General features: G+C 32.1%; 1 long non-coding RNA gene across 1 annotated transcript; it reads right to left on the reverse strand.

Annotated features, from left to right (window-relative positions):
• Nucleotides 1-31,303: 31,303 nt before the first annotated feature.
• Nucleotides 31,304-43,752, reverse strand: LOC123659956. Its single transcript, XR_006744106.1, has 3 exons — nt 43,737-43,752; nt 34,779-34,785; nt 31,304-31,398 (listed from the first exon to the last, which is right to left on the reverse strand). It is a non-coding gene; the product is annotated as an uncharacterized LOC123659956 (long non-coding RNA).
• Between the last annotated feature and the right edge of the window lie 28,337 nt (nt 43,753-72,089).

A 72,089-nucleotide genomic window follows, 5' to 3' on the forward strand; every position in this document is an offset into this window, starting at 1 on the left:
CCAGCCCTGCGGTCACCAACCCACTTGCCCAGCGTGATGACTATGGGCAAAACACATGAGTGCACGCCATTTTTGACGCGAACTTGTGGAGACCTATGTCCAGCAGTGGAGTGCGATAGGCTGAAGTGTGATTATAAATCAGGTAAAACGAAATATCATATCATAATTCAAAATACCATATCATAATAATAGCGCATTACAAGACTTTTAGATTAAAATTTTGTGCAACAACAAGAAAGTTAAGATCACATTAATAACAGTATCAGCGAACAAACTATATAACTCAACATACTCATAAAATCGAGTATTATCGATTCGTTATCATCAATTTACGCTTGGCCGTTCAATAAAAGCTCTTGAACATCAATCTTGGTGTCATTTTCTGGTAGTAGAACCGAGAAAAATGACTTCATCGTTTCCCATCTTTAGAGAAATTTCAAACTCATTCATCTTCACTAGAAGTGATTATTTATTTGAGTGAAATTCTCAATTCTTAGTAATATATATTATATTATTATCTATATTAAGATTAGAAAGATGAGAGACTTGTTTGTTGTCAATACACTCTAAAATTACTTAACTGATTTTATTAACTCTATTACAATTTTACTATGAGTGACTTAGGCTGTAAAATGTCTCGCTGTAATTACAGTGATGAAACAGTAGTAAAATCGAATTCAAGTGAAGTGAAATGAAGTCTAAGTAAGCCTTGTTGTTTTGAAAAATAAATAAATAATATGGATTGGTCTTTGACAGCCATTTTTCTCCATAGCGGATTAGCGAATATACAGATCTCGGAACATTTTTTTTAATATCATATCAAAAATCGACCGTTCCAGCGGGGATCGAACCTGCATCTCCAACTGACCGTGTCTGTGCTTTAACCAATTAAACTATAGAACGATGTACCCGCTAGATCGAAATTTTTGATATGATGATTTTATATTCGGTTCTAAGCGACCGTGGCGCCGTCTATAGTGAGTTCTTTAGAGAAACCCGTAACTATTCAAAGTTTCATCTTCTTCGTCTGATTAAAATGGCTTTCAATAGTCCCAAATGAGCACAGATGATTTCGCCAATTTCACGTAGAATTCAAAGTTTCATATTACAATGAAAATCTTTGACAGGATACGACACCATGCTATTTTTAATTTATACGATTTTATTTTAGTGTTACCCACACATTAGGAAAGTCTAAAGGCTTAGGCGTGGCGGACTGAACGTACCTCGAACCTTTTTAAAAACTTTCAATTTAACTACAGATTTTGACATTCAACAAAATAGTATGTGATACGTGTGTGTCAAATACATGGTAGAGTGTGTAATGTTTTTTATTGATTTAATATATTTTTATACATAATATAAAAAAGTATTAGTATTCCGCAATCCTTCTCTATATAAACTATAAGTGTACGAAAATTCATACTCCTCCGTCCGCGCAATTTTTTCAAAAAGGGGTACAAAGTTTTTGCTTCACGTATTAATATATAAATACCATATTGTTTTATATTTTTTACAACTATATAATATTATTAAATCATGATATATGTAAACACATAAAAAGAGAAGATAACATAAATTATAAAAGTTTTTTTTTTTTACTTTCATGTTTATTTTTTAGTAAATACAATTTATTTTGGTCATTAAACCTCGAAATATTATAATTTATAACCATAAACAAAATGTTAAGAATTCTCATAAACATTTTTCAGTTGAAACGCAAGGCCAATAACACAAACTATTAAAATGAGTTTGTTTTTGCGTGTCCGTAGAACGATATGTTAACTTTATTAACATTGTTTAGTCGCTTATTTTATTCGGTATCTAATTATGTTTTAAATAAAAATATTATGTTAAAAATAAGGAGTAAATAAGAAATAAAAACTAAAGAAGTAAAGAATCGAACAATAACTTGAACTGTGTTTTATATTTGTTACCTGAAACAAACAGTTGCAAGTAACAAATATAATACATACATAATAACAGATTTAAAAAATTGAATGTGTTACTTTCTAAATTACATGAACACATTTCCACACCACCAATGTGGGACGTCCTCCGGCCGGACCTTGGACCGACGATCTAGGTAAGATTGCCGGTGTAGGCTGGATGAGGATTGCGGAAAACCGGGATGTCTGGCGCGAACTTTGAGGCCTATGTCCAGCAGTGGACTGCAATAGGCTGAACAGATGATGATGACAGTGAGGTAGTATTCAAAGTAGACTCCAACAGTAATGTCTTTTTCGACTTTTTTTTCTTTTTATTGGTGTATATTCATAAATTGTCTAATAGGGAAGAATCACCTGTCTCTCCATCGACATCACATGAATCTTCGTCTATTAGATTCAATTGAACATTCAAGCAAGAATTGAGCAAAATCAGGTAATTAGTACTCGCTGGGGAACATAGCATCCCTACTCTTCTATAGCCATATTTAGTACTACAACAAATAGTTTTTAGAAATTTTTCGAAGCAGGTAAAAACAGTTTGAATCGCGACCAAAGTATTATGCCGAACTATGTATTTATGTGGCATTTATATGCATATAATGTAGAATCACTACATCTTAGGAATGGTGATTGTTAAAAAAATAAGTAAAAGAATTTTTTTTTTTTTTTGTAATTAACAAAACATTAATAAAACTTACCGTTGTCAAGAAAAGTCGAAAAAAACAAAAATAATGACTTTTGACTTTGAATAACTTTTTTGTCACACATGTCATCAATAGGGACTTTTGGCACTTTATTTTTACTGGTATAGCCAAGGTCTCAAATTCAACTCTATCAGAATTTTTGTTATTTGATCACCGTTTATATGTCTAGTTTGATCAAACTATAATTATGAGTATATATTTAAACCTATATATAAAAGTCCGTGTGAGGGAATAAACACTTAACATTTTATCATAGGTCAATTTATCATGCCTCAACTCAGTTTAAACGGTTGATTTGCTTCAAAATAAAATTTGCGGTAAGTTCCCTAGAATCAAAATTGTTTATGGTCAAAGTTTAAAAACGTGTAATGTTTGAATTGACTCTAAAAGTTTGTCAAAGTTCGAAATACTCAACAACGTTAGTGCCGTGAGTGTACCACTGTGCTGCATTTTTCACGACCCATTGAATCTTCGGTGAGCTATAATAAAAGCCAGTAGATCTCGCAGATAAAACGCAATATTTCGCGTTCCGAATGTTCTGAATTGCATGCGAGCGACCGACGTTGCGGAACATGCTATGTATGATTTACATTCTTTACAATGGTTTTGGTGTTGTGTATTTTGGCAAAGGAATAAATGTTGCCTCGTGTTCTAGAAGTCTTAAAAATTTGAACAATATAATTATAATATATCATATACATAACTTTATTGACGACTTGAAATTAATACATCTCTCAATTTTAAAACAACTTGAATCTTTTGAGATAGACTAAACACTAAATGTATTAGTAAGTAATTTTTCAATTATTTCTAATCGTAAGTAAAATCCAATTGAAATAACATACAAATTTAGAAACATATTTTATTAGAAAACCTACGTCCTTCGTCAGCTTTTATATAGATAATATCTCTACAAACAATTAGTCCAACAATTTATAGTAATATTCGCATACAGTTGCAATGCAATTCCTATTTTAAAATAATCAAATATACACAAGTACTAGAAAAAATAACTGGAGGTAGAGGAAATAAATTAAATTATTTTTTTACTAAATTAAAAAACACCGAAATGGATGAAATAACCACGCACCTGATATTTTAAGGGGTTAATTTCGCTTACAATTTTATTTATACTCGGTGACTTCTTATTCATGTCCTTTTCTAAAGGTTGTCTGGAAGAGATTGCTCTTTAACGATAAGGCCGCCTTTTGTACATTTCTTTTTTTTCTGTTATTTTCTCTTGCTATTTTTATGTATTGTTTCTGATTGTACAATAAAGTATATTTGTATTGTATTGTATTGTATTGTATTGTGAAAGAAAACACTACGAAGAAAACGATATATTAAGAAACTCTACTATGTTTTTTTAGCCAGATAACAGTGGAAGGGCATGGTGGATTCGTTTTCCAACTCTTCTTCTTTGTAAGAGCGCCAAACATCCCGGTTTTCCCCGATTCTCGTCCAGATACCACCGGCAACTTTATGTAAATCGTCGGTCCAGCTCTTAGATACAGCTCACTAACTTACACCCAATAACTTAAATGCACATTTATAATATCAAACAATGACAAATTAACATAATTACAATTTTATGCACATGAACATCATTCTAGTTTACAGTTTCGCGACAGCTGTCAATAACGTCACTGCATCACATAAACGAGACGTGATAGCACACGTTTCAGCTTTAACAAAATATATAACACTAACAGTACCCGCGACTTCGTCCGCATGGAATTTAGCGAAAAAGTTATTGTTCAGTTCGTAGAGTTATAAAGTAAATACTTTTCTAAAATAAAAGTAGCCAAAGTTACTCCTTTTTACATCAGCTATCTGCCGGTGAAAGTCCTGTGAAAATCGGTCTAGCCGTTTCAGAGATTGCCGGAACAAACAGACAGACAGACAAAAATTGTAAAAAATATCATTTTGGTATATGTATTCGTGTATACATTCATATGCATTTAGTAAAAAGACATTTCAATATTACATACAGACACTCCAATTTTATTTATTTGTTTAGATTTAACAAGAGAAACGGCTTATCGCAGTTACACGTCAATGCCATTTAAAAAAATCTATGTGCTGTCAGCGTGTAACAAACCTTAAAAATGTTTAGAGCTGATGGAAGTTTGAAATTTAAACTTGTAGAACATATAAATCGAGTCATATAGTCTACTAGGTTAATGATAACAAAAGACGGTTAATAGATAAATTTACTACATTACGTTTTCGCTTCGCATCGCATCGGAAAGCATTTTGCGTTTGTAGATCACGATGCATAACGTATGCAATAGTAACGTGTCTAGAATGAAAAATCCTTATATCATACTAGCTGTGCCCGCGGCTTCGCCCGCATTGAAATTAGTGTGTCACAAAATTTTCCCGGCAAACTTCCAGTGAAACTCTCATCAAAATCGGCTTAGCCGTTCCGTAAACCTTCCTCTTGCCAAAGGTGGAGCCCTCTCTCCAATGGTGAAACTGCATGAAAATCCGTTTAGTAGATTTTGAGGGAATCTAACTATAATAAACTAACTGTTGCCCGTGACTACGTCTGCGTGGTTATGAAGATATGCATTACTATTAAGATGTTTTACGCAAATATTTTTTTTTTATATCAGTCACTTAAAATACTTATCAAACTGAGTAACTTTTTAAAAGGCACAATTTAGTATAATTTAATAGTTATTTTTATAAAACCTCTCTATACACCACATTATTAGTTTTATTTTCAGGTTGTATATGTTTCATACAAATTATCAATCCCAAGAGGTCGAGTTTCGTAAAATCAGTTCTTAGCAAATGTCTACGCTTTATAAGGAACCTACCTGCTAAATTTCAATTTTGTAGCTGTTATAGTTCCGGAGATTTCGTGATGAGTGAGTCAATCTACCATCCCCCGTTTTAACCCCAAAAAAGAGTTGCTTTCTAAAGATACATTTTTTGGACACCTTCTCATTATCTAAAGAGCGTACATTTTAAATTTCAAGTCTCTTACTTCAAAAACATAGGACTTTCATACAAACTTCCAACCCCCGTTTCACCCCCTTAGGGATTGAATTTTGCAAAACCTGTTCTTAGCGAATGTTTGCGCCCTATAAGAAGCCTATCTGCCAAATTTCAACTTTGTAGGTGTTATAGTTTCGGAGATTTCGTAATGAGTGAGTCAACCTACCATCCCCCGTTTTAACTCCAAAAGGGAGTTAATTTCTAAAGATACATTATTTGAACCCATTCTCATCATCTATAGAGCATACATTTTAAATTTCAAGTCTCTTACTTCAAAAACATAGGACTTTCATACAAACTTGCAACCCCCGTTTTGCCCCCTTTGGGGTCGAGTTTCGTAAAATCCGTTCTTAGCAAATGTCTGCGCCTTATAAGAAACGTACTTGGCAAATTTCAAGTTTGAAGCTGTTATAGTTTCGGAGATTTCGTGATGAGTGAGTCAACCTACCATCCCCCGTTTTAACCCCAAAAGGGAGTTGATTTCTAAAGATACATTATTTGGACACCTTCTCACTATCTATAAAGCATACATTTTAAATTTCAAGTCTCTTACTTCAAAAACATAGGACTTTCATACAAACTTCCAGTGAGTCCAGAGTGAGTCAACCTACCATCCCCCGTTTTAACTCCAAAAGGGAGTTGATTTCTAAATATACATTATTTGAACACCTTCTCACCATCTCTAGAGCATACATTTTAAATTTCAAGTCTCTTACTACTAAAACATAGGACTTTCATACAAACTTCCAACCCCCGTTTTACCCTCTTAGGGGTCGAGTTTCGTAAAATCCATTCTTAGCGATAGTTTACGCCTTATAAGGGGCCTACCTGCTAAATTTTAAGTTTGTAGGTGTTATAGTTTCGGAGATTTCGTGATCAGTGAGTCAACCTACGATCCCCCGTTTTAACCCCAAAAAGGGGTTGATTTCTAAATATACATTATTTGGACACCTTCTCACCATCTCTAGAGCATACATATTAAATTTCAAGTCTCTTACTACTAAAACATAGGACTTTCATACAAACTTCCAACCCCCGTTTTACCCTCTTAGGGGTCGAGTTTCATAAAATTCATTCTTAGCGGTAGTGTACGCCTTATAAGGAGCCTACCTGCCAAATTTCAAGTTTCTAGGTGTTATAGTTTCGGAGATTTCGTAATGAATGACCTTTCGCTTTTATATATATTATAGATAATACATATAAAATATATTTAAAAGTTGCCATAATATTAAATAGTTTTCTATAATATGATTTTGTCCACACAAAATATTTGTACAACCAAATCTTTGTAACATTGATTTTACGATCAATTAACACGCATTCTATTTTAATGAAATGAATATAACGTGTACAAAATAAACAAGTAACTTTGAATAATCTGCATAATTATATCTTTAATTACAGGCATATCCCTAAATGTTAAAATATAACGATACTACGATGGTTATTGATTGTGAACTTTGACTAGAATAATCGTCAGTGATGAGATGCTATATTGTACATAACTGATTTATACAACTTACTTTTGAAATAGCTAACAAAGATGACATTACTAATTCTTCTTCTTTAGGGTTAATGGTTTTCAATAGTGCCAAATGAACACAAATGATTTCGCCAATGTCACGTAGAATGGAGAATACACATTAGTAATTTATATAGTGTACAAAAAATACATAGCTTCATACATAAACTAGGCGGAAAAAAAATACGCGTCAAAATTGTTTTAACCATAACATACTTTCGTTTAACGTCTAAGATTCGAACTAGACATGATCGTTACCAGACTGCTTAGTGGATAAAAATTATTTTATATTTACTTTAGAATGTTAAAGATAAATAGTGAATAAGTTGGCTGAGAAATTCCTGACCAGGCTATATATATTTGCCCACCACCATTCAAACTAAATTTTTAGCCGTCAACCGTATTTCATAGTATTGACAATGAAATAGCGCTCATTCTAATGTAATAATTATTTATTAAACATGGGTGAAAGTAACTAGTATCAATATATATATTAACATACCTATTTATACCTGTCAAGATAGTCTTTATGCCAGGAAAATAACATACAACGCAACGTTTGCATTTTCTATAGGCTTCATACTGTCAGTAGGTATAAAATGTATCGTATAAACTCATAGGGTGCAATTTAAATTAGAAAAAGAACAATTTTTAATTAAATATCTTATACTATTAAACGAGCAATTCTTGTATATATATATATATAATCTGAATCTCGGAAACGGCTCCAACGATTTTCATGAAATTTAGTATACATGGGATTACGGGGGAGATAAATAAATCTAGCTAGGATTCATTTTTAGAAAATGTCGTTTTATCCCTGTTTTTAGGCAATGAAAAAATGGCTACAATATCGTTAGAATAAGAATGTAAATTTCGCATCTGTCAATAAAGTTGTAATAGCTCAGGGGAAATCGGCCGATCGCGCTCGGCCGAAAAGAACATGGTTCGAATCCTCACGTATTCCAGATCGATTATCGTTTTTTTTCTTTTTTTTTCTAAAAAAAAAATAAAATCGAAAAATATTATTCATATTTTATCAATATGTAATTCGTATTTAAATATGATTTTCAAAAAACACGATTTACTAAAAATACCGAGCTAAGCTCGGTCACCCAGGTCCTATTTTTAATGGGCTTTAATGGATAGAAAATCTAATGACATTAACGTTTAAATGTGATTATGCCGCCGCCGGGTATACCGCCACGGCTAACGCGTACAAGGCGCAATATGGAACACCAATTATCATAAACTTTTCGCAGCATTTTACGAAAAGACAATATACATACGAATAAAAAGCACTGAACACAATCACGCGAGACAAAGAGAAACAGCGAAATGTCGTAATGGACGCATTTTGACATTTGATAATCAAAAGACCATAGAGTATATGACAAGTAAATACCATGGAAGTCATGGAATTAATACATAGTTCGTAATACAACGATTCCTCCCAAATTAAAAAAAATGACCATTGCGTCTACGTTTATTTTTTAACGCAAGAGCGAAGGCCTTCCGCAGCACCCGAGATGTCACGGAACGAAATTATACCGATAAACGGTCTAATTTTGAGGTAAGGTGTATGCGATTTCTTTTTTATTTTTTCAAGAGTGGAGTTTTACCTTGTATTACGATTGTTATGGGGGAGTGAAGGAGACCCCTCCCCTTTCCCCTACCAGACCCTGACGCCCAAATTCGTGCCAAACGATTCTAAATCCAACCCAAATAATTATTAAATACAGTCGGTATTTAATAGTAGTATAATTTAAGAACGTTCCTCTAATTGATCCTTTAATAACTTTAAAACTATTTTATGTCTTTGCTTCTTCATGTACAACTACAATTAGTCTTAATTAAACTAATTTTCACTTAGAATAAATAAAATAAAGGCAACGATACGTCACGAATACTAAGGTTTTATTATTGCTAGTAATTTTGTTGTTAATTGTAACAGAAACAGTTTGATGTTCAGAATAATGGAACGTGGAAAAAAGGTTAAAATTATATTCTTAATTGAAGTAGAATTTCATTTTATTCATTTTATAATATTTTAAAGCTAACAAGAGGTTTTAGATCTAGATAAAAGTAAGAGGTAACTCAAAGTATCTAAACTATCTATTGCCGTAGAGTGCAGCAAGATATATGCTCCTGCTCCTGCTCCTGCTCCTCCCCAACCTTACAGAAGATCATAGCTAAATAATGTTAATGTTACATGGTTTCTGTTTTTAGTTTTATTGTTTATGTCAGGTTATTCTTTTTCATATTGTAGTTTGACTTTTGTTTTTTCTTTTTCTTTTTGTCTCCTTTACTATATCTAATGAATTGGGTTATGCCTGTAATATTAGATTTAAGAAAATAAAAAAATAAATAAATAAATACTACCCTCAAGTAGTGTTTTGTCCTTGTGGTGTCCTTAAGGTTCTCCCTCCTCTTAGGAAGGGTAGAGGATACGTAATGGGTCGCCATCGCGCTTGCGATACTTCTAATCTGTGGTATAAAAAACACCTACTGGTGTAACTGACTCATTTCTAGCTAATTTTAAATATTTAAAACTTAATAAACGAAGTAGAAAAAATAAAGTAAAGTAAGTTGTAAGTTGTACAATTGTACAAGAGAATATTAGGTATAACAAGTTTTCTTCAACAAATGTTCTGATGTAATGAGATAACAGATGAGAGACAGACTGAGTACTATTATAATTAATTAAGTATCGAATATTTCGTGTGCCACCTTGATTGTAGTTAATAACTTGGAGTATTAGAGTAAAAAGGTAAATAAGGCGTGTGGTGTAATGGTGCAATCTGTACTCGCACCCCTCGAGTCACGTGTCTCCTAAATTTCCCTCGAGAATATCAACTTTAACACCACATTTCCACAAAATGGGTAAATAAGTTTGTTCTATTCTCATTTTGTCAGTGAGGCGGCAAACATTGAAGAGGTTTTTACATTTAACGACTTTTATAACATTAATGGAAAATATTTTTAACACTCTTTGAATAGACAACTGAATTTAATTACAGATTGAGAGAGATGTATACTGGGGTATAACATCATGAAGGTTGTCAATTTGACTATCAAAAATTTTGCTAACAACTAAATTTGGTATTATAAGAATATTGTATTAATTTTTCTTTATTATTTTTAATAGTTAATGGTTTAGGCCAGGGATGTCAAACTCAATTTTGCAGAGGGCCATATATTAAATTTAGAATGTGTATGCAACCCGGACTCAAATAAGAAAATGTTATGGTTGGGAATCGAGTGAAGTCATGACTCTTCTTTCTGTGACACAATGCGATCGCGGGTCGTATCTTTGACATCCCTGGTTCAAATGTCTGATTCTTAAATCTATATAAAAAGTAAATATTTAATATTTAACTAGACAACAGTGATATGTATATATTGTTGCAATAAAAAACGATCAAATTCAGAAGTCGTTAAACTTTTTTTTCACATAAGGTAGTATACGGAAAAAGAAACTTTATTTAGAAGTCCACTTATTGTTGAAATAAACATTAACTTTTAACAAGGATCATAAATATTTTGCGATCAATAACACGAACTAATCAGTGCTGTAGCATGGTTGCCTATTGATACTATGAAGAGTTTATAATAAACGCTTCAAGCAAAGAATTCATTCATCTAGTTCAATCTTTATTCCGATAGCATAAAAATGAAGAAAATTAATAAACGCCTAACACTCATCGGCAAAGTGGGCAAATCAAATTGAGAGTAGAAAACATTTAAGTCCAGACCGAGATTTACGGCATGGAATTCTGAACCGTTAACGCAGTGTCCAACTGCTTTTTTTTGATCCAGTGGAAATCCCTAACGGATACCAACGGCCAGGGGGAAACGCGGGCTATGTCGGATTTGCACGGACTAAAACCCGTGGAGTGTTCCTTCTCTCGTCTGGGGGGAGGGGGGCACGGGGACCCTGAACACTTCCGCGATCCCGCTGGCGTTTGCCCAAACCAGAGCCCGTCGCATAAGTGGCCTCCGAAAGGGTCCCTCGAACACCAAGGTCACGTCCCTCCACGGCACCGTGAAACGCCGACGATAGACCCCCCAATCTATCAAGTTATTTGAGAGCACCAAAAGTCTAATCACACGCTGTAATACGTTGGGTAGACGCGATAAGGTAGACGATGGCTACAATTCTCGCGAGTGAACCGTCCTGGAAACTCCAGTAGAGGGGCTCGCGGAACTGTACAGATGTGGACCAAACGTCTCTGCGTCAGGATCAGAGCTTAGGCTCAGATAACCCTGATCAACTGATAGGAAGAGGATCTGGAGTCCCGGCGGTGGAGTCGACGGCGGGCTCAGTAACGGTGGACGCCATATGTCCCTTTCTCCATCGCTCGAGGCCGACATCCAAGTTGATGTCACCACCGGGATAAGGAAGCGTTCACGGTGTCCATGGACGTGAATACGATGTTAGTTTGTATTTATTTTATCGCCGTCTCCACTTGTCAGATGATTTTACATCTCACAAACTTACGCGATAAAATTTCAAGAAGTTTAATAGAGACAAAATATAATTTTGAATCTATATCCTTGAAACTACTTTCAGTAAATATAAGTATGCATGTTACACGATGTCATCTGATCCTAACATAGGCAACTTAATACCTGTATTCAAGATCACAACCGGCTTATTTAAATAGATATATTTACATTTCGTAATTAAAGACAGGTGAATAAATCTCCGATAGTTCTCCTACACAGAGAAAGAACACTATGCCCAACATTGGGATTTTACAAGCTGAATTAACCAATCAATCAATTAAGTCTGGGATTGAGCACACAGCTCCCGGTCCAGAAGGCAGTCACTATAAACAGCGCCAATACATTAGTTAAACGACCTCGTCAGTAATAAGATTTAAGTGTATATCAATTGTTTTTAATAAATAATAAATAAAAATTTTATTTAATTGAAACAATAGCTTTTTACTGATTTCATCTTTTGTCTGTACTTTGTAGAGTAAAGTCAGAGGATCCATTGTTATAATCTGATTATTACGTTTATACTCTTGAATAAAAGATGAAAACAATGAAAGACTCAAAATCAATGATTTTCATTTATCAATCTTCCTAAAACGATTACATCTATTGTCCGTCGAAATTACTTACCAATTTATTTTAAGACATGAATTTTGCGTAAGTAACGTATATATTTCATATAACCGAATATAACGTATATTCAATTCGTCTACATACCAGGTATTATTGCGAATATATTGAATAGAAAAGTTGTGAATATAAAATAAAACAGTATTTTAGTAATTTCTTTATGTTATATAACAATAGAATTAGAATAAAACTCGGCGACGAAAATAGACTCTTGTGTTAATATTTAAGATACGTACAATCTCATCTACTCATATTTGTCATATTTTTATGTAAATAATATTTTATATAAAACTTTTTTTTTATCTAATGGAACATTAATTAGCAGTTCTTAGTTGCCCATGTCTGTTATGTACTACGTGAAATTCGTTTCTTATAGGCGTGCCCATAATGGCACTTAAGTCCAGCGTTCCTAAAACATGGACATGGTTTGACACTGACTTTTTTCTTCTTTTCGGAATTGCAGACACGTGAAAGACTATTTCTCAAACTGAAACGATGCAAGTACAGCGCAATGCCTCCGTGACCGGTCATGTCAAAATGTAAACATCGACTGCTATTATTTTTGTGTGTTTAGAAACATTCGGCTAAATTTCACGGACTGTAAAAATACCTTCGTAACCGAACCAATCGTGGAAGAATCGTAGCGCTCCTGCCACTTCCTTACTATCTCCTCTTCTATCCGACTCCTGGCATATGAAATTGGGATACTCACGTAGACGGGGGGAGTCCTTTTTGTGAGTTTCACGTTATCAGCTAGTTCGCCCGCCCTTCATTGGCTAGGGATTCTATGTAGGCTCTCAGCTAGCAGAATCTCATTTTTCTGCCATTAGCCGGGATTTCTCATAAAATTAACTGAGCCCGACTTCGATTCCTTCGCCATTTTAACCGCTCTGTACATTCACCTCCGACTGAAAGACAGTGTTGTCTGGCTCGAGTTCAATTGTGTAGTACCTGGATTCCTTATCCTCTTCCCACCAATAGAAACTCTGACTTTTGCCTCTATCTTGCTGCCGTCATTGAAAATAAAACAAGGGTACTGTCTTATAAATATTTTTCAAGAGTTTCGGCGTCCAGGCCCGTCAAGTGCTCAATTATTAGGCAGCAGCTTTTTTGTGTAAAGCTGACATATGCGCATTGAAAGTCAGTTTGGAGTCTATAATTAATTCTATCAGCTTACTCTATCTACTTATATACTTCCTCGTTTAACAACATTCAGTCGAGTGCCGGACATATGGATTGGTGGGGTTTAGTATTTGAGCGTTCTAGTTAGTAGCATCGCACTACTTTTTTACGTTGCGAAGCGCAACTTCTTAAGGTCTCTCCAATCCTGTTCGACTGCAAGGATGGATTCAGCTTTGGATTGTAAACTTCTTGTTTTGTGATTGGAGAAGCTAATGATTACGGCATCTGCAAAGACCTGACAATACATCTCTAATGCTGCCTTTTAATTGAGTAGCGGATTCATGATTAGATACCAGAAGGCAGTCCATTGACAGAGCCTTGCCACTAAGACATAAAAGTTCCTCTGATCGTTTTTTTTTACGATGTGCATTTTGACAGCTAGTAATCATGCGTTATCAAAGGCACCAATCAAGTGAGATCAGGAGAACAATCTTTTCTTTATCTTCAATCGTATATTCTCAAAATATATTGTAGAGAGCCTTTTCTGTTCCTCGTTGTGTTGTGTTGTGGGTTGGGAAAGATTTCATCATAATAATTAATAATATCAACTTTTAAATGGAAGAAAGAAGTAAGAATTTAGTCGAACATTTAAAGGTCTGAACTGTAACAGTAGTAGTAACTACGAGAACGTTAACGAAAATCGTCTAAACTTTACACATATCCATCTGCAGAAATAAAGTTTAGTGGATGATTTACCTACTAAAAGTAACTATCATTATCAGATGCGTATGATAACAATCGGGATCGATGGTCGATCGATAAAATAAGAAGCTGCACAAGAAAAGCTGGATGATGAGAGGCTTCAATTACCAGCGGCTCCCTCCATTTTTTTTTGGTATCGCAGGGAAACCCATTTACGGGTGATATCCAGGACACCCGGGTAGGCAGTCCTAGACCGTATGTCGGCTTCAGCACTTGGGTGTGCAATACCGACCAAACCCCTGCGGGAGGGAGCCTTCAGGCGCTTTAATCGGAGGGTCCTGGATCTGCAGGCAACAGGATCCCTCCAGCGACAGGCTGGCCTTGGCGAAAAGGCCAGATTTCTTCTCCATGGGGACTGTCCGGCTCACTTCTGAACAAACCCGACGACGCCATGTCTAGTAGGACCGGGTTCCCATCCCGGCCCGACATGAGCATAGGAGCGTTACTGGAGGCGCATTAAGTAGCGCCTCCTACGCACCCCCGTTCATCACCTGCGGACGGAGGCCTCATCGGTGGCCTCCTCTCTCATCCGCTCGTCATTGTCCTTCTGGGACATTACTGTTAACGAAAATCGTCTAAACTTTACACATATCCATCTGCAGAAATGCAGTTTAGTGAATGATTTACCTACTAAAAGTAACTATCATTATCAGATGCGTATGATAACAATCGGGATCGATCGTTTTATATGATATCCACAGTAAGAAGACCCACAAAGACACATTCACTTCAGCTTGTAATAAACCACTACTGGGCATGGGCCTCTTTGCCCACGTAGGAGAAGGATCAGAGCTTAATCCACCACGCTGCTCTAATGCGGGTTGGCAGATATATTCCCTACTATAAGTAACGATCGCTATCAGGTGTACATGATAGCAACCGGGACCGACGGCTTAACGTGCTCTCCGAGGCACGGTGGGGAGACCCACAAGGACTACACAAACACCCAGACCACGACAAACACCTGTATGGCCAATACAAATGTTTGTCATGTGCTGGGATCGAACCCGCAACCACCAGCGCAACAGCCACAAACCAGTGCTGTGACCGCTGCGTCAAAGCGCCGTCGTCACGCGAATAGTAAAAATTTACTAAGTGCGGAAACCGAATATGTTACCATCGATATTACTGTTTATCTTCGCACCACTACACAAAAAGGGTTGTAAAATTTATAATGAAAACAAATGCTTACAGGATAAGGGAACATTCTCTACTACTCGTTATAACATATCTACTTTGTGAAAATTTATCAGTTTCAGAATATAAGTGACTTATTTTGTTGCGGTCGAGCGAACGAAAGCAATGGTAATGTATAATTAGAACTTGACAAGGGTCTGACAGTTGTATTTGGGCCAGGTACGCTGCGGCACACCTGCGATGTAGGTACGTACTATTTGCACTAAATAACGAACAATGGTAACGTTAAACGATTTATTATATAACTTATCTAAAAAGCATATATCGATATAAATGAATACATTATAGAGATAGCTCGAAAATTATATCGATCGTTCTTATAAATTTTACAAAGAGAATAAGGTTACATATTCTAAAAGGGATTCTTGTATGCTTTTTTGATATAACTTTGCCTAAAATTCTTGCAATATTAATCTGCATATTTGATAACTAAGAATGTATTCTATCAAAACCATTTAAGACAAAACTGTATTGGACAGCCCCTGACTTGATAGTCCAACGATCTTCGCAAGATGGAGGCCGGATGAGAACTGTAGACCAACAAGGTAATAAAAACTTGAGGAGACCTTGGTTCAGTAGTGAATCGCGATAAGCAAAAGTGGATTAGGAATTATAAATAAGGAAATAAGATATCACTTTCCCGATGGATCTAAACTAATTTTTTTTATATTACTAGGTCGGCAAACAAGCTACAGATCACCTGATGGTAAGCGGTTACCATAGCTTATAGACCTCTGCGAAACTAGAAGCATCGCAAGCGCGTTGCCGACCCAATCCCCAACTTCCCCCAGTCTCAGCTCTCAATCGAGCTTAAATATCACAAGCTTAATTTTATACATAAACATATAGTATTTATTAAGATGTTTCTTTCTTTGATGATTCTTATTTCTATATTAATTAAGATTAATATATTTTTAAGTATAAAACAAAATTCTAAAATTAAAATAAAGTATGAACAAAATATAATAAATATAAAAGATGAAAGTAATAAAAATAGATCGTTACACATTTCTGTAAAACGTGGGGTGTTGTTATAATAAATGTGAAAGTCTGTGATAATGAATATATTTTTGTTATTCTTTCACGCAAAAACTACCGTACCGATTTTATTGAACCTAGGTACGATAGCTGGAGATCTAAAATAACACATAGGCCTATTTTTATTTTCACGTGATCGGAAATTACTTGAGTGAAACCGCACGGAATAGCTAGTTTAAAATATTTTGTTTGTGAAAAGATTTACAAACGTATTGTGGCGAAACGAAACTTGTTATATTGTAATAAAGTATCCATTAACGTCGTAAAGCCGTCAGCGTTTATTTGAAAATGCTAAGTCTCTTTGAAATAAAACCTGGATTATTCGATATTAAATATTATTGCGACATATTATTTGTACGTACATGTAAATATATCGCTTACAAGTCATAACGTTTTAACTTTACTTACACTCTAAATTCAACACAGTTTATTATGTTACAAGTATACAAGTATGGGTTTAATATTTAATATTTTTAATAATTGGTTTAACGTTTGTCTAAAAGAAAAATGTAAAGACATTTATTGCTCTTGGAAGCTAAATACGATTACTTAGGACTTGACGAATTTACTTTGTATTGTATGACGTTGTATTTATGCAAATGTTAATAATTATGTCACGTAACTTTCAAAGGGTTGTCATTATTAGTTTTCTGAATTTTGATCGCCCGCCATTTTCATCACGGAAAGCTTCCGTGTATATTTTATCTATTTGATCTATCTCGACATATTTATATGTAAAAAATATTTCATCACTTCAGCCTATTGCAGTCCACTGCTGGACATAGGCTAAGTTCGCGTCAAAAATGGCGCGAACTCATGTGTTTTGCCCATAGTCACCACGCTAGGCAGGCGGGTTGGTGACCTAAAAAAAATATTTAAGTTTACGGATTGTTGATCATTTTCATGATCTACCAAACTCAGATAACTTCTTATCACAATCCAACTACGAAGCAAAGACATATATAAAAAATTTGGTTTTAGTTATAAAAATATAAACAATTATGTGTAGCAAGAGAATATTAAAATTAATAAGAGTTCTCATAAAGCGTAGGTGGGTAATATATTTTCGTATAATAATAAGAAGAGAATGAATTAGTGTTCTTTACTTAAGCATGAAGTGCCACGAACAAAAGACCAGTGTTCAACATTAACGCCTAATTAAAAAGTACGACAGTAATTCGGGGCTCATTTCCCCAACGAAATGCAGACAAATGACGTCATGTACGTTTTTGCGAATGACTCTAGTAATTATACCTTTTTTTTTATTTTCAGACCGCGGCTCGTGCCTTGTAATTTTATTTGGTCTGTAATTAAATTTTCCAATAGCATGTGTTTATGAATATGTCATATGCAATAAAATAAAGTAATTAAAATTTTATCGCACTCATAACCTACCCGCGCGTTGGGAAACGGAAAACGTTTGAGCTTTGAATTTTTTGGTAGCTTCATGATTCGTAGCTAACTTTAAATTAGTAAAACGAATTCATTCGTATGTGCAAAATGTATAATCACGACAGCAATCGGTCTATCAGACTGCCGTGAGTATACGTGTCTCAAAATTAGATAAAAAAGTTTTTAGAATACTTTCACCTTTTTTTCATGACTTTCTTATGGCACATTTTCTCAAATTATTTATTGGTTATGCTATTATGCCTTTTACTGATTACCCTTATGAGTTACCTGAAGGGGTTCAAATTATTTTATATCTTAGTTCTACGAGTATATATATATATAACTAGTCTGGCCATAAATACTCTTACATAAAAAGTTTTCTTTTTTTTCAACTTTTTAATTATTTTGAAATTGGAACACGTATATTATTTTAAAAACTTATTTCGATTTTGCGCCATTCCACTTATTTTTTCGTCTTCATTATCAACTTACAATATGGAATGGGGTGTTAAAGAAAATAGGATTGCAGTGATCGCCTTGCACAAAGTGGGTACGGAGCCGTCGATCATATTCCAGACACTTCAAAAGCTTGGTATCAGCCGTATGTTCGTAAATCGTACTATCAACAGATATAGCAACACTTCGTCTGTCGAAGACCAGAAAAAATCGGGACGGCCGCGTGTTGTTAGAACTACAAAGGCTGTTAATGCTGTTAAAGCCAGAATTCGTCGAAACCCCATTAGGAAGCAAAAAATCTTATCGCGAGAAATGAAGATTCCCGCTAGGAATCTGTCGCGTATTATAAAACAAGACCTGAAGCTCGGTGAGAGAAGAAAGTGGATCGATCAAAACGCCTTCTGTCGCGATACGCAGATGAAAAGCACAGAAATATCCTCTTTACCGATGAAAAAATTTTCACGATTGAAGAACACTACAATAAGCAAAATGATAAAGTGTACGCTCACAGTTCTAAAGAAGCTGCTCAAGTTGTCGGAAAGGTACAACGTGGTCATCATCCTGCGTCAGTGATGGTTTGGTGGGGCGTGTCTTATCAAGGAGTCACAAAACTACATTTTTCACGGCGACCTTGAGTCTCTTAAAAAATCTTTGGAGCAAGCAGTGGCGAAAGTTCCCTTAGAAACAGTGCGTAAATCCATAGATTCGTGGCCAAACAGATCAAAGGCCTGTATAAAAGCTAAAGGTGGCCGTTTCGAATAGAATATTTTTTTATTTTTTGCTGATACGTTAATAAATATGTAGGTATAACGCTTCGCTACGCTTCAGCCTGTAATATCCCACTACTGGGCAAAGGTCTCTTTCCCCATGTAGGAGGAGAATCAGAGCTTAATCCACCACGCTGCTCCAATGCGAGTTGGCGGATATATTCCCTACTACGAGTAACGATCGCTAGCAGGTGTACATGATAACAACCGGGACCGACGGCTTAACGTGCTCTCCAAGGCACGGTGGGGAGACCCACAAGGACTGCACAAACACCCAGACCACGGCGAACACCTGTATGGCCAATACAAATGTTTGTCACGAGCGGGGATAGAACCCGCAACCGCCAACGCAACAGGTACAATCCATGGCTGCTGTAGGTATAAATTTTAATAATATTACACAGAACTTATGGCTGGACTAGGTTATATACGTTCTAATTAAATTTCATCATCAAATAAATTTAAAAGATGTTTTTTGTTTTATTTTTTAAGAAGTATTTTTATTGAAATTTTTTGACTTCTTTTTAATAATAACAGTAAATATTTTCAATAAGCTTTTGGTCCATATACATATTTTAACACATTCCTGTCTGTAGCTAAACTTCATTCAATGATGACATTTTACTTAATATTATATTATAATGTTTTTAATTCATTCGTCCCCACAAACCGTGCGCAGGTATACATGTTACATTTTTTCATCCATAGGAAGGTTAATACCTCTATGCATTAAGAATATTACTGAATACGTAGTAGCATGCCTAAAGCTTTTATTAAAACAATTAGTCAAAGGAAAACGTAACTTGACCATTAATCTTTAATTGTCATTTAAGGGAACTTTTATCTCGAAATTATTGTTATCTATATATTAATACGTGAAGCAAAAACTTTGTACCCATTTTACTAATATTGCGCGTACGAAGAAGTATGAAATTTCGTACAACTAAAATGTATTTAGAGAAGGGGTGCAAATTGCTGATATTTTTTTTTTCATTATGCATAAAAATGTATTAAATCAATAAAAAACATTACACGCATTACAATGTATTTGACATACACACGCATAGCTTTTTTGTTGATTGTCAAAGTCTGTAATCAAACTGAATTTTTTTTAAAAGGTTCTTTATTTTCATAATTGTTTGGCTTTTTTTTTAATTTGAAATTTTAGTTATGGTCGAATTTCGACCTCTGGGCGACCACTAGTTTATCTTAAAGGCTAATTTTCATAGTTGCTAAAAAAGTTTGAATATTTATCTTACAGAGATATCAGTCAGTCAGTCACTTCAGCCTCTTGCAGTCCACTGCTAGACGTAGGCCTCCCTGAGTTCGCGCCAGCCATCCCGGTTTTCCACAATCCTCATCCAGAGGTATAACTATGTCCAATAGATAAATTTACTTATATGCTATACCGTTATATTGTAGAATTCCACTTTACCCTGTTCTATTCACAACCTGAACCCTAGGATATTGTTTATTTGTAAATGCTCCGTAATGTTAAGGACTGTTTGACCTCCCGCAGATAAAATTTTTCATAATCTATCAATAACTTGTGTGCGAGATAACATTACTTGCAACCAAAACCCATATCACGGCTCAAATGACCGTGTGAATAAACGAATTAGTCTTATCTATTCAAACTATTAAAAATAATAAATCTAATTAACAACTATACTTAAAACGTAATAAGTACAAAATTCTCCACTTTCATATTTTTAAAAGCATAATCAGCTCAGCATATTTTTCTGACACTTCTGTCAAGTCACGCCGAGACATTTTCCTTTTCCGCGTCCATTCGGGGTGTGTTTAAAAAGCAGTTCATTTACTTTATAATATCAAAGGCAATCCATCACTGACAACCTAAATGGAATATCGATAGTGATTTGAGGTGTTAGATCATTAGATAAATGAAGTTTATATTTGAAAATAAATATAACACTCAACCTTTTCAAGTTTTCGATTAAAATATTTGTGTATATTATTTAAGGGTACGTAGTCAATTAAAAAAATTGGTTGTCTGAAAAATTGATTTATGGACGATAGTTTAAAGTGACAGCCTCATAACAAAACATCTCTTGGGACGCATAGGCCAATCGAGTGGAAGAGAAATAGATGTGACGTCAGCGTACAATGAGCGTAACGGGACAATGAGTCATCCTTGTTTGTGCATACAGCCGGCGTTCATTACTTTCTTAGACGTTGTCACGTCAAAATGAATTTCTAAAACATATCAAATACACGAAACAAGCGACTTGACAAAATTATAGCAATAAATAAACTATAATTATACTTTACACTATTACTTATACTTTTTATAACTTTCTGTTTTAAAAGTAAATGGAAATTGATGTATAATTGGCTTCCAGTTATAATTAAAATAAAATTATTTTTACACTAGATTTAAATTACAAATGTATAAAATTTCTGGTGGTCAATATTAAAATATTTTATTTCTATATACATAATTACTCGTGGCATTTACGCTTCAGCCTGTAATATCCCACTACTGGGCATAGGCTTCTTTCCCCATGTAGGAGAAGGATCAGAGCTTAATCCACCATGCTGCTCCTATGCGGGTTGGCGGTATGCGGGGTGGCTGTCAGGTGTACATGATAACAACCGGGACCGACGGCTTAACGTGCTCTCCGAGGCACGGTGGGGAGACCCACAAGGACTGCATAAACACCCAGACCACGGCAAACACCTGTATGGCCAATACAAATGTTTGTCATGTGCGGGGATCGAACCCGCAACCGCCAGCGCAAGAAATACAATCCATGGCTGTAACCGTTGCGCCAACGCGGCGTCACTCGTGGCATTTGATAAATGTGTATTATCACTTCTTTATTTGACAAAAGTAAGTATAGAGTCGAAAGTTTAAAAAGTTCTGATTGCTTCTTAGCTTTAAGCTTGGCAGCCTTGCTAACAATGTAAAGGCGAAGTCAAATAAAATATATAATTATTTATTTCAGTGATATAGTTTATGTTTTTATTATTTTGGATAATTTTTTTTTTAATAAATGGTACCATAGGTGAATAAATCAAAATTAAAATTAAAAATAGCTTTATTTAAATAGGCTTCCAAAACAAACAAGTACTATCACCGGTTTACATACAGATTCAGCAGAGAAGAACGGGCAAGAAACTTCGCAGTCACTCTCTGAAAAAATTAATAAACTGTGTTTTATACAAATTTGGCAATATCTTGCATGAAATACAGCGTCACTAAGTTCATACATCTTTATCAAAAACAATGTGAAGATGAATGATTTGATGAACTTGAATTTTAAAAAAAATTACAATTTTTTATTCCTTCTCGTGCTTATACTGCGATAATTACTATTTATATCATAACAACTGATTTTTTTTTATAATTTAATATAATAAAATATAATTTTTGTACATTTTAATATTAATTATTTATTTTTCGCTTTTTAACTGACTTCAAAAAAGGAGGAGGTTACTCAATTCGACCGTATATATATATATATATATATATATATATATATATATATATATATATATATATATATATATATATATATTTTTTTTTTTATGTATGTTCGGGGATAACTTCGTCGTTTTCGAAACGATTTTGATATTTTTTTTTTTTGTTGGAAAGGAAATATTCTAAGTGTGGTACCATGATAAGAAAAAAACCAAAATCTGATCATGGGATTTCAGAGAAATCGAAGGAAACCCTCAAAAATCTGCATAACTTTTTATTGAGTGTACCGATTTTGATGATTTTTAATTTCATCAAAAGCCGGTGTTTTACTGGAGCCTTTATCATGCGGTGTGACTAATCATGTGGTTTAAATTTCATCGAGATCTGATTACAAATTTTATAAGAATAATCTTTGATAATGCGTATTTACTTGACTATTTTTTCGTCTACCTACGTTGTATTTATTACATGCCGATGTATTTGAAATCGGTTTTTTTCGTTGCCAGCAAACACAATTATTATCAATTTCATTTAAGCTGTTAGTAACTATTCAGACTGACTTTAAGAGTATCTGTAGGCATCTTCTAGCTAAAAATGTTGAAAACAATATTTTAATCTATAATATATATAAAAGCGAAAGGTCACTCATCACTAAATCTCCGAAACTATAACACCTACAAACTTGAAATTTGGCAGGTAGGCTCCTTATAAGACGTAGGCACCCGCTAAGAACGGATTTTACGAAATTCGACCCCTAAGGGGGTAAAACGGGGGTTGGAAGTTTGTATGAAAGTCCTATGTTTTTGAAGTAAGAGACTTGAAATTTGAAATTTATGCTCTATAGATAGATGGTGAAAAGGTGTCCAAATAATGTATCTTTAGAAATCAACCCCTTTTTGGGTTAAAACGGGGGATAGTAGGTTTACTCACTCATCACGAAATCTCCGAAACTATAACACTTACAAACTTGAAATTTGGCAGATAGACTTCTTATAGAGCGTAGACATTCGCTAAGAACGGGTTTTACAAAACTCGACCTCTAAGGGGGTAAAACGGGGTTTGGAAGTTTGTATGAAAGTCCTATGTTTTTGGAGGAAGAGACTTGAAATTTAAAATGTATGCTCTATAGATAATGAGAAGGTGTTCAAATAATGTATCTTTAGAAATCAACTCCCTTTTGGGGTTAAAACGGGGGATGGTAGGTTGACTTACTCATCACGAAATTTCCGAAACTATAACAGCTACAAATTTGAAAATTGGCAAGTAGGTTCCTTATAGGGCATATACATTTGGTAAGAACGAAACTCGACCCCTAAGGTGATAAAACGGGGGTTGGAAGTTTGTAGGAAAGTCCTATGTTTTTGGAGAAAGAGACTTGAAATTTAAAATGTATGCTCTATAGATAATGAGAAGGTGTTCAAATAATGTATCTTTAGAAATCAACTCCCTTTTGGGGTTAAAACGGGGGATAGTAGGTTGACTTACTCATCACGAAATTTCCGAAACTATAACAGCTACAAATTTAAAAATTGGCAAGTAGGTTCCTTATAGGGCATATACATTTGCTAAGAACGAATTTTATGAAACTCGATCCATAAGGGGATAAAACGGGGGTTGGAAGTTTATATGAAAGTCATATGTTATTAAGGTAAGAGACTTGAAATTTAAAATGTATGCTCTATAGATGGCGAGGAAGTGTCCAAATAATACATCGTAATCTATATATATAAAAGAGAAAGGTCACTGATTGACATCACGAGAACTCAAAAACCGCTGGATGGTCCATCCATCCAAGATGGACAAAAATGAAATTTGGCAGGGAGGTAGATTATACTTAGTAGACGTCCGCTAAGAACGAATTTTGCGATATTCCATCGCTAAGGGGGTTTAATTGGGGTTGATAGTTTGTATGAAACATATACAGTAGCAACAAGTTCGCCTTACTGCAGCCTGAAAATAAAACTAAAAATGTGGTGTATAGAGAGGTTTTATAAAAATAACTATTAAATTATACTAAACTGTGCCTTTGAAAAAGTTGCTCAGAGTGATAAGCATTTCACGTGACTGAAATAAAAAAATAATTTGCGTTAAGCATCTTAATAGCAATGCATATCTTCATAACTACGCGGACGTAGTCGCGGACAACAGTTAGTGTATTATAAAACAAAGTTCCCAAAAGCGTATGTGACCGATTCCCTCAAAATCTACTTAACGGATTTTCATGCGGTTTCACAAATGGAGAGAGGGCTTCAAGAGGAAGGTTTACGGAACGGCAAAGCCGATTTTGATGAGAGTTTCACTGGAAGTTTGCCGGGAAAACTTTGTGACAAACTGATTTCAACGCGGGCGAAGCCGCGGCCACAGCTAGTAATTTTATAAAATAACAACTTAATAATATTTGTATGAGCGTAAATCTCTTGTAGAGGAATAGTTGAACTTACATATCAATATCAGATTCATAAAGCTCTTACCACTTTCAGTAATCTTCGACAGTCCGAAAATATTCCGAAATTATAACACACACAATGGTAACAAAATAAAAATAAAGTAAAGAGAAAACATAAAAAGCATGGATTTGTGACAGCGGTCATAACTGGCACGCAATACGTTTAGTACGTGACCGCTTTGCGCATTAGCGATTTAACTCAAACGCTTCAGCGCTATTTAGAGCCAAAGCATGGCTTACGGCGCAATGAAATTAGTACGTTTCTACGGAAACGAAACCCTATGTTTTTACAGTAAAAATAAACACAGAACGAATGCTATTTAGACTAAAACATTTTAAATATTGCTGTGTAATGAATAATATTTCAAACTAATGACCATTTATTTTATTATGATTTTATCAAACGGAAGCAGGCATTCAATACGCTGCGTTGTCAACAGTCCCGAGTAAATGCTGTGTTGTTCCAATAACACACACGACACATATAAAACATTCAGATCGTGAAAAAATATAGGCCAAAAATAATAGGCCTATACAAACATTTCTAACGATGAGGTATCAAACATGTGGCCATTAGAAATTTACCGTGACCACTACACAAAACGCAACAAAAATAAAGAAAAGATAAATACATACAAGTATTAATATTTTTATTTTTTATATATTATTAACGTAAAAGCCTTTATTTTATTAGAGCCTTTAGCGTAATTTGTAGACTTACATAAATAATCCATCAATGTTTATCATGTATCCGGCACAGTTATCAATCTATTAAACGTGTATTCAATTTTTCCTACACGCAAATATGTCGTTATAATCACAAATCGGCAATCGATACCATTTTATACAGACAAAGCCAAATAATATAATATTTTTATTTTCATTTATTTATGGTAATTTTAAACGATATACTGGATTTGTTTATTTATAATTGACGGTATTTACAAAAAAATTAGCTCTTCAAATTAGTAATGAAATCCGTCTATAACATAACATTTGTACCAAATACAATAGACATTCCGGATATTGCAGTCGTTGTAAATAACTTGATTTCAATAAATATTGTTACTTTTTTTCAATTTAAATATTCTTGCGGTAGTTGGAGACCACCATAATCAATAAAATATGATTAACAATATATTTAAGAAGTCTCCTCTTGCGAAATTATAAGATAACATCAAAAATAATATTGCTATATATTTTGAGATGTTATAAATACATAGCCATCGATTTAATATATATATATGTAAAACTACACAATAGTGATTATTTAATCATTCATATCTATGGTATACGTTACAAAAGAACCGACGGATATTTTTCACATTGTACCACTGTTTAGTATAATTAAATAAGTGATTACTTTCAGTTTACGTAGAATAACAACAATAACGAAAATAGTATATGATGTTACGAGTATAATAATAATAATACTCTTTATTGTACACCATTAAAAGAATCAACAAAAAAAACATAAAATGAAAGATATACGAAGGCGGTCTTATCGCTGAAAGAGCGCTCTCTTCCAGACAACATTTGGGTATAGAACACGAAATAGAAACTGAAGTTAGGAAGTAATCAAACAAGTAAATAAAGAGTATATGATAGTTATTCTTTAACCAGCAAGTCTAGTCTAGCGAATCCATAGATTGATAATGATGCATCTAAGTTTTAAATGACGAGAGCTATTTAACATAAAATAATTTTATTTCGGTCATACCAAAAAAAAAAAAACAAATACCTACGTTTAGTAAAAATCAAAATCGTTCAATAAAAAAGTTTACATAAGTCATACTCTGGAAGACTGGACAAACTTACTAGTTTAGAGAAAATTAGTGCGGCACATAATGTACGTTATGTTTTTTTTTCATTTTTGGTTTTTTTTAAACACTAAAATGGAATTCCTATCAAGCTATTCAGTCAATAGACTAGATTTACCATGCAACTAAAGAAAAATTACTGAATTCTTTCTGCAAAATAAAATCACATTCAAAGACCAAATAAATGTAATTGGTCTAATAAATGTAATTGGTCTAATAAATGTAATTGGTCTAATAAATGTAATTGGTCTAATAAATTGACGTAATTTTAAAAGTAAATAAATCTTAAAGTACTATACTTATTCTAATAAAGATGGAGTTGTAGTTCTATTAATAACATACTTAAGTTCCCAAAATAAACGACATTTCTGTCCTAATATAATTAATTTTATAAATTACTAGCGACCCGCCCCGGCTTCGCACGGGTGCAATGCTGATACTAAATATACTACAGAATGTCTTTATTTATAGTATGAAGCTAGCTTAAAGCATGGTTATTAACATACTAACAACATTCAATGCGTCGTTTACACGTTGTTACAGAATGCGTTGAAGAAACAAAGGTTCACTGCTCGTTCCCCGTAGGTGATAGCGTGATAATTTGTAGCCTATATGTTGACCCGACTTCTTAATAATATTCGTGCCAAATTTGAAGTAAATCCATGTAGTACTTTTTGAGTTTATCCCGGACATACATACAGACAAACAGACAAACAGACAAAAATTCTAAAAACTTTATTTTTGGCTTCGGTATCGACAGCAGATCACACCCCAAGTATTCTTTTAAAAAAATATATAATGTACAGTTTTGACTTTCCTACCATTTTATTATATGTATAGATTTTGGTTTATATTTGACCTACAATGAGACCTCGATTTATACCAAATATATAATCGATTTATACTAAATATATATTATAAGCATCAAATTTAGATATTTTTTTTAATACTTTCATTTCCACTATAACGCTATTTTACATGTAATGGTAACATCTTTTAACCTCATAAAATTCGTTAAAAAGAGTGTATCAAATCTGAGTTGGACAAATATTTTTTTTTTTAAGTATTACGATCAAGCTTAATACCAAAAAAATATAGGTGATTGAATTTAAGAACCAACAATGTGATAAAATGGATTCCGAATAATATTTTACGCTAGGTATTTTTAAGATCAGGCTTAAAATGCCGTAAATATAATTTCGTTGCTTTATATTTAGTTCTTAATAGATATTGAAGTGATAGAATAGTCCCATTGATTAAACAATGAATGAACAATAAAATATCAATTTAAAAGTTCCGTTGAAACACTAAAAACTATATTTAGTTTTGAGGAAAAAAGGCAGGTGTGTTATATTGTCCAAACTACTTGGCAACATTGGGGGTCGTGTGGATGCAAGTTCGACCAATCAGCGGCTTTCGCAATGACTGTTGTCATACCCGTTTAGAAATTTAAAATTTTGAATCTGCTCCTCCAATCGTTAATATAGTTTATGTAATTTCAAATTGTTTTTAAAACGCTAATATAGTCTTAAAAGCGCACAAATTTATTTTTTCAAACCCAGTATCTAACATATATTATACTAGCTACCCTGCCAGACGTTGTTCTGAATTCCAAACTGTCAAATGAGTAAAGTTGAAATAATTTTTATTGTTATTTCCATTTTTCGTAATTTTCATCTTTCCCTAAGAACTTTCAGTAAATCATTATTAGAAACATTCTAGAATAAAAAAACTAGCTGAATTTGTGCAGTCGTTGAACATAAGGCGAATAATAATTTGTTAAGGTAATTCTACAAAATAATCTCACTAAATAAAATTGTAGCTTCCAATATTTTTATCATATATTTCTATCAAAAAGTGGCTGAGCTCGTGACATAAATATAATTTTATTTAAGTATGACATGAACGTGACACGGACGTGATGTTAATGGCAATTGAATGTTACATAAATGTATCGTAAATCGACGTGGAAAAAATCTATTCCTTACTTAATCGTGTTGTCGAGATAATGTCACTGGTTTGTTATGTTACTTTATTTATATGTTAGTAAATTTGAGTATTATTCATTTATTTATTTATTACATTATACATTAATAAATACTTCACATAAAGAAATAACTTATTATAAGTAATAAATGTGTGTTATATTTAACTATCGTATATTATTATTTATAAAATATTTATTAATTAGAGGTAATTTATTTTCTCAGCGTGGCTACGACAGTAAAGAATATAGCCACACCCTCTCTTCCCAAGATTGTTCCCAAGATGAATCGTGGTCGTGTTTATCTTTTCAAGATATCGAGATTTTAAGACATTTCTAAGAAACGTATATTATTGCTTATAACATCGCTTTGGTTCGTAAATAAATATAAAAAATAAAGAAAATAATTCTTATTTGTAACATTTGTTGTTACTTTACGTAAGTGGTTTTTTATTACTTTTTAAAACATTTCAGTACGCTTCAGCCTATACTGTCGCACTGCTGGGCATAGGCCTCTTTCCCCATGTAGAAGAAGAATCACAGCTTAATCCACCACGCTGCTACAGTGCTACATAATATTTCAGGTTTTTTCTTGCCCATTTAAGAAGTAGATTCATAGGTATCTTAGTAGCAAGTCTGTATGTTAAACCTGACTAATGGTTACGGCTTATATCCCCATAAACTGAAATATATGAATCCACGGATTGTTAGCAATGTGTTCAGTTCTAAAACGACGATATATTCTGATCCTTGTTGACCTCTATCTGACCTCCACGGATACTTAACGATGTCTTTCCCCCTTTTAACGTCCTCGACGACAACCAATAAATATCTAGCTGCTTAATCTGTGTATCGAACAAATACATTGTCCTGATCACACGATACCCGTAGAAATAAAATAGTATATATATAGTGTACTATGTATGTGTATATATATATATATATATGTGTGTGTGTGTGTGTGTGTGTTTTTTTTTATTTATTTGTACCTATTTATTTAATTTTTGTATATTTAGAAAACTACTGCTTAAAACTTTACACCTACACCATTAATATAAAGGTTGCCTGGAAGAGATCACTCTTTTTTTTTTTTTTAATATATAGACTAGCGCTTGACTGCGATCTCACCTGAAGGCAAGTGAAGATGCAGCCTAAGGTGGTGCGCGCTTGCCTAGAAGATGCCTATTCACTCTTGATTTAAAGATACCCAAGTTATAGTTCGTTGGAAAAACGGAAGCCGGAAGGGCATTCCAAATTTTTGCGGTGCGTATTAGGAACGAGGAAGCAAATCGTTTAGTGCGAGATCGTGGGATTTCAACCACGTAGCGGTGCAGATTCATGCGATGCCTTGCGGTTCGGTGGTAGAAAGGTGATGGTGGAACCAAATTGTATAGTTCTAGAGCACACTCTCCGAAATATAATCTGTAAAATACCGACAAACAGGCAACCTTGCGCCGATGTTCAAGACTTTGAAGTCTAGAGCGAACCAGCGATTTGTCACCAATGAGTCTTCTGGCGCGTCGATCCACAGAATCCAAAGCAGTGAGCTGGTACTTGGCAGAGCCATCCCATAAGTGGCTGCAGTACTCCATACACGATCGAACTTGTGCTTGGTAGAGACTAAGAAGCTGTTCCGGTGTGAAGTACTGCCTGACTTTATTGAGAATACTCTTTAGCGATGAGGCTATCTTTTGCATTTATTTTCTATGTTTTTTTTCTTGTAATGTTCCTTATTTTGATGTACAATAAAGAGTCTTTTATATACTGTCTAAACTCTCTTAAACTCAAAGTGTAACTTTTTCAAAGAAAATTCCTACTGATTTATTTTATTGATTTTTAATCAAAGCGATGGTAATGGTCTGAGTCTATGGTTTAGATTTCTCGGACATTTTTTTATTAGTGTATAGCTATAAATCGATACTGATATATTATTATAAAGAGGATATATTATATTAATGATAAAGTTGTTTGGATTTACCGATGCTGTATTTCATGCAAAATGTTACCAACTGTATATTACAATACAATTTTTTTTAAAGAGTAACTGCGGAATTTCTTGCCGATTTTTGTCTGCAGAATATATATTCCGAATCTAATATAAAATATTATATATATATAGACGATGATGATTATTATTGATTTTGATTTTTAATAGACATTAATGTATAGTTAAACTTTTAATTGCTTTAACGATCACCCTAATAAATAATTATACTAATTTAGGTATAAGGGGGGTTCGATGTAATATATTATGACCAAATAATATATTATAACTGAATTTGCAGGGACTAACTAATATTTTATATCGTAACTGTTTATATAAATAAACGAATCTATCTCTAAACGTCGCACTACTGGGTATCGTACAAAAATCTGTTTTGCAGCATAAATAATAAATAAATAAATATCTACACAATACAGATAGGTCGTCTTTTCCTGAAGTAAGCAACTTGTTGCAATGCTTGTTTATAGGTGACAGAAGACTGGTATAGCTACATATATTTTTTTTCAATAAATTTACTTATAAATAATACATATATAAATATGTAAATAAATATATATTACACCCAGACTCGGGATGTGAATCGAACTCACATCCGTCGGAGCAGAAAGCAAGGTCGCTACAACCTGCGCCGACGGGCTAGTCAATTGAATCTTACCGCCGATATTAAGACAACTTCTCACACTACGACACTAGATCGGTTATATGCTAATAAATGCTGATAATAATACACAACAAGCAGGCCAACATTAATCTAAAGCATCAAATAAATCTTTAGCAGTGCCAACTTAGAATTGAATCAGTAAATATCTGGAATCGAATCTCTGTTCTATCCATTGGGCCGTTTCACTCTAAACGTAGCATCAATAAGGATCGATTAAAGCTAATTTGGAGTGGTCGGAATTACAAAGAGACCAATTATATTATTACTTTTATATTCCTATTGAATTACTGCGATTCATTCGAAACAGTTTCACCGATTTTATCGTAAATAGTACATTTGAAATCAAACATACCTTATTTATTAGTTTTGTATATTAGTAACGTATATCGTAAAGAATGTTTTTTCCGGTAATTAAATCAAACAAAACTGTCAGAAAATTTGTTTTAATTTAACCCGTCTACCCTCTGGCTCTAACATATTATAAGCCGTAGAAACTGTTAAAACGCTTATTTTTTATTATTATTATTTTTTATTTTTTACGGATTTAAATTTAGAGGAATTCTTTTCATAGCATATCCTACCACTTTATATGGTTTATCTTTTCCCCTCTTAAAGGAGAACTGATACTTTGGCGAGTGACTAACATGCTTTGCTTTAGGAAGCCAAATAGTGCCAGACAACCAGCGAATACAATGGGACATTTTTTTTTTCTTTAAGTCACGAAAGGTTTCATAGACAAGAAATAAATTTAAAAAGTTATTGAGGTTTGACTCCGCTTATTAGCTTATAAGTAGACAAAACTAAAACCACAAAAATACTTAAGGTGGAAAATAGCTGATAAATTACAATTATTATGCTTTTTAGTATTTTGTTTTATTACAAAATAATATGAAATAAATTGACATATCTGCCGCCGCCTTTTGTTACCATATGCCCCTGATACATGTCCCCGAGATGATTATCTTACTTTGTATTAGAATGCCATTTATTCCACTATAATAGGGTTCTTATTTTGAGTTCATACGGCAATAACTAGAACAACATTGTGATTAAAAGTGAAAAGACTTTCGTCAGAAACAGAAAAATGTTAATTAAAAAACTGAAATGAAAAAATATGCTTCAAAAATAATCATAAAAAATTACAACCTTTTATGAGTAAAAAAGGAATAATTTACTAGAGATATTGATAGGGCAAGCAAAAAATAGGAATACTATTTAAAAAAAAATTACAATGCATGATATTTATTCTCTTTATCTCAGACTACAAGTACGCTTCATTTTCGCTCTTGCTAAAGAAACTTTTTGGAATGGGATGACATTTTATTTACAACCTTTGTGAGTAAAATAGGAACACTTTATTAGAACTATTGATGGGACAAACGAACCGAGTCTTTTAAAAGTCTTCTTCGGTACATTCTTTTTGTTCTTTAAAGAAAAAAACTACTTAACAGTAAATCTCTAAATTACACACGACACTTTGTAAATGAATCTGGATATTATCAATCATTTTGAACGTCATTGAAACATCTAGAAGTTTTATTATAAATTAATATTCATGTGCAATTTGTACATACAAAATCAAAAAATCAAAATCAAAAACTACTTTATTCAAATAGGACAATCAAGAGCACTTTTGAATCGTCATTTTACAAATTAAAATTTTAAATTGATTATTATTTTTATAAATAATAATAAATTACTTTTTAATTACAAACATAATTACGACAAAATTCATGATTTTGTAGCATTAAATGACTATATTCAATTTCATGAAATTTTTCAACACTAATTATAATGGCCGCTGCGATTAAATTAAACGTTAATTTTTAACGATGTCGTATACTGCAATATATTTTATAAATTATATAGTTTTCTTGGCATCAAATACTACACGAGTTCTCTTTGTTCGCTTGTACTTTGAATATCTCATACATACAGGCTTTCAAAGGAATTCTGCGTGTGGATTCCTTTTTATTCTTACTGTTATGATTTTGAGAATATGCCCACGAATTTTACACACTAAAATTATTTCAATAAAATTCAGTGTAAACAATTACTTTTAATGTTACAGCTATGATTCAAATTGCCCGTGCATTTAAATATTATTTTTTAAGCACTTATTGCATATTTTCATTTGTCCCATCCGAATCACAATCAAACATTAGCTTACAACATTAAACTCTTTTCATGCTGTATTTGAAATAAAAATGATTCGCGTAATACTTGAACAGATAAACAAACTGTAACCGCAATGTTTTTCCTTTTTTTTAGAATTCTATGACACCAAAAGGTATTTTTATGCATATTCTTGTATATAACTGGACACATCTGAATATAGTCCAACCGATTTGTTCTACGACAAACGCTCTTCTCATACGTTTGTCAAAAAAACTACTCATACCTAAGATGGAATTGTTAATCTTATGCTAAATGGCTTGGTTAAAAATCCCTTTTCATCTCGTATTTGTCAGTCACACCCTACCGTAGCTAGGTTATATAACCTATATATATAACCTTATGAGGTATATATAACCTTATGTCCTATCGTGAAGATAAGTCGTCCGTTTTTTATATAACCTAGGTTGACCAGAGACGCAAATAGCAGATTTATATGTAAAAACTAACCGATTCTCCGCGACTTCATTTACACATCAAAAATCTAATTACTCCTTGAAAATTCTAAAATTTATTATAAATTGAAGATATTCAAATTTTTTCTATTTAGTGCTAAATTTTTCTGAAATAAAACTTAAAATGCTTGATTTAAACCAGTCCAGTGTTTTTTCGAATATATGTGCACTATAACACATGTTAATCATTTTATTTATATTATAGAAGGCAAGATTAATCTTCTTCATGGTCCACCCTCCAAGAACTTCTATGTATAAGTAAAGAATATATGACATAATCTTCAATCTAAAAATCAAAATACTCATACAACCACTCGTCAACTCTATATTAATCTGTAAAGAATAATTTCAATTTCATATATCTAGTTTTCAACAACCGCTCTTGTGTAATGGTACGAGTTCGCACTTAGCATAGATATTTATACAAATATTTCTTCCCGGTTTGGATGTCTGTCCTTGTGTGTCTCCCCGCCGTGCCAAGGAGAGCACGTTAAGCCGTCAGTCGTTATCATAAATACCTCAGAGCAATGGTTACTAATAATGGATAACATATCCGCCAAACCGCAGCGGATCAGCGCGGTTGACTAACCTCCATTCCTTCTCCTACACGGAGAAAGAGTTCTATGCCCAAAAGTGTGATGTTACAGGTTAAATGTGTACTATTTAATTTTAGTTACTGTAAAACATTGAGAACAATAGATCAACATTATATTGTAGAATGTTTTCTCTAACTGCTTACAATTAGGCTACTAAGCAACATTTTACTTCTAAATGTGTCTATGGAGCTTCCTAGACAGCTATAAGATTAATCACAAAAGTCAATCAATCCAATTATCGAAATTTAACGCGAACAAACATTGTGGTGTGACTTGTATCAATAAAATAGATTATATCAATTTATTTGTATAAAATTTATCGATGTTTCATAGATAATCAAACTCGAAATTATTTATTAGTAGTCTTGATGTTACAACTTTTAAAACATAATTGTTAAATCGTTTTATATTCAAACAAAAAGTTAATAATAAAAATTTAAACGAATTTAAACGTACCATTGAAAAGAAATCGATAGTAAATTTTTCCATTTAATGATAGTTGAGCAAGGAAATAAAAGGTGTCAAATAAATTTCCGATGATTTATTCAAGTATTGTCTGAAGTCAACAAACAGTGCTTCATAAACAAATGTCTGTACACTTATACAAAAATATATATACATGAGTCCTTACAGCGATTTATAACACTAACTGGCATATATTATGTTTTATTATATACATTACGAATTATTTTAAGTGTTTCATTTTATATATGGCATGTTTGGTAAGATGTCGGGGCGTCTCCGATGGTGGTTCCCGTGATGTCTCAGATGTATTACGGCCTCCCTCATTTTTTGTTCTCTCAAAGTCCGTATGTAATCTTCATCTATAGAATGTCTATTTTTTCCTCTCAACATTGGTTTATTAATAGCCTTTTCACTATCTTTAAACAAAACACACCATAAAGACTTGTCTTTATTATCCCATAACAAAGACTTCGTGTACTCCTTCAATCTTCTACTATTTTCCTCTACGCGACGCATAGCTATTTCTATTTTAATCAAGTCTTTGTAATGATCCGATATAGTCGGGGACGTCGACGCGTTATTGCTTTCATGCGCTCTCACGCTTATATTAATTCTCGACAAGTAATAATTCTCATATTGGCTAGCTGAGCTTTTCGATCGCAAAAGCCACACTACACTACCGATGAACGAACACGACACAAAAAAAGTTAATATTAGCAAAGTCAGTCTCACCACTGCGCTTGGGGACGCACAACTCATATCACTTTTTGTTTACGTTTGGTCACGTATATTGGAGATTTGTACATAACGCGTCGGCGTAGCGGTAGAGCTACGTGGGGCTACGGGCGTCCGTTCTCTACGTGAAGCCGCTACGAACTGCCGTCCGCCGAATGAAGCGGCGCCCGGCGCAGTCACTGTTTGTATCAGTTGTGATTTGCAGTCCAAAGCAGTACCCGAGCTGCAGATGCTTTCGAATCTCTTTGTAAGAGGTTTCTTTAGAGCTCTGTGAGCCATTGTACTGGGACATTCTCACCTATAACGCAGTACACTTTGTAAATACTGACGTATCCTTTTGCAAATCCATTTGAAAAAAGACGTCTTACTTGCAAATTTATATCAGCTCTCATGTATATATTAAAGTAAGGAAGTTGATAATATCGTATTATGACTGTAAGAGCGTGAACGATAACGATCTCGTCCCCGTTGCAATTATAAGGGTAACGCCTTGCGTCAAAAGAAAAAAAGCTACATTTAAGAAAATTACCAAGTAAATATTCCTTTTGTATAAGATGTATTCAGCGGACATTTTTCACGAATTGTACTTATTTTATTCGTCAATCTACATAATTTTCTGTTTTCTTTTGACAAAACGTAAAAAGGTCCGCTGAAGATAAATAAGCCAATCATAAAACAAATTGGGCATAGATAATGACAGACAATAAGTAAGCATAATCTTCACTTTCCTTTTAACAATATACAATTTAACTTCTTTATATTTGATTTCTTGAATTAATTCCTGAAAAAGAGCCTGTCCTAGTATTAAGGATAAGGATTTATTCTAGGCTAAGCTAGGCTATTCCACTGCTCCTTTGGTGTTTATTGAATCTTTACTATAAACTATTACTCGTATCTTTTATGAGAACCTTAATTGCTTATTATTTACAAACAATTTTAACAATTTAGGAATTCTATTTTAATACAAAGAAAGAAACTGTATACTAAATGTCTACAGCTAATAAAGAATTAATTAATGTACACGAGACCTTTCGTTATTAAACGCTAACAAAACGAAAGCCCTCTTTTATTTGATAAATATTTTTATAAGTTTAAATAACTAATTGTATCCATTACTTACATATAAGTAAGTTTTTTTTCCGTCTTATTTACAATATACAATTTTAAGAAAAGCGTGAAAGAGATAAGTTTATAAGATAAGATGGTGGGTTCTCATCTTGATTTATATTTCTTCACATGATTTTCTTTATCACACAGATTAATACTCAGTCTATACATTCGAACAAATCGCGAAATTCTCTGCAATCGAGAATGGATCCCACGACTGGCAGCTTAGATGGTACTTTCATCACCTCTACACCTAAGCGTCTATAGTTCTATAGGTGCAGAATCCTCAAAATTATATCTTCACACGGTTATATACACGGTCCACGGTTTATAACGGTTAAAATAAAACAAAAAGCACACACGAGTACAGGCCCTTACCGTATGCGTAAGAATATCTAAATAACGCACCAGCATCGAAGCATCGATTCAAAAAGTGTATAAAGATGTAACAAATTAACGTAAAATGATTTTTATTATAAATTTCAACAAAAATCCGTTAAAATATGACTGTATGTAAATATGAATGTATGTATTTTGCTTGACAAGCAAGCGTGCGCTTCACCTCCCGACTAGAAAAAAGGTCAGGCTCAACCAGATCATGTATCTGGACCGGATCAAGATAGATAGAGGCATGCTAGATCCGGCAAGCTGTATCAGGACCACGTCTGGTCCAGACAAGGATAGCCTGATGTAAAATATAATCAAGTATGGTAAGGCATACTGGATCAGGACCCGGTCCGGTTCAGATAAGGATAGCCTGATGTAAAATATAATCAAGTATGGTAAGGCATACTGGATCAGGACCCGGTCCGTTCCAGATCAGGATAGCCTGATGTAAAATATAATCAAGTATGGTAAGGCATACTGAATCAGGACCCGTCCGGTCCAGATCAGAATAGCCTGAAAGACATTAAGCGAACTGAGCCTTAATCGCGCTATCAATGTTTTTAAGCGCACTATATATACAGTTATCAGGACAGTCTAACAGGGAGTCCATTTCTACACAGTGGAGTAGTCGTAAGTAGTAGGAAATAGTTAATTAGTAGATAATTATTAGAAGTTAATAAATAAAATTTAATTAATAATAATAATTAATTAATAATATAACAATAATTAATATTTAAAGTAAAAACATAAATAAATAATACTTCGCAATAAAATAAACGGAAATAAATATCATAATAATTATGTTAAGTAACATATTTATAATATCAATTCGCTTTTTTTCATTAAACAATTTTTTCAAGAATATAATACATTCGTGTTTTTTAAAAGAACCGGACCGAACCGGCTGATTAGGTCCAGACAAATCTTCTGCGTTACATATCTTATCCGGTCCAGACCAAAATGCCCGGTCCGGTCCTTCCAAGGAACACGAAAAAATTTCTACTCGGGTTGTGACGGTTTCCGTAAACTGCAACACCTAGAGAATCATAAGCGTGACACCGACTCTTTCCCCGGATTCTTCACCGGAGCTTTAGCTACCTTATTAAATTTAGGAACACTATACTACTTACGAGGAGTATTATTTGGTTGTGATCTTTTGTAAATTAAAGGTAGTTTTCTAGTCTGACAGTTTTAAATTTTTAAACTAAATATTTTCTGCTATGCCTTACTATTTACTTTATAATTTCCATCAAACTGATCTGATCAATTTTTTTTTTCATCAAGGCAGGAAAAAAATCCCTAGTTCTATTTATGTATGTACCTACATGAGAACGGTGTACAAACGCCTTAAACAACAAAAATGCTGAAAGTGCTAAACAAAGAGTGAGCATAATTAATATTGATGAGATTGGCACGTGTAGTGGAACAGACAACCTTCGTTACTCATTAATATTCAGCTGGTAAAATCTATTTATAGTTCAGTTTTTGATAACCAACAGAGTGGCACACGTAGGTTTTATCACAGACTAAATTTAATTGAACAGATTTAAGCTGAATAGGAATCTATTTTCAGACTAGAATTAATAAATATATAACAATTTTGTATATATAGAAACGTGAGCTATATTTTTCCGACATCAAGAATAAATGTCACGTAATGTTTTCAAAAAGGATAAAACCTTGACTTGTGTCCTATATAAACATGATCTTATATCTAGTAATATTGAATACTACGCTAATATTAAACCTCTTATTTAAGACGTAATACGAAAACGTCGTCAAAAATATATTTCTAAATATAAAAGTGGTAAAAAAGTTCTAAGATGTCAGGCAATGTTGAGGGTTGCGTGACCCGTCAACGCCATATGGAAAATATTGTCCATCAGCATCGGAATTTTAGGCCGACTTCTGATATAAAAATATTATCATAAATTTACTACGCGTTTTTGAAACCGAGTATTAGGAAACAAAATGTTTTATAATATTATCTGATTCATAATTTTTTATAAATATTATTATTCTATGAATACTACAGAACATAATATATTCCGAATCAGTGGTGACTTTTAAAATAATAATCAATTTTAAAATTTTTATTTGTAAATTGACGATTCAAAAGTGCTTTTGTGGCCTATTCAGTGGTGTTTTTTTTATTCCATTGTTTGTTTCTGAATTCATTCTTATCGTAACATAATATTTTCATGAAACGTCAGAACCTTTATTGGGTCCAGTAGTAAATCTCAAATTATTATCTCAAAATGTTTCACCTAAATCAAAATGTCGCAGTTCATTCACATTTTATGTACTATAAAACTAAGCATTATATCGTAAAGCATGAGAAGCCAGCTTTCAACATTTTTGAAGTTATCGCAAAACCCGGCCTTCTGATTTCGCAGTTATGCTGTTTTACGATCATAAAATTCTCACACCGTAATCTCCATATCTTTATCGCTTAAAGGAAGAAGCTAAAAAATCGCTGTTAAATGTAAGTAAGTTGTGACTTATAATACTATAATACTTTAAAAAAACTATCGTATAATATGTATAGTTTTTTTGTCCAAAGCTAACTAAATAATAATTCGTAATAATTATTTAATTTAATCTTTCAAATGTTACTCATATTTATTCTTGTGTTAGACTCCAGATACAAAACATCCTGTATAATTTTTATAAGGAACAAAAATATTTCAAAATTGAAATTTCGAAAAATGTAATATAATTGAACAGTAAAATACATCATACATAATAAAGTGGTTACAGTATATTCGATTTATTCGCGTGAAAAATGACAAATGAACCAGAATCGACGCGTTGAGCGAAACCCAATGAAAATTGAATTTATCACTGATGAATATGCATAGCTCGACATTGTTCCTCACCGACCGCTTGTTCGATCAAAGCCTCATTGTTTTTCATAACTGATTATACAGAGTGACAGATTTTAGCAAGTTTCATCATATTTAGATAAATTAAAATCCGGCCAAGTGCGGGTCGGACTCACGCACCAAGGGTTCCGTACGAAAATTATCTATAATATAAAAATGAATCGCTGAATCTGTTGCTAAGCGCAAAACTCGAGAACGGTTGGACCGATTTCGCTAATTCTTTTTTTTAAATATTCCTTGAAGTACGAGGATGGTTCTTACGGAGAGAAAAATTATAAAAAAAGAAAAAAAATTCCTGAAAAAGTCTAAAAACAACACTTTTCTATACTCCCATACGAAAGATTTGTGATAATACTTAAAAGTCAATTTGAACTTTAATACCATACGATAAAGTTTGTGTTAGGCGATACGAAGTTCGCCGGGTCAGCTAGTTAAAAATATTTTTATTACATGATGTAACTAAAAATTAATGCTTTTCGCTGACTTTCCTTTATCTGTGCTATAAGACATTACTTTGTACAAGATTTCAAGATTCTGAGTTCACGGGAAGTACCCTGTAGGTTTTGATTTCCTTGCGAGTGTCGAAAATTTGCAACATAAACATCTGTATCTTTTGGTTGCGCTGACTTAGGAAAATTGATTTTTTCAACAGCTCCAAGGAACAGTAGACTTGAGTATTGGATATAAATTTCAGCTTGATATCTCCACGAGTTCCTGAGAAAAAGGGTCTTGATAGACAGACAGACAACGTTCCGTTTTTTAACCGTAAAAACTATGTTTATGTACAAAAATGTTTATTTTATATTTTTTTAGATCAATAAGCAGCTTGAAACGGCCTTTTAGTTCCAAAGCAAACAATTATGTGTTTGAAGCTAAAAATGTTATAAAATTTTAGAGGAAACCAATATGTCGGGAAATTTCAATTTCCGTCACGCTTACCAATGAAAAGGAGCCATATACTGTTTACCTGAGAGAGTATAAAGAAATATACTTGTGAAACTAGCCGTAATATGAGCTATTATTGATTATTGGATGTTACAACCTTACCAAATGAATTTGTTTTATTTTGGACTAGCTGCTCCCGCGACTTCATCTGCGTGGAATTTAACAGAAAAGTTATTGTTCAGTTCGAAGAATTATAAAATAAATAAGTTTGTAAAAAAAAGTAGCCGAAGCCGTCAAAATCAGTCCAGTCGTTTCAGAGATTGATTAAAATTGTAAAAATGTTATTTTAATATACTCGTATGTATCATATATACATCCATATGCATTTAGTAAAAAGCGGTTATTTTAATATTACGAACAAACACTTCAATTTTATTTATTTGTAGTAGATTACACTTCAACAGGCGCTTATGTTAAATAGTCAAACACTGTATGGTATTAAACTAATAATACTAACAAATCGTAGGGTATTATTTTTAACAAAATCATTTCCTTAAAAAATATTGTTATTTAACTCAAATAAATCTTTAAAAGATGGGAAAAACATATTGAGCGTTATGTTGGGCATTCGGTGCGAAATCATTCAAAAGATTCTGGAAAATATCCAAATGGCAAACGTGCTCAAGACTCGACCTAAAAATGAATTTTTAAAAGTGCCCTTTAATATTTCATTTTTTTTATCATAGTAATCAATTGTTGAGGCTTAATAATTTATACAACAACGACACATGAAAAAGACAACAAACAACAAACAAACGAAAAAGTGACGAATATAATAAAAATAGCAAATCAAGGATAATTCCTTTTTTCTTCAAGTAGTTATAAATAAATATTTTTAAATATAGAAAACAGAATCTGTTTAAGCCAAGAATATTTATGATTGAATAATATTTTTTATTAGGATTACATAAACAAATCTCAGTTCAATCAATTTTAGTCAATTTCAGTGCCATTAGATCTACTATGTATCTAACGGAACACAAACTAAAACTGTTTTTTAATGCCATATCCACTTTAAATTTCTTTAACGAATAAATTTTTAATGTAATACCGAAATAGCTCAGGGAATTTTTAAGGCGGAATTCGTTAGAATATCCAAAAAATAGAAGATAATAAAAAAACATGAGAATATGCAGAGAATTTATTCGAGTTGCGAATGAAATGCGACGAAAACGTAATTAATTTTCTTTCCTTGATTATGGAAGCCGAAATTTGTTATTCATTTCCGATTTACTCAAACGAAAAACACAATTTACGGATCGCGGGGTGAAATTGAAAAAGTTTTCAGTTATTTATTTGCAGCGTTTCACGATGCCGCGGGCACTGGCATTAAATTATTTTAGCGGACTGAAAACAGTCTGCGTATATCTCCTAAATAAGACACTAAATTGGTACCTTTTCGAAGTGTCTTAAAAGTGAATTAAAAGTATTAATATAATATCATCTCATTGAAATTCAACAGGAGTTTGTATTTAACGAGGTTCTGTTCACGGCTTCACCCACGGAATCTTAGGGTTATTCGAGGAGAAAGTAAACATGTACTCGACAACGCCTTTGGTTTAAAAGGCATTCATTATCTTCCTTTGAAATTATTTTGTAAATTGTAATTTGTAGTTTTATCCAAAATTGAACATAGATTCTGAAGTTTTAAGCTAACCAAAAATTATATTTGTTAAAGATCAAAAATATCATCGTAAAAGTGCACGTACCCATCAAAACAAATTCTATTTAAGCGAACATATTGTATACAACGATTAAATAAGAATTATAAATTAAATTTCTTCACATTGTAGATTCTGCACAAGACACACAGTTACTTTCGGTGAAGTGAAGATGTTTAACTTAATTTCAGAAATTAGAAAATTAATGTAAAGCGTCGAACGTAGATCGACATTAATCACGTTTACAGCCAGCTTTTACGCATTCTTGATTAATGAGAAACAACTAATTAACACTTGTAAGCGTGGCGTGATTTAATGACGAGTATCATAACGAAGGAGCACTCAATTAACAAACTTAGATGAATAGGTCACACACACACACTACAAGTAAAAGTTAAAATGTCAGCCCATTCCATTTGCTTAAAAGTTTTAATCTAGTTTGTGACACTAGTTCGTACTTTTACTTCGACGTTTAGTGTCACTATTTATTACTTCTGTGACACAGTATATCGGTATTTTAAAGCCTATTACAACTAGCAAATCCAAATTTTTTTAGACAATTTTTTTCTGATATTAATAATCGTAAATAATTTTTATTATTACAATCACTTTTTTAGTAATAAAATTAAAGTTTACATCGAACGATCACTTATAAAAAGAATCCCGTTATTCCTACTTAACACATTCACTTCCCCACCCCCATTTCACCACTGCTAGGCATAGCCCTCTTTCTTCATAGAGGAGAAGGATCAGAGCTTAAACCACCACGCTGCTCCAATGCAGATTGACGGATATATTCCCTACTATGAGTAAAGATCGCTGTCATCATAACAACCGGGACAGACGGCACCTTCGAGGCATATACCACCTGACTCAATGCAATATTTTACATGCAATAGGGACTATACACTATAACATATATATATGTATACCGTTTCCAAGATTTGCTTCTAATGCTTCTAATATATATTATATTAAAATATATATTATATAAAAATAATCTTAAGTTGACAACATCGTCGTTCTGGCAAAAGACGCGAATTCAGTGATAATACTTTAAGGTCATGCACACCAGAGTATCCAAGAGTTTTAACCCATATTGCCTCTATATTACTAAAAATGATATGCATTTCATTATTTCACATTAGAGTTACTGGAAGTTATACAAGAATTTATAAAATATGTTTAATTTTAATGTCTCTACTATTATTTATATTATTTATTAGCTAATGTATTAATGATTCTTCATTTCATGATTTGTTTTATGATTTTTGTTATATTTTTAAGACACGATATGCTATTTATTGTACATTTACATACTTCTTTTGCATGCCACAGAAATATTAAGAAACTTACATAATTCCGAATCCCACACAGCCAAAATAGTAGTTAAAAGCTTGTATCGAACAATTTTGTCCTATTATAGACTTTTAAATGATGTTTGTGGGTTTTTATTATAAGATACACGAATCCTTTGCCGTAAAAACTAAATATTCTTTTCACGAATCCGAAAAGTTACAAGTTTAACAGTTAACAAATTTAAATCATTTTTTCATGCTTATTAAATGTTTTTAACTTGTCACAAATTATTGTGGATGTACATAAAGTTACTTTAAATATACTGATATACATTCATAGAAGATAATATATACTTGATATATTGATGATACAAGTTGAAGTTTGTCCTATTCACATTAAAATTTCGTAGAAATACTTGAGTTTTAAGTCATTTTTAAAGGATACATAATCATCTAATAATCGAGCAGTGTTTTTAAACAAGAAACAATATTTTTAAACGCTGGTAGCGTTAACACTACAGTATTCCACTTAATTGATAACTTTAATTTTTATCTTTAGGTGACGCAAACATTACGCAGAATTTCGTAAACTAAGATGTAATTTGCACTAAATCACTACTACTTTCTGATGAGTTACACTTCTAGCCACTTTGTATTTTTTTTTTTATTGAAATTGCGTGAGCCACGAAAGTAACCATTAACAATGGACTCTTAATGTTACTCGATTCTTCAGCACTAATGATTGGAGAGTGAACTTTTAGAACGTAAAAGCCTTGTGTTTTATATACGTAGCTTAGTAATTATTTACTTATTCTTATAATTTTGCTTTATGTGATTGAATAAATAAACTATAAATAATAACTAGCATTATTGCACAGAGTATCATAGATCAATTATATAGATATAAAGCTCAAAAATAAGTTACATATCGTGCAACGGGCGGGACCCAGAAAAGAGTTTGGAATTTAATGGGCTTGTGCAACAGATAAATATATAATTATATAATACATACAATTATAAACATAAATATATTTTTAAAAAATATGCGTCATACAAAAATAATACATCGCCACAATATATTAAACTTCTAAAGATGTTTACACATTTTGAGTTACGTTTAGAATATTACTGTAAGAGTAACAATATTTTATTAACACCTGCAGTCATCTTTATTAATAAAAAAGAATTTCTGAAATGTACTTACATACATAATTTCGAAACGCCAGTACCAAAAATGGATATATCTTTTCTTTCGTTATTGTCTGGATAAGGATTGGATGAAATCAAAATTTAAAAAAATTGACTTAACCACATAAAAAATAACTATTTACTTCCACACGAAAAAAAAATGTACTTCAATTTCACCGACAAGTAATACGGAGACGAAAAAATAGTCAAGTAAATACATGTTATCGAAGATTGCTCAAAAAGTATCAGATCTAATCGATCAAATTTAAATGAGACCTCATGATAAGTATCAGTTTTCGATTGAAATAATTAACACCAAAATCGGTACACCCAGTGAAAAGTTATGCAGTATAATATAACGCAGGTGAGCGAAAATATAATCAAGTAAAATCGCATTACTAGATATACCTCGAAAAGTTCTTGTCACATCACAATGAAATCAGTCAACCAAGTAAAATTTCTAAGTTAACTTACACAAAAAATCTAATTGAGAACATTCTATTTTTATGGAAGTCGGTTAAAAATTAAGTGAATCATAAAAGAGCCGCTAATTTTTTCAATCAAAAAAATCGTTCTTTACGAGCAAGAAGTATAGAATTACTTTAATCTAATTCACAAAAAGACTTTGTTAATTAACTAATTGAATACCAAAACATCGAAGCCAGGTAAACCAGCTTTAAAGAAAGTATAACTTACAAAATTTTAAGCTCGATTTACTTCAATAGAAATTCGGAGAATTAAAGGATCGACACCAATTTGTGGTCTGTGGAAGAAGCGAATTTCAGTTACGAATATTTTATTCCAAATCCTGTTGAATATTGAAATTCATTTTTATTAACTTTTAAGTTTTTAATAGTGAAAATGAGAAAGCCATAAATGAACACTGACCCTCGTTCGTTATATTAAAATCAAACATCACGATGCATTATTTGTGCAGTGAAGAGTCGGCCATCTTGTATCTACAAAAAAAATGTTCGTGAGCAGCTAAAATTAATGATAAATTTTCATGAAACCCATTGCTCTAGTAGAAAGGAATGTTGCTTAGTCTTGCAATTGTGTATCGATAGCTTCATCTTGTAACTTTACGCTTGCTTTGTAATAGCCCGTTGTGTCTGGTTTTCGTTCTTTTATCTTATAATATTTTCCTCTTTGTTTATATCTTCATGTAGCAAACAAATCAAAATGGTTAAATAATTCGCTTTCTCCCCTAACATAGAGTCGGAAGCAATCTTTGAGAGTACGCTGACCGTAGAAAGCAGAGATACTATTCCAAGAAAAATATTACTATGAAACAAACACACCGTAATGTTAATATTTACCCCTTGTAAGATAGTTTAAGAATTACATCACAATATGTTGTAATCTTTTAAACAAGAAGTAAATCCATAGCTCTGTAATAGCAATTTATTATACGATAATAAATATTAATAAATAATTTACGCTTCACACTCAACGGAACCCAAGTGGTATTTTCTCCTGTGTCGAGGGTCTGGAAACACAATACACAAGCACAAACGCCTAGACCACGACAAACGTCTATAATATGGCCGATACAAATGTCTATCGTGCACACAGCCAGCACAACAGCCAGTGCTATGACCGCTACGCCAACGCGTCGTCGATAATGGTAGTAAACTATTTAGTGCTTTTCTAGAAAAAACGTAGATACTGGTATGTGTATTTATTTAATAATCTATATGGTAATTAAGAAAGGATCATAACAAAAAACGATCTGATTGTATTACTTTCTGCATTATTTGAAATGAAAATGTACCACAAACTTACAAAAATAAACGACGAGAAAACAAACGTAATAAAGTAATCATACGGTATAAAACAAGTAAGCAGAGGTTATGTAAGGAACACGTTGATGCTTTTAGTGTGAACAAACATTACTTAAACGGCATCCGGTGTTGACCTCCAGTCCACCGGAACACATTAGAGGCAATCCACGGACGTTGTCTTTGTATGTTATTTGTTCACTATGATATAATATGTACATTTATTGAATTTATTATTAAAATTTATCTCCACAATACTTACAGTAAAAAAGAGTATAAATGATCTTCTACTCTAATTAAAACTTAAACTACCACAATGTTTTATACGGATATTTCATCAAGAAAACTATAATTATATCCTACTAGCTGCCCGGACACACTACATTCTGTCAAAAGTTTGTAGATATTTTTTTTTTTTTTTTTGTATTACCTTCCGTGGCCCATAGGGAACATACAAAAAAATAAATAACCTGAATTGGTCGAGCCATTCTCGTGTTATGCGCTTAGCAATATTCATTTTTATTTAGATAGAATTATTTAAGAAACGCGCAATCAGTTGGCGATGGCGTGGCAATTAAAACTGCAAGCGTGGGACATTTACATATTACACGTGGGTTTTGTTTAATAGATAACGTACTTACCTATTGTCAATTTTCTTAATGTTTCTTGCCAGTTGTTTTGAGCAGAATCTACATTCCGAATCGATAGTAGCATCACATAGTATATTATAATAAATGTTTATATATATACTAGCATCCCGCCCCGGCTTCGAAAGGGTATTTAATAAAAATTTCAAAGTGTTTTTTTGCTAATTTTTTGAAAATATAACATACCCTATGTCACCCAGGGATAGTGTAGCTTCCCAACAGGGAAAGAATTTTTCAAATCACTTCAATAGTTTCGGAGCCTATCCAATGTAAACAAATACACAATCTAATATTTCGTCTTTATAATAATATATAGATAAAATGCTTTAATCTTGCGATTATATTGATATGTTGATCCGATTTGAAAAATTATTATAAAAATAGTATTTTTACAGCAGAAAGTAATAAACACAAGTTATCGTACTATTTATTATCTACCCATTTAATAAAATAACAGTGTGTATTGTTTTACATCGAAAGTAAATTAGTGTCATTGAGGCTAAAATGAAGTGTATAATAATTAAATGTATATAAATAATTGTTGTAATGTATAATAATAATAAATGTTAATGCTTCTTAAATTATATATGCATTATTATATTCGTTATATTTTATGCAATCATAATAATATAAAGATTATGGTAATAAAAACTATTTATATCATATAATGTGATTTATGTTCCTTTCTATTACCTATTTACAAATATTTAAAAAAAATGAAATACAAACTAATTTTAAATTAATGTCAGACTTAAAGATTCGATTTACTTACACAAAATGTAGTATAAATAGAAATCACAATCTTCAACACAGTAATTACATAGATTTTTAAAAAGCTACAAAGATACACACTACAAAGTCTTAGGAAACACAAGTAGCGAGAGAACTTAATTAAACATCACAAACAGGCACCGTTTTTTCTCAAGAAAATTTTGTATCAGTAGCAACGGGTCGCTATTAAATGAGTCTTCAAGCGTTCGTTTGAAAGAAAATATTTGTTAAATTGCTTTTTAACGAATTGAAATAAAGTAATTAACCTAATGACTTAATACTGGCAGTGCCGACAACTTGTTACGAACACGAACTGCTCTTAAAACTTTTATGTCTTTGTAGAAAAGAAATTTTAAAACTAAAGCAAGTCACGCGAAGTTTGAACGCCACTTTGCGGTCTTCATATGTGATACTTTATTAGCGAAGCGACTTTACTAAAAACCACTTAAATTTAATTAGGGTTTGACAAAACTAGGGACGACACATTAGAATTGCGGTGTTAGTGCTTTTAATCCTCAATTCTCGTTAATAAATAACAAAATAACACTCGGTTTTATTACCTGCTTATTTAAACACTAGTAGTTGTTAATTACCTTAAGATTATATCACACTACTATTGTACACGTAAATAAATTAAATTTATAACGTCGAAAAACTGAGACCCGAGTGTATGTCACAAACATTATTGTATACAATATTCATAAATAATTTAATTTACATCTCTCATGTTCGGCAAGTAGGTTCTTATTACCTCCAAATGGGGCTTGTAGGTGACTTATTAGCGCTCTAGGATAATAATGTAGCTAGAAAAGCCCTAGGACGGTAAGTAATTAAAAAAAACACTTCTTTCTTTCAAAAAGTTCGCGTACATCTAACCATCGTACTGGCAATAGACATCGTGCATTCAGCCCAATCACCAAAGAGGTCGCTTTGCTATTCAGCCTTGTCTTCGTGTGAGTATAATAGTCATCGATTTCAAATATCAAACGGCGAAGCTCAATTTCTCTTGAAAAAAAAATTCTTTAACTGATCTAAAAGTTCTTTGCTTGATTTTTTTTAATGAAAAAAGGCGGGAACAGAAAACTTTTACTTGTAATGCCGGTTTTTTTCTACTTACCTTACAATCGAGATGTAAAGCAGAATATAAATATCTCGGGCTGCAATTGATGCCTTACAGCCCTTGGCTACTAATCTACTATTATGACATGAGATTTCATTATTAAAAAAAACAGAAGAGAAGATATTTTAATTCTTCGTTATTTTTTATTATTGATATGATTGACTGTAGTTTTACTTACAGTTTCATTTTCTTGCTATTATACCTAAATGTCTGTAGTTGAATTTTAATTCTTTTTTAATTTTTATTTTAATTAAAACATAAAAAAAATTATTGAATAAATATTTGCACACCGAAAACATCGGTAGTTGATAAAACCTGTAAGTCTTTCGACTAATTGGAAGCTCCTTTTCTATATTCGCAGGGCGCGGGCGTAGGTTATACTCGCACTCTTTACAATATTATGTAGGTAGTACTTAAAAAGATTATAACAAAATTGTAACGTTCACCGAACACGTGGATGCGTGCGCGCTCTTCAGCGTTCCGATCGAGTCTATCGTGTGGCGGAGGGAGTAACTCAGAGCAGTGCCTAGGACTTGCGACCCAGGTGTAGGTTTAAGGAGATCCCCTTTGAGATGCGCATCAACGCTCACCTACACTGCTCGAGTTATACGCCTCGCCTAGCCAAATTAATCGTAATAGATAACAATTAATTCGTTTGCACAAATTAATTATTGAACGAGTCTAGGTTAAGCTACTAGCAGGATACAACAAGTGTATCGTGTCAAGCCAGAGCCAAGACTGCCTTAGCGGCGGTTGCACCGTTCGTTACGTACACGTCAGAATAACTCGAGTAATATAATAAATGAGGGTAGATGACTTATCGAACGATGTGCTAGGTGGCGCGATCGTTGCATCTGTTGGTTATAAATTCCTTTCTAATTGCGTATGACGGCGCTAGTGTTGACAAACCTTTAAATTGGACACACTATATAGCATATTCTAGCAAAATAAATAAATAAGGTTTGCTTATATTATAAGATCATTTTGTGTGTGGGTGTGTCTGTGTGTTTTTTTTTCTTCTTTATTAATACTGAAAACTTACACTTAGGCCTATTGATTTATGATCAAGCATTACGCTTGAATATCAAAATAATACGTACTTTTAATGCAGTCTGCCGTACAAGGTCTCCTTACAATTAAGAATGTTACTGTAATTTTCGTTCTGTATATATCCTGCTACTTATGATATATCTAATATAATATAATAATTTTAATTGACACATTGCAATAACCCTATGCATTTCTTTACAATATAAAGTTTAGTTAGTTATACCTTATAAGGTTAGTGCGCTCGCTTGAAAATCTATTAGATCGAGAAAAGTCCATTGACTGCAATTACAATAGAATTGAAATGAGTAGAAAATCCTCTCAATTTACGATAGAATATAGTGCTTGCATATTTCAAAGTATAAAGATGAAGTTTATATACATATATATTGATTATTTCACTAAATAATTATTTTTACTATAATTTATAGTAGGTACTATAGTCTACAACCTTACAATCTCGTTAAGTTTAACAATACTTTTTTAATAAAAAAGTTAAAACTCAACTTCAGTACTAAAAACTTATTCATTCTAATAGATTTTACTACATTACAAACGCAAATGAGATATATAAGCCTAGAAAAATTAGAAACACTGCGAACCTGTTCTTACTGCATAGATTTTATAATTGTGTAATCAATTTCTAGGGGTTTATACTACGCAATTTTTTTCTATAGACTTCACTTGCAATCGCAGACTCAGTGGACTGTAATTCGATTTAAAATAAGTAGTAGTATCTATAATGGCCTTTTCTCTCTGTATAGATTCTAGAACTGTAGACTATTTCGTAGGCTTACTTATGTAGGCTACGCTTAGTAACCTTTTTTACATATTTTACTTACTACTGTGATCTCCGTAATTATTATTAAATTTATAAGTTGATTATGATTTATTATATTTTCATTTTTATTGTAACTGTGTTTTACTACCTCAACTCAACTTTGTCTACCTTAACAGCGTAATTTGAATAACGTAAAATCCGAAATTGGTTTTGTTTGGATGCTCTGTATTGGTTTAAGAAACATAAAATGTAGCAGTGGATTTTTGTACAAATAAATAAATAAATAAATGATTTTGATTTTATCGTTACTCTTATACTCTATAGTAATGTAAAATCATCATCATCATCATTGGCCTTAGTCCGTCTATTGCACACGATTTAGACAGTGTCAGACAGACACTGTGTCGCCTAGGACACTCTTCAGGAAAACGCATGTTGCCTAAGCTCTGCGCCACCCTCTCGACCTCACTGGTTAGGCTCACAGGAACGACGAGTTGATACGTGTGGAGCCAGTTTGGCTGCAGGAGTCTTTCGCATTTTAGAGCTATGCCACGAATGCTTGACGTAGATCCCATGTCGATACGTGTGGAGCCAGCCAGCTACAGGAGTCTTTCGCATTTTAGAGCTATGCCATGAATGCTTAACGGAGACCCCATTCCGGGTTTCAAATGAAGTTTTCCTTCTCCAGGACCCTGATAATTTTAAGCCAGGTTTATCCCACGGTCGCCTTTTACGACCCCCACGGAAAGAAAGCGGGTTGTGCTATTTTACTCGCCGACACCACACGGCACAATGTAAAATCAATATAAAAAGTAATTTTCGTAAGGAGAAAACAGAAGATATTTTACTTACTAATTTAACATTAAAAGTTCATAAAGGTCAGATATCAATCTTAAATAAAATATCAACGTGGGCGAATTCTTAAGAAACATGACGCGGCTATATACTTTGATAATTACCGATAAGCTTACTATTTTCGAACAGAGACGATGAATTGAAATTTTCAAACATTTTACTATGGTAGGTCACCGGTAAATGTCTTATTTTAAAACCTAAAACAACCCGACTGGAAAAGTACGAGATCCCTACAGAAGATAAACAAGAACATATAATTGTGTTATGTTCCTCTGGTAAATATTGTCACCAGAACTTCTGGGAATGTCCTATGATGCTCCTGATGTTGCAAGTGTCACAGACTACGGTAACTGCTTATAACGAAAACAGATAATTCTTTATTACTTTCTTTTAATTATTACATTATTCTTTTCGTATTGAAACATATACTTTTCTACTATAGAGGAAAATAATTTCAAATATAAATGTATTGTTTTCAACGCGTAATATTTTTCTTTAAGTCTACTTAAGTTGTCCAAGCCGTTTGTTAATTGCGTCCATATAAAATTTATGTATTTCAAATTACTTGAGACCAAATAGATAAAGCACTTGTTATTTACGACTTTTTTATTCGCTCAATTGACTGGAATATTATTTATAGATTTTCTTTTTAACAAATATGATTAACGAATTTAACTGTAGAACAAATATTTAAAAGTAAAAAAAATTGTCACTTTAAAGGAAAATAAACATGTGACAAAGAAATCTTTATGTTACAACACAAAGACAAATGGAAAAAAATACATGAAATAACAAAGACGTAAGAGACAACATGACAAAACAGAATATGATAAGGCAAATATAAGAAGACAAACTAATATAATTTTATTAGGAGTAGTTTTATTTGACATGATATTATGTGACATACGAGTAAGGCTGACCACAGTATCGCCCCGAGTTTGCGACTACGAAAAGGATCATTCCGGAATACAGTTCCCGAGCTGCCGTTTACAATCATACATCTTAAATGGCTAGCGAAACAATCTTTGGTCTCATCATAAATTATGATTGATTTTTATTTAAGAATCTACGTTTACTTAAATAATTGTAATAAAGGTGGTAAGGTTGTCGGGTTTTAAAATCGGATTGTTCTAATACAGGAGGTGAAAGCAGACAAGTAAATAAATTCTAACATATCATCTTTATAAAACGTAATACTGACAATATACACTTTGACTAGCGCTGTGAATGACAACAACAACGTTCTCGAATGAAGAAGTGTAATGTTTTTCCTGCGTATCTTGTTTGTATGCATTTAATGTTTCTTGTCTTATATATAAAATTCTCGTGTCACAATATTAGTTTCAATACACCTTCGAAACGGCTGGACCGATTTTTATGACATTTTGTGTTCATATCATGTAGGTCTGAGAATCGGCCAACATCTATTTTTCATACCCCTAAATCATAAGAGGGGGTTAAGAGGGTTAATAACATATATGGCAAAACAACGTTTGCGGGGTCAACTAGTTACATAATAATTATCTTCCAAACCACTGAACGAATCGAACAAAACGGTAGATATATATTATAATTTGTTGAAGCGCCTATAATACACATAATTAATATAAATAAATTTTGTAAAAAATTACCTCGAATTTTTATATAAAATACGAAGAAACTTTTTTCGGCATCAATTCAAATGGATTTAAAAAAGATATGTTTATCATAACTTTATTTTAAAAAAAATATTTCTTTATTTTCAATTTTTATGTACGAATTACTTCTTGCTTATTATAATATGTTAAATAATGATATATTTTTTTCATCACTACGACTAACTCAAAAATTGCCTAAAACGAAATAAACATAAAACAAAACAGCTGGTTTAAATTGATTTCTTAAATAAAGGCGTTAGTCACATTTTGATCGTTATAATCAATTTATTTATTTTTATTTTTAAACTATTATTGAATTTTGTAATGTATTGTGTTATTGTAAGTAGTAGTATTCATTAGGTATTATTAGATCTTTAACCTTATTCAAATGTCAAAATTTTACAAAAATACCGTATACTTTTTTCTATTACATTTTCCCGTTTCATTTCACGTACTGAACACAGAATATCACTGCTGCCAATGCGAGCGACCGTATCGCGTCGGAAATTCGACGCAGACGAGTTTTAACTAAGATTTCCACGGTTCAGATAAGCCAGTCAATACTAAAGTTTCGATGAAAAATAAACTGGACTTGTTTACTGACCTGGGTTAAAGGAAATCTGAATTTCCTGTTCATTAGTTGAAAACTTTCAGTCCCGAGTAAAACGAAGTTAGATAATATAATTTTAGGTATACAACCTATCGATTTTACGATTTTACTTCCTAATATTGATATCGCCATGTTAAAATTACTACGCGTTGTCACAGCGGTCACAGCACTGGCTGTTGCGCTAGCAGTCGCGGTTTCGATCCCCGCTCACGACAGCAATTTATATTGGCCTTATAGATGTTTGTCGTGGTCTGGGCGTTTGTGTATTGTGTGTGTTTCCGGACCCCCGACACAGGAGAAAATCCTACTGGGGGCCGTTGAGTGTAAAGCGTTTGTATATTTATTTAAAAAAAACTGGAATTAGAAAACATACTAAAAAAGTCCTGGTAGCACATACATATAAACTGGGTAGTTCTATTTGATCATAAAAACTCAAATTAAGTGTTCGCGTATGATCCAAATGATCCGACGCATTTTCTTCGTCCATGTTTTTGTTGCTGATGTGTCAACGTCAAGCAAAGATTGTCGTAACAGATATACATAACATTCATCATATATGGTTTACTTTTAACAGTAGCCCTAAAGAATGATTTCCTGTCGTTATGCTTACAGCAAAACTTATGTATTAAATATACAATCACCATATAAATATTGCTTATAAAAATTATTGCTAATAATTTAACATTTTAAATTTTTATATCCCCTTAAATATTTTCTGTGAAAGGGGGCGCAAAAATCGTTATTCAAACATTAACAAAAACAACTTAAATTCTGAAAATTTATACACTCAAAGAAATTAAAAGTGTGATGAAGTCCTATAAACTGAGTTAAACTGAACGACATGCGACCCCGAAACCGCAGCCATAAAAAAATCTCTAACACAATTTAGCAATATTTACATATAAATAACTTTTATACTTCGCTTCGAAAGTTTGAGCATCAACTTTTAATTTTTCCGCATTTTAAATACTAGTCACAGCTTGTCAGAAATGACTGTCTTTTTCTGTTATACGAATACCAATATTCATTTAAAAATTTCTATCTTTTAGCAGCACACAGCTTTTTCGTTTCATTTATTAGATACATGTGATAAAGTTATGATCTAAAAAACGATTTTATTTTTACCATTATAAAGTATAACTAAAAAATACTTAGATATAGATAGATATAGATAATTAGTAACAAACTGATAAGTTTTAAATTCACAATTTCAAATCTTTGTATTTTTAACTACAACTAACTAAAAAGACGAAGCAACCATAACTTTCAGGATTTATATCACTTCTTAAGAGTTGAATTACGTAAAGCTAAGGAACAACTGTTTGTTTGTTTATTATTAATATCTTAATTTTTACGTTTTTTATCATCTAAAAAACCTCCTTGACAAATTTTCGTCCCCCGGTTTATACATATACCGTTTGATACTCAAATGCCAACTTCCTAAAAATATTTGATATGAAAAAAAGATCAAAACAACGCGGTGGAGGTAGTTCTAGCATTATACAGTATGTAGCATGGCAACAGAATTGTATAATATAATTATGGTTATTAAAAAAGTCGCGGGCTAGGCGGACAGCATGAAAGGAGGCGTGGGTGCGACAGCCAAGCCACTGCAGTTTGTTGGCGTTGCAGCAAAAAAAATCGTTGCAGTTGGTGTCGGTTCGGTAATTATATTGTTATTGAAATAAGTGCAATAAAAGAGAACCAATTCCTGACACATTTGCGTAAAGAATTTCCAGAAGTCTTGAGAAGTGGACAGCTTAGTGATCTGTAAAAAAAACTTTATTTGCTACTTACAGATATCGGTACTATGTTCATGGGTGGATTGAGAACGAGGTCGAGCAGCTTGAGCATGAAAGCGCTCGTTGTCGTGCTAAAGAGATATTAAGATCTACTTACATAGTTTACCTTCACATATGACCAATAGTAGATACATATTCTTTAAAAAACAATTTAAAAGTTGATTTTCAACAAATTAATCTGGCCGGGGAATGGTGAAGCATTAAAAGCTTAACAATAACTTACATACATACGTTAATACATACATACATAAAGTCCAACCTTTGAGCAATCATTTAATATGTGTATACATAATTGTTTCGTTAAATTCTTTATCTAAGCGTAAAATTTAAAAGTATTAATAATAATGACACATTCAAATTTGTGTTCTAGTAATATGATAACTGTTACTGTGTAATATCATCATCATCATCGTCTTCCTGCCCTTATCCCACTTATGTAGGGTCGGCACAACATGTTTTCCATGTTGTAATGTGATTTGGCTTGTATATTTTACGACCGGCCGCCTGCCTGACATCAACCCTCCTTGGGAAATTTAAGGTAAGAAGAAGGATAGGTGAGAAGGATTTATGTGAGAGAAGGATCTGGGGTTACGGATACCAGTGCCACGGATCACGGGGAGGGGTGTGTGACACTAGCAGCTAGAGTAGTCCGGGGTCGCGTACCCGTAGCGGTTCCAACTAGTTATCGGATAGATATCTAGTGGCCCCACCCTCTGGACCACCACCCAATATAAAAACTGAATATAGTTTTAATTTCAATTCCATTTGTCAATAAGCTTGTGAACACACATGGCATTTATGTTTTACCCTTATTTTGATACATTATAAAAATAGAAGTGCCCAATCATTCATGCAGCAAATATTTAAAACGATTAACAATCGCGGTACAGAACTTTGCTTACCTAACATTTTTAAATGTTACGTAAACATGCCGACATAATAAAAATCTAAAAATAGGATCTTGACCTTTAATGTATATAATGATATTTTAATTTCAACGACGTTGACTCGGATCTGCGTCTGATGTTAGCAAACGAACGCCTACGATGGTGAAGTACAAGTGAGGATATATCTTATAAAATACACACACGGTCGTCTGTTCCTGTCATAAGCAACTCAATGCTTGTGTTACAGGTAACGGCCGACTATTATAACTATATTTTTTTAAATATACATAGAAATGATACATATATAAATATATAAATACAAATATTACACCCAGACTCTAGCGGGAATCGAACCCGCAACTCGCGGAACAGAAAGCAGGGCCACTACAAACTGCGCCAACGGGCTAGTCGAATATTTACTAAGCGGTCCCCAGACACGACGACGAACGCTTAGGTTAAAAGTTTATTGTTTCCATTTGTCATTAAGGATTGATAAAGTTCGGCCGTTTTTTTTTAACGATTTATTCAAAATTTATCTAATTATTCTGTCTCCTGTACCACATTATATATATATTAGTGATTTGCAATTAAACAAAGGTAAGCTTTTTGATGTTAAGCATAAATCACAATTTCCTTTTCTATTTTTAAAAAAGATTTATTCAGGAAGTTCAGTATGACTATATTAGTTGCTTAATTCATTTTTGCTAGCGACAGCTCTTATTTTTTCATATTTTTTATTATTTTACAAGCTGTTGTAAAAGTTCGATTACAGTTTAAATCAATTTGAAGTAGAAAAAAATAATTCGTTTCATAATGAAATATTTAAATTTATCTTTTATATTAAATATTATCTTTTTTATTTAATATTATTTTTGTTTCAGCAAAATTTAATATAAAATATAATATATTGATTGTAATCTTAGGATACAAATTTCCACGTATTATAGTGTAATATGTCAAGCATTTCGCCAAAATTCATGTTTGAACTGCATAAACGAGCTTCGTTTCAAAAAGGGTTGAATAAAAATGTTCTGACGTTTCAACAACCCTCCTTCAATGATATTTGCTTCCATAAAAGCTTTCCATATACGTACGCATAAAAAAGCAAACTCAAAAATTGAATTTTTCATATTACTTCTCGTAAGCACAACTTATGTATAATTTTACTAGCATTGACGATTTATAAACGGTCTTATCTAATAAAAAATTGTTCCATTTGCCCGAAATTTTTAATTATTTACAAAAAAGTAATAAATAAGTTTTGACAGTATCAAAAGTATATAATTCAAAATTAATTAAAGGAGTATCTACCAGGTAAAGTCTCGGGCGAAGTCTGTTATTCAATACACACGTAGTCTAACTTCCACATGAGTAAAACGACGAAAAGTTAGTGTTTGCTAACAGCTGAAACTTTCTTCAAGAAACTCTTAAGTGAAACGAATAAAAGCTATTCAAATATTTCGTATCTCGCGCCGTCATAACTTAATTCAACTCTTGTAAAGAATAATTCTAGTACGTTTGTGTTTAATATATTATGAATATTTGAGTAACTTTTCTTAAACAGGTAATTAAAGTTTACTGCGACCGAAGTTGATTACAGAGCAAATATAAAAGGTTACAGATATTAGGGGAGACTGGGTACGGTTGTGACAATTGAGGTTTGACCGCCAATAATTTTGTTAATTTACTAGTTAGTTGAGACAAAAATTACTTAAATCGTAGCTTGTATATATGTCCACATAAAAATACTGACATTTTGTCTCAAAGTACGTTGTATTAGTTATAGCATCAAATTTGAAAAAAAAAGAAAAGTGTCACAACCGACCACACCCCAAGGACGGTTGTGACAGTGGTTGGGGTCAGTAGTGACAGACATAAATATTCACAGAATTGGTTTATAATGGCTTTTATTCTTAGAAATGTTTAACATAACACAAAATACTTTTCTTCTATATAAAGTTTTACAGTTATAAATCAAATTAAATTAAGTCTACTCTTATAATTAATAAGGCACTGCAACATCTGATGTTATTATCACCATCTTCTTTAAAATCATAAAATCAGTCAAAATGTTAACTAAATTTAAATTACCGGTAACTATAAAACTATAAAACTATTTAACGGTATTATTATAACAGCCATCTCATTCTCATCCCAAGTAGCAGGTCGGTTTATGTTGTATTTATTTGTCAGTTCAAAGGCCGGTTTTCGTACCTCTTTTTTAATAAGGCCAAATAATATTTATTTACGCGCAACGTGTGATATATATTGATAATAGCTCTTCTTACTCCTTAGAAAATACTTTATTATGAGCTGCATATCCCATGCTGATGCTGTTTACATCGTGATTCGCACCGACTTCATCACGTTAACGAATGTATCGAAACAACGACATGCGATTAATATTATGCATTTCTGCAGCTCTCCGTATAGAAGTCCCACGTTTTACTTCATCATAAGCATCCTACAAATATCAAACCGTGCTCTTTTGGTCTTTAGCAAGCGTTTTCTGGGCATCTAAAAGCAAAAACATAAAAAAAATATATGTCACAACCGTACCCACTACATTTGTCACAACCGTACCCAACGCATACTTCTGAAAACAATAAAACACCATGAGTAACCTAAATTATCTACGTAAAAAGTAATCATTTGTAATTAACTACTAATATTCAATTGATAACAAAAAAATATTTGCTATAGTATATATGTTTACCAATAAAAGTAAATAATAAAAGAGTCTGAACAAAAAAACTTACTTTTGGCTGCTGAAAAGCAATGTGGCCTCCTGCTTTTTTTTACGTTGGGCACTAGCTAACGCAATACTGGGCAACATGTGTAGACATGCATCGCGCTTCTTTTTTGTCTTACACTCTTCCCCGTATTCCGTATAGTTTCGCGGTTATAACGACTGTCACTACCGTACCCTGGCACAACCGTACCCAGTCTACCCTACATTGTTAAATGTTAAATTTATGTATGAAGAAAAACATCAGGGTGGTCAGCGTTAATAGTCATGCGATTGCTCCATATGAAAATGTTCATGTACATTGAAAATAATAAGTAGACTAATCTTATAATACAGTACAAGATTATTTAATGACTTAAATATGATGGAATCTTCCACTTTTAAATTAACAATAGTAGTACCAACAAAAAAAAATTAAATAAATTATGTTTCTAAGTTCAAAAAGTTAGACAATTAAGAATTGATAATATCAACATTTAAATAAACCAAACAAACAACAACATTTAAAGAAACCTTTTCACTCCTCGTTTTTAATTCAGTACCCATTTATTGAATCTGTTTCTGTTACTCATTTTTTGCCGGCAGTAAAAGCCTTTATTAAATATAAACATAGTCGTTTGAAAAGTTAAAATAAAACGACAATTTAATGAAATATTTTAAAGCTTTAATATTACGACAGTTAAAAACGCCAACGGAAAGTTCATAACGAGTTCTCCGCTTCAAATTACCATCGCTATTCATAGAAAATGTTTTCTTCACAAATTCCTCTAACTTAATTTAACATTTATTTTACTTCTTGTTTTTAGAGATACAGAATTTTCCATAATTATGACTTGTCAGTCGCTTTTAGAAACCATCTCTTCGAGTACAAAGAACAAAACTTAAATGAATACCAAAATGTATGTACTATTTTGAAACAAACATAAATATATTAAAATATTAATTAGAGAGTGTAAATCTAAATATACATATACACTAGCTGTGCTTGCGACTTCGTCCGCGTGGAATAGTGACTTTACATGTTCAGCGTAATTCTTTAAACTTGCATAACTTTTTTATTTATGAACCGATTGACATAAAACAAACACTATATGTTAAGTTAAGCTTGCCTTAATATATTAGTAAAAAACACATCTAAATCGAATAAGCCGTTTCTGAGATTAGCATGCACAAACGCACAGACAAACAGACAAATAGACAAAAATTCTGACAATCATTGTTTTGGGTGCTAGTTGCGTTGATAAAGACCCAATAATATTTTTTCTCATATATCTTAAATGTAGAGACAGCGACCCATTACATTTTTATTATATGTATATTGATTTAAGTACCGATTTCCTATTCGAATATGAATTTGTCCGCTAAGAACGAAGCAAGTGAAGAGAATTCAAGTCAGAAGCTGAAACTTAATTTTTGAACTACTAATTAAATGTTAGTGAATACATATTTGAGTGCTTAAGGTAATTTTAGTCATAAAGTGGTTAAATATTCATTGAAAGTTTGTATGAAAGTTCCGTCAATAAAAAATAATTAATACGTATTTCAGCGTTTGTGGAAATTTTACCCTTACAGGGATAAATAAAACTGTGCACGAAAATATGTATAGAAGATCATCATTTTGGATGATAAGGGTACGAAATTTTGTTTTAAGGCTACCAACCGAATGTAGATAAATATGTTTTTCGGCATTTGCGAGAATTCTACCCTTAAAGAGGGTGGATTAGTACCTCCACCGTATACAGGTTAGTATGGAAGTCCATTATTTCTGGAGTTAAAAGCATGTATCTTTATCCTTCCTTATAATCTTTTGACAACAAATATTTAAACATATGGACGTGAAACAAAGCTAGAAATTTTGTACGTAAGCGTATTTTTTTTTGTTAAAATTAGATGCAGGAATCATTGTTTTTGGACTGATTTTAAAATTATAGATATTATATAAATACTTACCTTTATTCTTAGACCCAGTTAAGTATTGATTAAAATAAATAATTAAATAAGTATTACAGTCTTAATCGATATTTCACGCTCATCTATAAAAATCTCTAGTCACGTTTTTTGTCCAAGCTAATCTTCAAACCTCCAAACCAATTTTAATTAAATTTTACACAGATATGTGAATTTGTCATAGCTTTCGAAAGTACAAACGTCTATATTTATTTTGTACAAAAGGTCTTAAATAATTAATTTTTATATATAAATATAAGTTATGAACTACTTTAGTACCTCTTTGTAATTATAATCCATTTTTACGTGAGCTAAGCTGTGAGCAAGAGCTAGTAATAATATAAAATAGCATTTGCAATAAATATGTCAAACAATATTATTCTTACGGTATTTTTCCCGTAAGTGCATTTGTGAAATTCTCTTTGAATAGAATACCCTGCGCTTGAAATGCCTTATGGACGATATGCTTTCGAAATATATTTGCTGAAATCATAGAATGAATCTGTTGACACCAAAATAGCGCACCTTTTACCTTGTACACACTAAACAATTTTATAGATAAAATAGTTTAAAAGATGCAACAAAATACGACTCTTGAACTCTTTGACCTTCATGGCTACTTACGCTAAGGTTTAGATATAAAACGAAATATTTTCAATGGCTATCGTTGGTGTAATTTTGAGCGACTTTAAAATTTCAGCAGCAAGTGCTTGGTCGGATCACATCATAATTATTTCTTCGATAACCTGAGTATAATACGTAAAAATGATATTCGACTATAATTCAAATTCAACTCCTGCAGCTTCATATGCTCCTTCCTATAAGCAAGTGTTTTAAGAAAAAATTAAATTTTTATACGAGAATTATAAGAAAAAAAACATTTCAATTCAAAAGAAGAAGAAGAAATGTACTTCATTGTGCATATTACAAGCTAACATACATAGGTATTTTTAAAAATAAACCTACAAAATAATATTATGCACAAAGGCGGTCTTATCGCTAGGTAAGCGATTTCTTCCAGACAACCTTGGGGTAGAGGAGATTTTAAAACAAAACAGAGTAAGGTCATCAAAAAGGCAAAACAAAAATTAAAAAACGAAGTAGATCCTACAATCTAATAATACAATAATATATATATATATATATATATATATATATATATATATATATATATATATATATAGTATATAAAATAAACATATAAATAAATAAATACACAAATAAATACCATACATTACATTATGCTTTATCGTAATATATATACACAAATAAATATATATCTATTACATTAATTATAATGTAGGTAATGGTTAATCATAAATATAAAATTAAATTACCGCTTCAGCCTGTAATATCCCACTACTGGGCATAGGGCTCTTTCCCCGTGTAGGAGAGGGATCAGAGCTTAATCCACCACGCTGCTCCAATGCGGGTTGGCGGATATATTTCCTACTATGAGTAACTATCGCTATCAGGTGTATATGATAATGAAATGAAAATGAAAACGAAAATGAATGAGATGAAAATTAAATTAAATAGTGGAGAACAAATGTTTCAGTAGAAGAAATTCCTAAATTATTTTTTAAGTTTTTATTCATTTCATATTCTACTCAAAGTTAAAAATTAATACATAATTAAAATTAAATCAGTGTTCCAGTCATATATCAGCATCACGAAACTTTTGGGTTTTGAAAAGTTACAAATTAGATGAATGATGCTCTTAATTTTAACTTTTACTCAATTATTTTTGCTTTCTGTCAACAAAAAACATTGAAAATGTAATCATCGCAAAATACCAGTTTTTAACCGACTTCCAAAAAAGGAGGAGGTTCTCAATTCAACTGTATTTTTTTTTATGTATGTTACATCAGAACTTATGACTGGGTGGAGCGATTTCGAGAAATTTTCTTTTAATCGAAAGGTGGTATGTGCCAATTAGTCCCATTTAAATTTTTTTGAGATCTAACAACTACTTTTCGAGCTATATCTAATAATGCGTTTTTACTTGACGCTTTTTTCGTCGACCTACGTTGTATTTATACCGCATAACTTTCTACTAGATACACCGATTTTGATAATTCTTTTTTTGTTGAAAAGGAAATATCCCTAGTTTGGTATCATGATAAGGAAACCAGGATCTGATGATAGGATCCCAGAGAAATTGATGGAAATTCTTGAAAATCCGCAATAACTTTTTACTAGGTGTACCGATTTTGATAATTCTTTTTTTGTTGGAAAGAAGATATCCTTAGTTTAGTACCATGATAAGGAAACCAGGATCTGATAATGGAATCCCAGAGAAATCGAGGGAACTTCTTGAAAATCCGCAATAACTTTTTACTGGGTGTACCGATTTTAATAATTTTTAATTTAATCGAAAGCTGATGTTTGTCATGTGGTCACATATAAATTTTATTGAGATTTGATAACTACTTTTTGAGTAATCTTTGATACCGCTCAGTTACTTGAGTATTTTTTCGTCGATCTACGTTGTATTACTCGTCGATGTAATTGAAGTCGGTTTTTTTTCGTTTGCGAGCAAACACAATTATTAATAGGCAGATTGACTATATATATGTAATTAATTTTATTATGAATCTTAAAATTTAACCTTTTTATGTTGCACAAACGTCAATTATTAAATAATTTAAAAAATAATACAAGGCTATAAATCAGTTTTTTATAAGATTGTTTCCATAATGTAATGACTACGTAATACCTTTACCGTTCGACCGACATTATTCTTTAAGTTCGTGTACAGTACGAATTTACAATATTTATTATCATTAGTGGTCGCCCAGTAATCAGAGCACAATAAATTTAAATATTAATTTAATTATTAATTTTAATATGTCAAAGACTTACTTCTATAATAATAAACAGAAGAGTATATATGTATATGCGTGTGTGTGTCAAATACACGGTAGTGTGTCTAATTTTTTTCTTTTTTTAATTTTTTAATGTATTTTTAGGCATAATTAAAAAAATAGCACTATGCATTCCTCTATATATAACCTATAAGTGTGAGCAAAATCCACGAAATTTTCATAAAAAGGGGTACAAAATTTTTTCTTCACGTATTAATATATAGAAGATTATTTTATATATTACATGCCGATTTTTTTCCGTTCAACGGTGTTAGCTGGGATTAAACTGATAAATGGAAGGATAGATTAAAGTCTCAACGTGAATATTAAGTTTATAGAGCTCAATTAAGAAAGTTAAAGTGAAAGATGGTTGCAGACTTCCAATACAAACGCACCATCTCACCAACAAAGCACTTCTGAAACTTTATTCTCCAACAACTTATAAGACTTTAAGTCAATACATTTAGTTATTACGTTACTTTTTATTCTTTTGAACTTTAACTTCAAAGATAACTTTGTTCAAATGTGGTGATTCAAGCGAGTTGGTTTCATAGAAAACAATTATATCTGTTAAGGAGTAAACTTTCTAGTTTTAACGTTTCATTAAGTTGATATTTTCATTGATTATTCTTTACTGTAAAATAGATGTAGGATAGATTAGTTTTATAATGATATGGACATATTATATATTATATATTTTTTTGTTTTTTACCTAAATTCATTAAATAAATATAAAAATGTCAAGGTATGCTGAACCTAAAAACAAGTGGCATAGAGAAATACGCTGAAAACATCATGTGGAAATGCTAGTTAATTGATACAAAAATATACTCATATAAACATTTAGAGTCATTTGAGTATATACTAATAGTACCACTGACTGTTAATTACCGTACCACAAAACTCTCGTGTTATAGTTACGGTATAATATTACGCTGTTATTACTTAGTTCGGCCAAGGGACAAATAACCCAGACTCCTTCGAGTTATGTAAATATGTTTTGAGTCCCAAATTTAAGCATGTTACTGACAAAGTAAACAATTAAGGTAGTCTATAAAATGCCTAAGCATTCTTTACAGTGCCGAGCTCGTCTGATTATATACCGTGCTAATTAAAGCTAGAGATTACCTAGGTCTTCAAAGAACGTTATTACATAATCGAAGAACATACAATATTGATCGAGAGAACAGAATACGTGGGGATAAGATGAACTACATAAATAGTGTGTTTTGATTGTTTGACGATTTAGCTGTGCGTATGAATGTGCTTAAATCCGAAATTCTTAAGCTTATATACCTAGCCATTAGGCTACAAAATATTACTTATATAAAGTAAAATAGGAAACATTAATGGAAGTAAAACAGCAAAATTTTTCTGAACTCTTTAAAATATGCTTTTAACTGTAACAATTGACTAGTTCGATGGCGCAGTTAGAAGTCAATGAACCCTAATTCAGTGACCAGTTGGTCCCAAAAAATCTGAGACTAAGTCAGTTTAGGTTGTTTTTTTTTTTACACTGAGTACGCAAAAGTAAACGAATTATATGGTGAAACACGTTATAACATGTTTACCATGCCCTCTTATCATACCTTCTCGCATCCTATTATCGCATCCTCACGTATTCTATACATTGCCGGCTAAAGCATTAAATATAGCATTCTATAAAATTACTATATAATAATTATACAAAATAATTTTTGTTACGTATTTGGCCTGAATATTTTAGGAATTGTATATACACTTGTATATACACTTCGCCAATAAAATATACAAATATAATAAGGGCTTGATGATTACTTCAATAAGAACTGGTAGTCGTAATGTCCTAATTATTAGCTATTATATTGATGCAAACATATAACCTTTAGTAACCTCGAAACGTAACCCATTTTTCGCGTCTTTCTAGTATTGATAAAAATGTAGTCATTTCTTTTTATTTAACTTACCTTACCAAAACAATATACGTTTGAAATCACATACCACATATTTTTGTAAGATAAAATAACAAAATTGTGGTGTATATAAATATATTTTATATACATATTTTTATTATATTCAAATAAATGAGGTTTTTATTATAAAAAAAATGTTCATTGTATATTAAACGTAACATACATTTGTTTTCGTTTGCTTATTGTAGTTGGTTCTGCATGCATACTGGTTACACTTTAATAAGTTGCAATATATTATATAACCAATCATAAAAAATCTAAACGAATAATACTTCAAAAATATACAAAAATCAAAGCTCTAGGTCGTTTTGTTGTAGGAACCTTGAAATCGATATTTTGCAAAATGTTTCGTACTATTTTTGATATTGATATTAGGCCTTCGAATTCTTTCGGAATACGACGCCATCTATCATAAAAGTACCTGAATTGTGTGAAAATAAGGATGTATTTACCTTTGAATATTTTTTTAATATAATACACGATTATAAAGTATAAATTTGTTACTTGTTACGTAGAACACGTTTTTACATTTATAATAACTAACCTGCTCTTCTCCATTACTTAACGTACGCCTGAAATAAAATATATATACAATAACTTTTTATATAATTAACTTATTTAAATGAAATAAAACATTTATACAATATACATTTACGAGTAGAAGGTTCATTACTTCATGAAATTTAAACTTAGTTACTACGGTTTACTCGTGATTATCACTTTAAATTTTTTATAATCCTAAAGTCTTTAGTTTTAAAACAAAAACATAAAACATTAAATGTTTTAAATTTTGTAAATAAACGTCAACTTCACTTGCGCCAGTTTGTTTTCTCATACACAATAAACGAAAAGCGTACAAAATATGGAGTAATTATTATGAATATAATTTAGATTTCAACGCGATAATAACATTAAAACAACTATTTAACAAACTTACAAACTACACTGTCGAGAATTATATTTCTCTGTTATCGGACCTTTTTCGAGATATCCGGTAAAACGAAAGCAATAAAAGTCAAATTACTGTTCGAGTCATGCATCACCAAAGTTTTGGGTTCGAAAGTTACAAATTGAATAAAATTAAGGGCAGTATGGTGCCCTTTCACATATTACATTGTACGTGTACCGACATCAAATGTCAGAAAGAAACAAGATGAAAAGAAAGTAAAAAGACGATAAGTTACCAGAAATGTGAGCTTCTCCAATAAATGTATTTCTATGAATATCGATGATATCTGTGATTTCAGTATGTAATGTTATTATATCGCTACTCATTTATTATAAAATCAATAATTACTTTAAGTAATAATTACTTTAAGTAAGCTTCAAAAACACTTTTGAATCGTCATATGCATGTTATAACGCAAAAAATTAAATTTGGCTTATATCAATCAGTTTTTGTCCATCAGTTATTGTCCAAGAATTTGAGAGAGTAATCAGTAGAGATGGAAAAAAATAATAATTTCGTGCGTTAGATAACTACAACAAAAAACGCGTACCTATATAATACGCAAAAGGTATAAAGTATCAGTCACATTAAAAGGAAAAGTATTTAAATTAATTTTTTAATTATTTAATGTATTTTTAAGCATAATTTAAAAAAACCAACATTCTGCACTTCTTCTCTATATAAACTATAAGCGCATTTTTTGTAAAAAGGGGTACAAAGTTTTTGCGTCACATAGAAGATAAAGAAAATCAAAAAAATTCTTCATTCATTTACACTGAACATACTTGCAAATGGTTATTTGAAATAAATTTTTAAACCTAAAACAAGACACAGTTTATATAGCAAAGCTGAATAAATACAGCAAACAGAATTCTTGGTACTAAAGCAAATACAATAGACTTAATCATTCTTGCTACACCGGCAGCTATTCATTGCAAAAACTAACAGTCACAGTAACAATTCATTGTAATAATTAAATCCAAATTGTTGCTTAAAAAAACAAATTGCACTACGTTGTTAAGAGAAATTTCGAATTAATATTGCTGTTTCATTTCGTTTAGGATAGTTTTTATTTAAATAATTGTGTTTGCTTGCAAACGAAAAAAATCGACTATAATTACATCTAATAATACTTAAAAACTAAATAATTATTAGAGATAACGACCTCACGACAAGCATTAGCTTACAATTGAGATAAGAATTATCGAAATCGGCCCACCTAGTAAAAAGTTATGAGGAGGTGAAGTAAGTTGTAAGATAATGTAGATCAACGAAAAAATAGTCAAATAAATACGCCTTATTAGTAATAACTCAAAAAGTACTTGTCAGATCTCAACTAAATTTAAGTGCGACTACACGTCACGCACCACCTTTCGATTAAAAAAATTCATAGGAATCGGTCCACCCTGTCAAAAGTTTTGAGGTAACACACACATAAAAAATACAATCGAATTGAGACCTAATCCTTTTTTTGAAGTGGGTTACTAAATTAAATATAACTCGATATTTTATATAATCTCGACTTCCATTCCATTTCATCTAAATAAAAAATATTTACGTGTATTTTCATTTCTTTTTCATCTTTAATTAGGCTTTTTAATTTAAGTTTCATCCGTCCAGATTTTGTTAGTTAAAAGTTAAGCTGATTTTCTCCACAGTTAATTATTGTCAAAGTTAGTTCAGACTTCGCCAGTTTCCAGAGTTTACACTTCGTATGATGAATGCTAACGAGGTGCTGCTTCAAAACTTAGCAAATTAATAAAACGTTTGTCAAAAACTGTGAACAATGACATCGAATATTACACACTATGAGAATTGTTTAGGAGAACTTATTTTGTTATTTACGTACTTCGAAATTTTGTCTTTAAAACATTAAATGCATATTTTAGTTTTTGATAGTTGTGTTCAATATTTTGAACGGAATAAAAGATTTATTGTCAACTAGAGATTATTATAACACTGCTGAATGATATTGAAAATAATGATTTACTGCAAGAATATCGTAATTTAATATCAACTTAGATGTGCAAAAGATATTTATTGTTAATTATATATATTATGATACATCATTAATAATAATATCGATAACGATTGAAGACGCGTTGGCGCAGTGGTCACGACACTTTGTGGCTGTTGCGCTGGCGGTTGTGGGTTCGATCCCCGCACATGACAAACATTTGTACTAGCCATACAGATGTTTGCCGTGGTCTGGGTGTTTGTGCAGTCCTTGTGGGTCTCCCCACCGTGCCTCGGAGAGCACATTAAGCCGTCGGTCCCGGTTGTAATCATACACCTGATAGCGATCGTTACTCATAGTAGAGAATATATCCGCCAACCCGCATTGGAGCAGCATGGTGAATTTAGCTCTGATCCTACTCCTATATGAGGAAAGAGGCCTATGCCCAGCAGTGGGATATTACAGGCTGAGATTATTAATAGGGACGATTCAAATACATTATTAAATTATGGACTATTAGTTTCGAACACCTAGAAAATCTAAATGTAGTTTTTCCTTTCTTTTTTATAATTGAATCAAATCGTGCGTATGATAACGTATTCATTAAATTTATTTTTAGTTTTTTTTTTTTTTTTAGTTCATATATGTATTTTAATTTTATTTTATTTATTCGAGAAGATTAATATGACTTTTTATTTTATTTATATTCGTTTATTGCTTATAACTAAAAACACATCAGAATTTTTCTTTCCATTTAGAAATTATAGTTAGATTATATTTTAATAAATTATTTAATTTTTAATTATGTTAATATGAAGCTACCTCGAATTGCAAATTCTACAAAGAAGAATCAGTGAGAAACTTAGCAATTTAGATGTATTTCTATATCTTTTCTTTCTGAAATATAAATGAATAAAAGTAGCTTTATCAATTTTATTACAACTACACTATATAAAACAAAGACCGTACTTTATGTACACTACTTATGTACAAATATGTGTAAATGTATTCGAAACGAAATTTATCTCTATTTTGCACTCCTAGGAATAGTTTTATTTTTCTAAAAGAAATGTAGAATTTTTTACTATCAGCCCGTACTACAAATAAAATGTCTTTCTAGGTAAGTCATCTCAAGGAACATAATCTCTTATTTTTCGGTAATCTCTCAAGAGCTTTGGTTATTTATCTTGAGGATCATTTGCTGCTGATGTACAAACGACTTTTCGAATTTACTAAAAAGTTGTGTTCAACTTTAACAAAAAATATTCAACGTGTTTACATAAGTACACACAATATATTTCGTGTATTTTTAGATAAAATAGTTCTTATTTCGAAGGAGAAAGTTAGGTTGATAAAGTTTCTACGTGAAGGTTTTATATACTCGTAGCTTGACTATCGACTTCATAACTTCACTTAGGCCTCATGCGGGTTGACAGTGGGAAATGAAACTTCGCAGCAAATTAACTGTTAGAGAAAAAAAAACTTAATTTACTACCATTCTATATCTCCATCTCTATTCTATTCTCTATTTTACTATATAACAAGTGTTAAACCACACACACACATATATATATATATATATATATATATACAGGGTGTGGCGTAAATAGTGGTCCACCGTTAAGGATTCAATAAACCAGGTAATTTACTATAACATATTACAATTTTATCCATTTTTACCCAAAGGTTCCGGAAATATTTTTATTTTTTATTTTTTTACAATATTTGTACCCCTTGTTACAAATTTAGTTGTAGTTTTAACAAATACCATTATTTTTTCATTTTGATTACTGGTAATTACTGCTGAACACTAGAGCTATCGTTAAATAACATGTTTTAAATCTAAATTTAAGGCTTTTGAAGAGAAAAATTGGTTTTACTCTACTTTAAACCCAAATTTTTAACATATCATGCTAATTCAAGAGCGATTTTTGTAAAAAAAATGTACTAAGCTGTCAGTGCCCATTCATTTAAAAATATGCCTACAAAATACCGATTTCAAAATGGTATCACAATAGCAGATCCTTTTGTTTAACAGAAAGATATCCAATTTTAATTGAAGAAAGGAAGATTTTCAATAAAATACATTTTAAAATTTAGTTGCGTTAATACTTATGATTTTTGTAAAAAAAGTAACTACACTGTCAGTGTCTATTCATTTTAAAATATTCCTACTAAACACAGATTTTAAAACGATTTGCCATCCCATTAATAAAAAAAATTATTGAAATTTTAATTGAAAAAGACTTAAAATAAAAATAAAAAATTACTACTGTTACAGAGTGATCTTGGCCTAACTTGTAAATTAGAACAAGGTATTAAAAAAAAACAAGTCATACTGTCATCGTTTATTATTATTCTTTGACATGATTACGAACACTCTAAAAATTACACCAAATGCTCGAAATGGCCCCCATTCGCAGC

This window comes from Melitaea cinxia, chromosome 14 (assembly GCF_905220565.1).
Source record: "Melitaea cinxia chromosome 14, ilMelCinx1.1, whole genome shotgun sequence".
NCBI lineage: Eukaryota > Metazoa > Arthropoda > Insecta > Lepidoptera > Nymphalidae > Melitaea > Melitaea cinxia.